This window comes from Talpa europaea (genome assembly GCF_964194135.1).
Source record: "Talpa europaea genome assembly, chromosome: 8".
NCBI classification, from domain to species: Eukaryota; Metazoa; Chordata; class Mammalia; order Eulipotyphla; family Talpidae; genus Talpa; species Talpa europaea.
This window is the reverse complement of record NC_140075.1, coordinates 31,503,147-31,567,361: the sequence shown is the minus strand read 5'-3', so window position 1 is coordinate 31,567,361 and position 64,215 is coordinate 31,503,147. Positions and strand designations below refer to the sequence as shown.

At 39.0% G+C, this 64,215-nt stretch overlaps 1 protein-coding gene across 1 annotated transcript; it reads right to left on the bottom strand.

The window, feature by feature from the left end:
* Positions 1–5,440: 5,440 nt before the first annotated feature.
* KNL1 (kinetochore scaffold 1) lies at positions 5,441–53,915 on the bottom strand (the record flags this gene model as incomplete). Its single annotated transcript, XM_084240132.1, is given in 31 exon segments — positions 5,441–5,520; positions 5,523–5,718; positions 5,722–5,778; positions 5,782–5,790; positions 5,792–5,989; positions 9,259–9,297; positions 9,299–9,401; positions 10,139–10,261; positions 11,212–11,330; positions 12,338–12,447; positions 13,097–13,165; positions 16,871–16,971; positions 17,968–18,069; positions 19,216–19,255; positions 19,698–19,769; positions 25,545–25,632; positions 26,439–26,555; positions 27,132–27,222; positions 30,428–30,543; positions 33,481–33,579; positions 33,923–33,990; positions 34,620–34,758; positions 36,746–41,536; positions 42,628–42,680; positions 45,341–45,378; positions 46,986–47,019; positions 47,241–47,293; positions 49,001–49,062; positions 51,503–51,562; positions 52,476–52,515; positions 53,881–53,915. Coding segments are annotated over 31 exon segments (7,302 nt in total).
* Between the last annotated feature and the right edge of the window lie 10,300 nt (positions 53,916–64,215).

Here is a 64,215-nt window from a genome sequence, read left to right as displayed (position 1 = left end):
CCCTTGTACCTCTGGCTTATACACCAGCTCTTGTATGCATAAATAAATAAAACAAATCTTTACAAAAGAAAAGAATTGAGCTGAATTGAGTTGAATGTCCAGATACCAACAAGTTGTTGCATCAAATTCCACCGGTTAAGTGCTACCTCTCCCAAGACCATCTCAATAGCAAGCCTCTACTATTACCTGTGCTTCTGACCAATGGGCTATAAATTAGAGGTTCCCACAACCCCTCCTCAGGTTCTATTAATTTGTTAGACCAGCTCACAGAACCCAGGAATCCTGTTTACTTATTAGGTCACCAATTTTATTACAAAGGATATAACTCAGGAACAGCCAGATGGAAGAAATTTATCGGGCAAGGTGTGAGGGCCCAGAGTTTCCACACCCTCTCATGTGCAGCACTCTCCCCAAATCTCATGTTCACCAATTTAGAAGCTCTCAAAGACCCCCCTTTTTGAATTTTTATGGGATTTAATGACTTAGGTGTGATTTATTAAATCAATGAGCACTGGCAATTGAGCTCAACTGCCTGCCCCCATTCTCCCAGGAAGGTCAGGGGTGGGACTAAAAGTTCCAACCCTCTAATCAGTTGATTGGTGCTTCAGACATTCTCTATCCTCAGGTGTTTTCCAAAAGTTACCCTTATTAAATAGCAAAAGACTCAACACTTAGGCAACTCCAAGGTTCTTTAAAGCTCTAAGCAAGAAACTGGATGAAAACCAAATATACATGAAATATATTTTAGTCATCCGAGTGTTCAATCACGATATCTCAACGACTATTTGTTACTGATAAGTTCAGGAAAAGATATAGCTCAATAAAGTGGAAATACAGAGCTCTCAGATGGTAGATTTTAGCATAATTTAAGTCTAATTCCAAATGCTGCTATCACCTGAATGCAATTTAAACATCTCCATTATTTATGAAAAAAAAAGAGCACAGCAGTGCTATAGGGAAGGGATATTTCAATAAATAATGTCTGGTTGACTAAAGAACCTTTTAAAAAAAAAAAATTATTGATACATACAAGAACAGGCCAAAGGTGTGGGGTGAGAGGATTCACCAGAGACAGAGGGGGGAACAGAACAGGCAGACTGACTGAAAGATACTGCTGAGGTGAGCAGGGGGTGAGTCAGGAGAGGTCTGCTGCGCCATGTGGGTAGCTCCCAGGCTGGGGATTGAACTCGTGATGCAGTGGCTGCAGATAGCTCCATAGGTTGTGTCTTAACTCCTTGCATCACCAGGAAGGCCCTGACTAAATAACCTTATAAAGTGAACCTGATCACCACAGGGAAAAAACCCAACTTCCAAATCAGATTACCGCTCTAAATCTAAGAGGTAACAGGTAAAAGCCCTCAAGACTGGTCTAGAGAAAGATCTGTTGAACTTAATACATAAAGCAACAACCAAAAACAGAAAAACTGGACTATATTTAAATTCAGAACGTGTAGTCATCAAAATATATCAATAAGAAAAGGAAAAGTCAAACCACAGTGAGGGGAGAAAATATTTACCACATATATAACCAAAGGTTTGTCAGGGTTGAGGTCAGGCCACCCCAAAAACGTGCCAAGCAGCACACAGATTGAAGTTGCTTGAGAAACAGCTAATATAGGAATTACTATGATCTCCCTTTTCTTCTAAAATTAGAAAAAAAAATCTTCAGTGTGACAGGTGTACTCTCTTTATGAGGAGGGAAAGAGACCTCTTTACTGGTAAGTTTTAAGGGCTAGCTTCTTCTGTGTAATAAGCTCTGCTTAATTCACCAAATATTTCAAGAGCTTCTTTGTCTAGTGAGAAATTAAATGTGTTGCTCTGCTCAACATCACAGATCCCCTAATTACAGGGCATCTCCATGTGCATGAAAATAAACTGTTTTTTTCTCCTCTTAACATAGCTTCCATCAATGTAATTTTTCCCCCAACCATAAGGGCCTAGAAAGGTAGAGGAATCCAACAGGCTGACAACCAGAATATATCAAGAACTCCTTCAAATCTGCAAGAAAGACAACCCAATAGAAGAACAGGAAGGAACTTTTAACAAGGGTTTCACAACAGAAAATATCCAAGTGGCCGGTAAACAAAGGAAGAAATGCTCAAATTCATTGATGAGGGAAAATTATGATTAAAACCAGCTATTATTACTAGACACCCACCAGAGTAAAATTAAAAAGCCTAACATGAAGTGTTAGCAAGTATGTGGAACAACTAAACACATACATTGCTGGCTTGAGTGTAAATCAGTACACTGGGAAACTGGCACTAAGAGAAATGCAGACAGACAAAGGCCGGGACCCAGCTATTTCCTCACTCTGCTCAATACAAAGACATGTACGAATCTACAGGCAGAATGCTGAGCAAAGTCAAGACACAAAAATGTCATGCATGGTGTTAGAGAAAACTTTAAAATTGGAGAAATTACTCAATGGTATTAGACACTAGAAGTACACACAGTGGGGGGCTCCCGGGTGCTGTCAATACTCTATGTATTGATTTTGTCCTAAGTCATGGAGCTGTGCGCTTGATTTGCGTATTTTTCTACATGTAGATCACGCTCCACTTTAGCAGTCGGCGGGGAAAAAAACAAACCAACGTCACTTTAGAACGTCCCCTCGGCATCACGCGAACGGTCTTCCGCACTGGGCAACGAAAAACCATTTTTGACACCTGGACGCTGTGGTGGTTTGCGAGCCACACCTGGTGTCACCGGCAGGGCGAGGCCAGACCGGGTCCCCGGAGCCCCGGCCACAGCCGCTGCCCCTCCCCGGCGCCCGCCGCTGGAGACGCGGCCCCGGGGTTCCCGACGCGCTCCGAGGGGGCGCCCGGACATGCCCCGGCCTCGCCCAGCGCCTCCGGGCTCCCCACAGGCCTGAGTGGACCCCAGCAGCCGCGTGCGGGCGCCCGCGCGGCCAACGGCGGGGCCGACCCGGCCTGGGGGCGCGCCCGGCCCGCGCTCTGCCCACTGACCTCGGCCCGCCCGGCGGCCTGCTCGGCGGCAGCGCGCCCGCCTCCGGCCCCCGCTCCGCGCGCACCCGACCCCACGAAGCCAGACCCTCGCCCGCCCCTGCTCCTCCACTCGGCCTCTGCTCACAGCGCGAGGTACCTCCGGGCCCCAGCGGGCTCCTCCGGCGCCTCAGCTCTCCCCGGGCGCCTCAGGCCGCCGCGCGCGCTTCCCCGCGACTTTCGGAAATCCCGCGCGCCCGCCCGGAAGCGTGACGCCGCGTCGACGTCGCGTTCCCCGCCCTTCTCGGGCCGTTTCGGCCTCTGCGCGCGAGCCCGAGAGGGGGGCCCAGGGAGCTTGGCCTCGCCGGATGTTACAAACGGCCCTAGTTATTTTTCCCCGAAGGAGTAATTTAAAATGTGGGCGCTGCAGCCTTCTCTTCACCCGGTCGCGGTCTACAGCGCCCAAGGAGCGAGCGCGGCCTGAGACTACATCTCCCAGTGTGCACCGCGCGTGACTTCCGGGCTTTGGCTCTAGTCCCTTTGGGAGATAGCCCCGCTGCCTGTAGTTATTCGGCTAGTTCCTGAATTGGCGAAACGTGGGCATTTGATTGTTCTTAGTACTCCGTGCCTCTGACTTAATGAAATTCTTGGAGCCGGGCTCTTTCCAGGCCCCTGGAGGTGAAGGAGCTGAAGAAGCTATGAAAGTTGATGTACAAACATCTTTGCAATTCTTTTGGATATATACCTACGAGTGGAATTGCCGGGGACACGGTAGTTCTACATTTAATTTTTTGCGACAGCGAAGTGTTTTCCACATTTTACACTCCCACCAGTATTGTAGAGTTTCAAATCATCTTTTCTATTTATACCCATTCTAGTAGGCGTAAGGTGGTTTAAATTTGTATTTCTTTAATGAATAATGATGTCAAGCATTTTTTATTTGCTGGCTATTTGCATATCATCTTTGGAGAATGAAAGGTCTATTAGATTGTCTATGTTAAAAATAGGGTTGTCTAAGTTGTAATTCTTTATGTTACATACCAGACCCTTATCAAATATATGATTTGCAGACATTTCCCCACACTTTTAATTTTTTTTGGTCAGACACATAAAAGGTTTTATTAATCATCTCATGAAAAATCTGCACTATCACCACTGATAAAGTCGCTAGAATCTTTAATCCTTCTTGCCAACTCCAGTATTGGCCTTTGCAGTCCCCTGTCTTTCTTTATTCTGTTCTCGAGTTCCTAGCACTGTTTTCTTGAGGTCTTTTTCTTCTCATACAGGCCATGTCTTGCAAGTCTATGTTTAGGTTCATTGATCTTCTATTTTGAATCTGGCTAATGTCCTTTATTGGTTCTAATAGTTTTTAGTGAATTAATTAGTATTTCCAATATAGATTACATCTCTTGTGGTAATAATTTCACATTATATGTAAATCAAACCATCATGCTGAACACTTTAGACTTATACAATGATGTATGTCAGTCACTTCTCAAACTGGAAGAACATGTCATCTGCAAATAGTTTTATTTCCTTTCCAATCTGAATGTCTTTTCTTTTTCTTGCCTAATTGTTCTCATCACATGTAAACAAAATATGATGTATTCATACAATGAAATTATTTTGGTCATAAAAAGGAATGAAGTACTGACATACACTATAGAATGAATCAATCTTGAAATATGTTAAATGAAAAAAGTCATAAAAAACATATATATGATATCATTTATATGAAATGTCCAGAATAGGCAAATTTCATAGTGATAAGAAAACCACATTACTAATTGCTGTACAGGTGGGACCGGTGGGAGAGATGGTAATAGCTGGTGTTCTTTTATGTGTTTGTTTTTTGTTGTATTTGTTTTGCACAGGAAGAAGTCAGCATTTATTACATGTTGGGAAAAGGGGGTGCAGCAGTGGCCAATCTGGTGAGCTGCATTTAGTACAGGTCCTTGGAGTCATCACCCACACTGCCAGGACACACTGCCATGCTTTTGGGATGGGGGGTCCTCAGTTGGAGGTCACATTGGGGCAAGGGAACACAATGATCTGAGTTAGTTTGTCCACTTCCCAGTTATTTTACTGACATAGATGCAGAAGTACCTGTAGTAGATCTCTGACCAATAATCACAATTCTGAATGGAACAGAACATGATTGTCCTTGCCCTCGTTGGTGTAGTTTGTTGTTTTATTCCAGGTAGAATGGAATATTTGCCAAACCTAGCTGGTAAATCCCATTTGGCTCTATAGTAAACTCTATGGGTTTTAAAAAACCACCTGTGGTAAAATATACAAAAAAAAAAAAAAAAGACATGCTAGCTATTTTTAAGTGTATGGTTCAGCAGTGTTAAGTAGATCCATGCTCTTACTTTGTGAATACTCCACAACTTTTTCATATTGCAAAAGTGAAACTGGATATCCACTAAACAACTTCCCGTTCCCCTCTCCTCTACTTTGTCTCTGAATTTGACTACTGTATCTCATAAGTGAAATTACCTCTTGAGATGCAGCTTGCTGCCACTCTCCTCATAGGGCTGGTGCAGCAACACTGACAAGTAGCTCAGGGGGAGGAGTGCTCAGTGTGTGCAAGCTCTTCAATGATGTAGCATTTCAGGTGAAACCCCTTTTTGTACATGTGGGAGCTTGGGGTAAGCCTCATGGGCCATGGGTCATGTGTGAAAAAGGGGAGCTGTCTCCCCTCCTCCCTATAATGGTAATTTTCTAGTTCACAGATGCCTCTGGTAGTTGAAGAAAGCTTCTCCATTTTCACCTATATTTTGGTCAAGTCATCCAGGGTGGCCTGTAGCTCCTCACACAGCACCTCCAGCTCCTAATTCTCAAAGCATCTTTTCTGCATTTTCATTACAGGCTAGGCCGCTGCCCTCTAGTTCTATCTTGTCTTTATTGGAAAAACTGGTTTTCAAGATGGCAATATTATTTGCAGTAGCGAAACCTACATCACTAAGGGTTTTCCAGTTCAGGATTAAATTATGCCAGTCCGCTGTGTTGTCCTTAATTTTTCCTGCACTGACAGATGACAACTACAGGAACTAGTAATGTGGTTTTTCTATCACTATGAAATTTGCCTACTCTGGACAATTCATAAAAATGAAATCATATATATTTTTTTTATGACTGGTTTCTTTCATTTAGCATGTTTCAGGATTAATTCATTCTATAGTGTATGTCAGTACTTCATTCCATTTTATGCCTCCCCAGGAGTCATGAAACCCCAACTTCATTATTTTGTGCATGGTCATTTTCTTTTCCTAGCCTGATATTAGTAGTTACGGTTTGGGGGAGTCTAAAGTATTACAGGGATTTTGCAACTGCACAGGGGATTAGTTGCTGTTAACCCCCTTGTTGCTTACTGTTCTTCAGAGACATAGGGATAACTGTGATTTATATGTGGTTTTTACACTCAAGTCCTAACATTTTAACCTTATCTGTTTTCAAATGTGTGGCTGGACCCAAAGGGAGATTTTCTGGTATATTTTCAAAATTATATGGGACATGTGGTAAAAACATACTTCACAAATTTTTTTTAACAAGAGATTATCAATTTATTAAAAAGGTTGAATTATGCCTTCACAATGGTAACTTTAACCTTAACTCCTGGCTCAATACTGATAGAAGAAATCTGCTAAACAATCTCAGAAGAACTGTGCAAGTTAATGAGTCACTTGTGGCTCCTCATCTGAAAAGGATTCCAAGTCTTAGAATATTCACTACATGGGGATTTTCTTGTGATTCTCAGTCTTGGCAGGCATTTGAACTGATCCTTTCATTTAAGATTCTTTTCCTCTGGACATCTGACCAAGTCAGCACACACATTTTTTCCAAAGATATCACTTTGGGGCTAGAGTAATTTCCAGGGAATTATCGCCTCTGGTTCCATGGTTGTCTTGTCTATAAAGGGAATGGCTATGGTGTGGCTTCCTGACCTACCTGTTCCTCAGCATGAGACAAAAGCAGTCTGGAGCAGGACAGGAAGGCCCAGAGACCCGGAACTCTGCTGCAGCTTTGATTCCACAAAGAGCTAAACTTATTCTAATAGTGCAAAAAAACCATGAAATTCCAAATAATATGTTGAACAGACACAAATGCAAATAACTAGGTAACTATTACAATTATGTACACCAAACCCAAGAAAGCTGAGACCATCATTACAAGTCAAATCATTCCTGGAGCTGATCCATCCAGGTTACTGAAATGTGTAAAACTGAACTACTTTTTAGTTTAGGCTTACAGAAAAGAAATAAAACAACTCCAATCAGAAAATAATTGTTTCATGGGAAACAGATATTGATTATTTTAAATGTTTTTTAAGGAGTTCATGGAAATAGAAAACACATCTACATATAGATTTTATGGCAAATGAGTTTTATGTGGCTTTTGAGTTTAAAAGACCATTAGATCTTTTTTTTTTTTCACCTGCTTCTTCTGCTGCATAAATTTTATAATCTTTTTGTGAAAGTTTGAAAAAGAATCCTATTTGGATTTGTGCTAAGCCTGTAAATTAGTTTGACCTTTCCATCTTTATATTATTTAATTTTTGCATCAGGCAAAGGTCTGTCCATGCTCAGATCTTCTCTTCCATCCCTTAGGGGGGAATGTAATTTTCTTCATATAGAAAATGCTATATTCTGGATTAATTTATGTAACATGGGCTTATCTGTGCCTCAGAACACCCACCCCCTCCACAGTAAATCCATTTGGACTCAGAACTTTGGGGGCTGGAGTTCGTGATGTTTTTCTTAAACTCCTCAATTCATTTATTCATTGAACTGGTTTTTATTCCAAGTGCCTGCTAGTTGCCAGCCCCAACTCCGGGCAGTGGGCATGCAGCAGCAAGCAACACAGTTCTCTTACAATTAGCTCAAGATAAAATGTTTAATTTAAAAAACGCAATTATCTCAAAATAAAAAAGTTTAATTAATTTTAAAAAACAAAGCAAAGTTCTCTTCTCAGGAAGCTCATATTCTAATGGGGACAGAGAAAGAGAAACAAGCAAGCAATTAGACATATGTCACATCAGATGGTGCAAAACTCTGCAGGGAAAGAGGAAGCGGAGTCCTGGCAGGGGGGTGGGGGCCGCTGAGAGAGGTGCGGGGACAGCCTCTGCTCAGGGCCTTTGGACAGAAACTGAGGTGGCTGAGGGCTTCTGCTTCTGATCCCGTCAGGGGGACGTCTCCACTCCCCCGGAATGTTGTGTATTGTGTTGACGAAGACCATTAGATCTTTTGATTAGTAGTTTAGAAGTAAAAACCAGACGAGAAGAAAGAGAACAATTATGGGGCCCACAGGACTTTATCTTGATTATAAAGTATAAATCAAACCTTTAAGCCTAATTAAAAATGCAAATGTATTTTAGTTTAGAATTAAATATAAATGAAACAAAGTTATCAGGATCTGACTAAAGTCTGGGTAGACGTTTTTTCATATTTTTCTATCACATATAATATCAAACATTCAATATCAATGAATATATGCTTATTTTTGTGTCTGAGGTGAGTGTGATTTAAGAAACCAGTATTTATGTTAAATTCTTTACTACTGCCAAAAATTGACAAAGCTATTGTTTTAGGTATGACACTGTCTGAAGTGTAATTAATAACAGGAGGTTGAAAATCTTGGTGTAAAACATCCTTCAGAAAGAAGGAAACTGCCAAGGCAAAAGGGTGTCTTTCTATACATCTTTATGCATTTCTATACATGTATCTCCTTACTACAACAGAAAACAAAAATAATGTATTTACATGTATGTAACTGGGCCAAAATGAATTTTACCTACAAAATTACATTTATTAAGAAAACATGAGATATTATATAAAAAAAGAAGGTAAGGCCCGAAGAAAAGACTCCATATTCTCTATCAATACATTCTCTAATGGAGAAAAAGGAAGACGAGAAGTTTGTAGACAGACAAGTCTTTACTCCAGAAGCCAAACAACCTAAGAATCATAGGTCTATGTATGGAGAAATAGCTAATATTTTTGGCTAGTGATGACACCTCTGTATATGCTTATAAATTACTCCTTAGTGCCTGTACTACAGAAGAATGCAATATTTTAATTAGGAGAAATTTTCCCTACATATTCTACTACTTAAACCTTTGGTAGAAAGATTAGCAACTTGACAGCAGGTTATTTAAAGACTTTTGCCATTCCTGATTATAAAGGTTTAAAAACTAACCATACAAATTACATCATCAGACGTAATTTTACTAGGTTTCTTTTCTATTGCCTAAAGACAGAAGTTGAATAGCAATGGAGACTATGACATAAGAGAATCATTAAGTGCAATGTGCTTGGTTGTTACAACTCTGGTCCATGGTGCTAGTGGCAGAAATGGCAGTCCTGAAGCAGATCTTGGTAAATTTGCTTGACTACATTCTTCAGGTAGTTGTCCTCCAGTGGCACTTTAGATAAAATGACAGCAATTTTATCTTGGCTAGAAATATAACAAAAGATTAATTAATTATCCTGGAACACCTGTCTCCATTTTGGTGGAATTCATGTTTTTAGATATAGTCTCTGAAGTTTCCTAGGCAGCAAAAGTAGGCATTTCTGGAAATAGACTGTCTAGCTTGAATGGATGAGATTCTAAAAACAAGGCCTAAGAATCAATTCTGTGTGTTACTGAGCTGATTCTCTGGCAATAAAGACCTAAACTACTGGTATTTGCTGATGAATTGAAGGGTAAGCACACTCTAAACGCTGCCATATTTCAATCTGTAAGCAGTATGTCTGAAAGTCATACAATATATTGTAGAAATGATATGGTTAAACCTAGTTCCACCATCTAATTGAAAAAGTATTATGGAGTATTATGAATCATTTAAAAAATGATTATTCAGTTTTTAAAGACATAAAAATTGCTCATCTATGATCTGGGCCATGTTTATGTAAGATTTATTTCCTCCTTAATTTCTGATTCCTGTGTAGATAGGAGTGGTAAAAATGTAGAGCAAATATAAAAGAACCAACCAATATCTCTAGTATCCACTGGGGATAGCAATGAAGGTCACTGACTTTAAAAGAAAAATTCTTCAAAATGAAGCTAGAGAGAAGTGACATTTGGCCTCACAATGGTCTATCCATTTGTTCAGCACTTTGTGGGATCTTTCAAAGAATATAACAAAAGTAAAAATGTAGTTGTGAGCCCTACTCTGTGGACCCTTTACTCACCCAATGTTTCCAAGGTGATTTTGAATGGAGAATGGTAATGGAACAGATGGATAATTAACTGAGAGAGACAAAGTTATCTCAAACTTTGCAAATGCTGCAGAGCTGGAGAATAAAAGCTTCAACCTGTAAAATACAAGAGCCTTAATTAAAAATACAAAACAAAAATACAATGAAACATAAGTACATTTTCCTATTGTACAGTCACGAGAAACTTAGGTGTGCATTATTTTCATGTTACCAAATGGGCAGAGAGTAAAACACCTTGAACAAAGAATTATTATTATTGTTATTTTTGGTTAGTGATAACAATAATTAACACAAGTTTTAGTTTTCAATAAATTACTTCTGGTTATATATTAAACCGCATTCCCCCAAAATTCACATGTTGAAGACCTAACCCCCAGGACCTCAAAATATTACCATTGTTGGGGGCCTCAGTGTGTCACAAAGGCTGAGCCTCAGCTTTATCACTGCTACAGCCTGAGTTCGATCCCCGGACAGGGAGCTAACCCATATAAGGTGCAGCTGATCTCTTGTTTCACTCACTATAACCCTTAGCAATTTATTTCAGTAGATGTGCCTGTTCTTCTCCCACTCTGTCTCTGGTAAATCCTCTCATCCCCCACCCCCACACCTCTGGCAAACACCCCAGTTCTTCTATAAATAAATAAATAAAGTTTAAAAAATTACCATTGTTGGAAATAGTGTATTGCAAATTTAATTGGTTAAGAAAAGGTTCTACTAGAGTAGGGTGGGCACTTAATCCAATATGATTGCTGTCCTTATTTAAAAAGGGGAAATCTGGACATCGACACGCACATAGGAAATATCATGTAAAGATAAATGCAGATATTAGAGTTATAAATTTACAAGCCAAGGAGTACTAAAGACTGCCAACAAATCACCAGAAGTAGGAAAGAGTCATAGAACAGATTCTTTTTCACAGTACTTAGAAGAATACCTTGATCTCAGACTTCTAGCCTCAAGAACTATAAAACAACAAATTTCTGATGTTCAAGTCACCCAATTTGCGGTACTTTGTTGTAACAGTCCTAGAGAGCCAATGCACTTACTCAGTATTATTCACATAAATGTTCATTAGGTTATAATTTGGTCCCCATCTCTTTAAAAATTCAATTTCCTCTCCAAGATGTCTGCAATGGCTCACTACCAGTGAGATTTCTTGAAGCATCTTGGAAAAGCAGGGAAAGAAACAAAGATGAAATAGAAAACATTTTAGTATTTAGTGGTTCTTTTATAAAGAATGCTCAGGGCCTCCCTGGTTGCCTAGGAGTTAAGTCTCACTGCTATCATTGATATGGGCTGAGTTCCATCCCCAGCCACAGAGCTAACCCACATATGGCACAGCAGACCTCTTCTGTCTCACCCGCTGCTCCCCTTAGCAGTGTATTTCAGTAGATCTGCCTGTTCTGCTCCCCACTCTGTCACTGGTGAATCCTGTTACCCCAGCACCTCTGGCCTACACCTCAGTTCTACACACACACAAAAAAGAATGCCCCAAAATTAAACAATGTAATATAATTATCATTTCAGGATCCACTATCATATACATACAAGTTCTGCTTTATGGGGCAGATAAAAATTTTCCTTTAAATATTTAAATCAGGGTCTCCCTGGTGGCGCAGGGGTTAAAGACAGCACTATCAAGCAACTGCCAGCCACTATAGCATGAGTTCGATTCCCGGTTGGCCAGGGAGCAACCCACATGGCGCAGCAGACCTCTCCTGTCTCGCCTGCTGCTCCCCTCAGCAGTGTATTTCAGTAGATCTGCCTACTGTGCTATCCACTCTCTCTGGTGAATCCTCTCACCCCCCACACCTCTGGCCTGTACCCCAGCTCTTGTATACATAAATAAATAAATCTTTAAAAAATATATTAGGGTCTCCCCGGTGGCACAGCTGTTGAGCGCTGGGTGGCGAAGCTGCCCGCAGCCTCCGCCGCGCCGGTTCGATCCCCGGCTGCCGGGCGAAGGTCCCACATGGTGCACAGACTTCTCCTGCCGCCCGCTGCTCCTCTCAGCAGTGTATTTCTGTGTTTTGTCAGTCTGCCTGTAATGTTCCCGGCTCTGGCTCTGGTGAATTCTCTCACCCTCCTGCACTTCTGACTGTACCCAGTGCTTGTATAAATAAATAAATCTTTAAAAAAAAATGCATTAAAAAATATTAAATCAGAATTTACCTTGGGTATCTGATGCTGTGTTGTACATTTCTTCTTCCAAAATTCCTGTTTCTCAATATACTGGAAAATAAGCTTATGAACTAAAAGGGAGGAAGGAGGAGCTTTATCCTCTGAAAAAGGAAAAAAATAAATCAAAAGCAGGTACTACTTATTAGTCATGTATCTTATATAGATGTAAGCTAGACTATTATATAAACTAGAAATATTTTCAAATTACTATATGTCTAGGTATCTCTCCATTTTATTTTGAAACACATTAATCAACATATATGGTGAACACAAGACATTCTTATAAAAATTCAAGCTTTTATCACATACAGAATGGAATTTGGTTAAGAGCATAGGCTTAAATGTAACATAAAGGCATGCCTTTTCCCTTACTATTTGAGTGATCCTAAGCACAACACTTACTTCTTTTGAGCTGAAGTTCCCTATTTTGTAAAACGGGCAGTAATACTTTATAGTGTTGACATAAGTAAGAAACATGCCTGAGACTTAACAAATGCTCATTATGGCAATTTTTAAATTACAGAAGTAGCAATTATTAATCATTGCTCCAGATTTAGTAAAAATAAAAGTGCTTTCTTTTAAAACAATATTTAGTACGTTATCAAGCAGTTTTATATTCAACACACATTTCTAAGGGTAAATTATTATTGCTGCTGTTGTTTAATTTAGTATGAGAAAGAGTTTTCAAGGAGCAATTTACACTTGCAATTTCCAACAAAATTTTTAGTGGTTTAAATGTTTTGAACTTACCATCTAACAGAGATTGAAAATTCAGGTCAACAATCTTTCTGCAAGCCTTGTCCAAGAAAGGAAGACCAACTAGGAAGAACCAGAATAGGCAGTATTTCTTTTTAGTACTTGATTTTAAATCACATACAACTTAGTACTTTAGAATTCTATTATTTCTGGGTAGTAGGATATTTTCATAGGCAGTAGAAGGTTTACTCTTATTTATTCTCTCTATATGGTAAAGACTCTGACTGTTGACACTGTTGAACTACATTGATTGGCAGGCCTTTGAAGGAAATTTAAGGTTTTGGACATTTACATTAAATTTATTAAGGCTCCCCCATTTTGTCCCCTAACTTCTGTGTAAAGAGAATATCATCTTCAGAAATCACATAAGTAGGGCCTCCCCGGTGGCGCAGCGGTTGAGCGCTGGGTTGCGAAGCTGCCCGCAGCCTCTGCGGCGCCGGTTCGATCCCCGGCTGCTCCCAGGCCACCGGAGGAGGGTCCCACATGGCGCGCAGACCTCGCCTGCCGCCCACTGCTCCCCTCAGCAGTGTACTTCAGTCCTTCTGCCTGCTCTGCTCCCCACTCTGGCTCTGGTGAATTCTCTCACCCTCCCGCGCTTCTGACTGTTCCCAGTGCATGTATAAACAAAACAAAACAAACAAACAAAAAATAAAACATGCCTCTTAAAAAAAAAAATCACATAAGTAAAATGGCTATGATGCCCCCCACACCCACTGTTTTTATACAAAAACAGTAAAAATGATTTATGCTTTTAGCATTAAAGTAATGAATTTTGGGGCCTCCCTGGTGGTGCAAGGGGTTAAGTCTCAGCACATTGAAGCTATCTGCAGCCATGGCAGCACAAGTTCAATTCCCAGCCAGGGAGCTACCCACATGGTGCAGCAGACCTCTCCTGTCTCATCCACTGCTCCCCTCAGCAGTGCATTTCACTCACTCCGCCTATTCTGCTCCCTACTCTGTCTCTGTTGAATCCTCTTACCTGCACCCCACCACAGCTCTGGGCTACACCCCAACTATTGTATGGATAAATAAATAAATCTTAAAAAAAAAAAAAAAGTAATGAATTTTGGGTAGCCAGGATAGCTACTTGCTTCTCTAGACTGTAGAGCGACCTCTTATCTCTCAAATTATGATTCTTTCCACTTTGTTAATTATTTACTTATGCGTTAGGCACTGTAGATGACAGGAGACATGCAGACATGATCAGTCTATGTTCTTAAGAAGTTGACAGCTTAGGGGGAAACATGGATAACTATTAATACACACACTGAGAACTAAAACTGTGATAAACTTATTAAGGAAAACTGCAGGAAGTAATGAAAACATATAACAGGAGGGAAGTGATAGAGAATAGTTAAAAGGAGTCAGGGAAATCTTTCCTGAGGAAGTGATAATTGAACCAAGCTACTAAGAATCGTTAGTAAAAATTTAGTAAGGAGTGCTCTGGGATGAATGATTTGTCTCTCTCCCACAAATTCATATGCTGAAATCTTTTTTTTTTTTTTTTAAAGATTTATTCTATGTATACAAGAGCTGGGGCACAGGCCAGAGGTGTGGGGGGGGGGTGAGATGATTCATCAGAGACATTGTGGGGAACAGAACAGAGAGATTGACCAAAAAACACTGCTGAGAGGTGCAGCGGGCAAGTCAGGAGGTCTGCTGTGCCATGTGGGTTGTTCCCTGGCTGGCTGGGGATTGAACTTGTGCTGCAGTGGCTGCGGACAGCTTTATAGGTTGCATCTTAACCCCTTGCACCACCAGGGAGGCTCCATATGCTGAAATCTTAATGCCCAATCTGATGGTATTAGGAGGTGGGACATTTAGAAAGTGCTTAGGTCATAAGGATGGGGTACTCATGAATGGGATTGGTGCTCTTATAAAAGAGACTCTGGAGAGAGAGTTCCTTCCGCCTTTCATCATTTAAGGATACAAGAAGTCTGTACCCTGGAAGAGGCCCTTCCCTGACCACGATGGTATTCTGATCTTAGACCATTGCTACAGAACTGAAAAAAATAAATTTCTGTTGTATAAATTTCTGTTCTGTTGTATAAAGCTACCCAGTTTATCATAATTTTTAAAAAAGATTTATTTATTTATGCATACAAGAACTGGGATACAGGCCAGAAGTGCGGGGGAGTGAGAGGATTCACCAGAGAGAGAGTGGAGAACAGGCAGACTGGAACACACTGCTAAGGGGAGCAGCGGGAGAGGCAGGAGAGGTCTGCAGTGCAATGTGGATCACCTCCATGGCTGGCCGGGGATCGAACTCTTGCTGTAGAGGCTGCGGATACCTTCACTGTGTTTTACTTAATCCCTTGCGCCACCAGGGAGGCCCTATAATAATTTTTGGTATGACATTCCAAATGGATTAAGATTGGGGAAAGAGTTTCTAGGCATAAGAAGCACTGATATGAGGTAGGATGGAATATGATTCAGCAGGAAAGAACACACTCTTTTTTTTTAAAGATTTATTTATTTATTTATACAAGCACTGGGTATAGTCAGAAGCACGGGAGGGTGAGAGAATTCACCAGAGCCAGAGCGGGGAACAGAACAGGCAGACCAACTAAATACACTGCTGAGGGGAGCAGCGGGCGTGGCAGGAAAGGTCTGCGCGCCATGTGGGACCCTCACCCGGTGGCCGGGGATCGAACTGGTGCTGCAGAGGCTGCGGGCAGCTTCGCAACCCAGCGCTCAACCACTGTGCCACCGGGGAGGCCCAAGACCACCATCTTTTCAGGAATGAAAGAAAATTGTTTTGTCAATGTGCAGAGAACAAACGTTCCCACAGTATTCGATGAAGCAGGAAAAGAAAAAAAAAATTTCAATTCATTTATAGACTATATTAAATATTTTGATCATTAGGCTAATAGTAGGTCAGATTTTTAACAATCACTATAGCTATAGGGATGAAAATCATTTGGAGAGGAAAAGGAGAAGATCCAGAAAGAACAGTGGGAACGTCATTGTAGTCATCTAGAGAAGAGATGACTTAGATAGACAAGATGAAGTGGATGAATATTAAGAAATTAAAAACAGTAAGTTAGTTTTACTAATGATTTAGATATGTCTGGAGAGGGAGAAGGAGCGATTCCTACACCTTAATTTTGGACCTGGATGATGTTATTCATTGAGAAAAGGAACTTTTAAGGAAAGTAACTGGTTTGGAGGCTGGGAGAGTGTAAAGAGCCTAAGTTCCAATTTGCGCATGTTTGCCCGCGGTTGAACATGCTGAAGCAAGCTGTTTGAAGAGATAACTAAAGATAGACAAAGGAGACCTCAACAAAAGAGTTTTATCTAGTTACTATATAATAATGTCAGCTTGCCTTTATAAGCCCACCAACACACACAGAACTGCCAAGTAATTTTTCAGTAAAATTAAATAAACACAAAAAAACCAAAAAGCCACCAGTTACCAGTCATAAATCTAACACAAAAGACAGATGGGAAAAAGAAACTCAGAGTAAATAAATGTGACTCACACATTGATCCATTACTTGGATAGGCAAAAATTTTATCATCAAATTCCCTTTCTTGCCTCATCTAATACTTATCTAATTCAATAAAGGGCAACTTTTACTAGCTTAATTTTTATTTTAATCTTTATTTAATAAAATAAAATTCTTTATTAACTAATTGATTGACTCGTCTAAGATGTTCAGAGTGCTTTTATTAAGTCAGTAGTTATTATTATATTAAAGATTTGAATCTTTAGTGAGCTTAGTCCTCTATTTTTCTGCAGAGGAATTATCTATTTTTGCTACTCACCTACTGGCTCTCCAAAGGTGATAGTGAGTTCCAGTGTGTCATAAAGAAAGGTGAATGTAGCTTGCTCATCACTCCATTCAATGACATCCCACTCAGACAAGCTGAAAAGAGATAAAGACAAAAATTCTTTTTTTTTGAGCTATAAGAAGATAGTTAAATTCTGTTACTATCCAAACAGTACCAGCAGCAATTTTTCTGATGGTTGAGAAACGATATATATACATATATTTTAAAGATTTACCCATTCATGCATACAAGAGCTGGGGCACAAATCAGAGATGCAGGGCGGCAGGGGGTGGCGCAGGGTGTATGAGAGGACCCACCAGAGACAGAGTGGGGAACAGAACAGGCAGACTAACCGAAATATACTGTTGAGGGGAGTGGCGGGCGAGACAGGAGATTCTGCTTCGCCATGTGGGTTGCTCCCTGGCCAGCTGGGGATCAACACATGCTGCAGAGGTTGCGGATTGCTTCCTAGTGCGGTGCTTAGCCCCCTGCGCCACCAGGGAGGCCCCGAGAAACAATATTTTAATTAAAGAGTTGTAAATGTACAAAATTAAATCAACCTTGAGTTGTATATCAGGGAAAAAACAATTCCAGGCAACATAAAGTGTCAAATATTTTAAAATTATAGTTTCATAGCTCTTCCACCTTGTATACAAACATTGACAGCTTTGAGGCTGTATATCATAGATTATAAAGAATGATACCTGGGCCTCACTGGTGGCGCAAGGGGTTAAGTATCAGCACTATGAAGCTATCGCCAGTCACTGTGGCATGAGTTTGATTCCTGGCCAGGGAGCTGACCCACATGGCGCGGCAGACCTCTCCTGTCTCGCCCGCTGCTCCCCTCAGCAGTGTATTTCATTCAGTCTGCCTATTCTGCTCCCCACCTTGTCTCTGGTGAATCCTCTCACCCACCCCCACCCTGCACCTCTGGCCTATACCCCAGCTCTTATATGTATAAATAAATAAAATAAAATATACATATATATATTAAAAAAACAACAACAGTGATACTGGTTATGAATTCACAGGCTTAGACAACCACAAAGACACAAGATAAAACACAAAAAAACTAATGACAGTTGTTTTACCTCAACTGATCCAGTTGTTCTTCAGCTGCATTTGTTTGTTTTTGAACAAGGTCTATTTGATTAAGGATCTGTTCTTTCTGTACTTCCAATTCTGCAAGATTTCTGCAATAAATACCAGGTAATCAAAGAAATATAAGGTCTTCATTAGAGAATTTGGACTCCATAAAAATAAACGGCTTATGGGCAACAAATCAAATGCTAGATGGCTCCACAGTGAGGTGAATGGCATTCATTTTTTGCAGTTTTAATTTTCTGATAAGCATTAATCTAGAAGTATAGGTCTACTTAGGAAAAGACCTAAAGCAATGGCTTTCAAATTAGGACACAGGAAGTTACTCTTACATTCTTTAAGATTATTAAAATTCACATTTTTCATCTTGAAGATAAAAATATAAACATGATGTAGCTAATAAGTATGCCCTCCTTAAAAGTGAGACATGACAAAATTTTGGTATCTGCATCTTTTTGTTTAGATTTTTAGAGGTAAACAGAACTAATGTTTGTAAGTCATTTGGCTAGTATCAATTTAATTTCATCCAAACTTTATCACCTGTGAAATTAATGTTGTCAGTTGGGAGTTTAATGGTTTTGTCATTATTGTATTTGATTTCTAATAGTCTTAAATGAGATCCATCAGTATAAGTACATACGTCACTTAAACTTGTTTGTACTTAGCTACAATATAAAAAAAGTTTAATGCTAGATTGTTTTCTCTAAAAAGATCTTGATAGTATTCAGTTTGAGAAATACTGTCTTGGCTTGGTGTCCAAAAAACATTATGTGCTTAGAAAATACTGTTTACTGGGCCTCCCCTGATGGCGTGGGGAGTTGAGCGCAGCGCTGTGAGGCTGTCCGCAACCTCTGCAGTGCTGATTTGATCCTGGCCGGCCGGTCGGCCTGCAAGGGTCCCACATGGAATGGCAGATCTCTCCTGTGGTGCCCGCTGCTCCCCTCAGCAGTGTATTTCAGTCATTCTGCTGTTCTGTTCCCTGCTCTGTCTCCGGTAAATCCTCTCACCCTCCCGCGCATCTGGCCTGTACCCCAATTTCTTATATAAAATAAATAAATCTTTTAAAAATAAAAGATAAAGAAAATACTGTTGATTAAAATGTCTCTAGGGTCAAGGTCTAAGTGGACTAGAATCCTGGGTAAATATTCATGTTCCCTATCTTCTTTGTTTCTGGAGTAGGAGGCCATTCAGCCTTGTGAAGTTCAGCATATTTTCTAATACACAAATTGAAAGCTGACCTTTGAAGTATCTCTTCTTCAATTTTCAGTTGTTCTAACTCTTCGGGAAAAAAAAGAACAGAAAAACAAATCTATTAAAATGGACACATTAGGGCCTCCCTGGTGGCACAGGGGTCAAAGTCACAGCACAACCAAGCTATCGCTAGCCACTGTTACTTGAGTTAGATCCCTGGCCAGGGAGCTAACCCAATGGCACAGCAGACCTCTCCTGTCTCGTCTGCTGCTTCCTCTCAGCAGTGTATTTCAGTAGATCTGCCTGTTCTGCTCCCCACTCTTTCTCTACTGAATCCTATCACCTCCCCCCAACCTCTGGCCCACACCCCAGTTCTTGCATATATAAATAAATAAAAATAAATCTTTTTTTTAAAATGGACACATTAAAACATTGCTACAAAAATCATATTTTATTGCAAATTATATCTCACTTACTGCCACCTAAATAAACTCAGAACAGATTACTTTTCCTTAATTAATCCAGTTACCTTTCTCTGCAGCTCCCATTTCAGAATCCCATTCTTCCAGAGGATTGTCTTTCTCTTCCAAATTCTTCGTTTCTAAAATAGACAACATGCACTACAATAACTTTGTGAAAAATAACAATCAGGGATGGAAGGCTATTTCCAAAATAAAGTGTAAACAATAATTCACAAACACTCATCTTTCCTTGCCTTTTTTAGCCAATAAAGCACTAAGTTATAATTATAATCTCATCCCAACACTTGCTTCAAATGGCAGAGACGTGAACTTTGAGGTATATATCAAGCTTATTGTTAGGTAACCCTATGGACTAAGAAGGAACAGACACACACATATACAAATGCAAGCATTTTTATTAAAACTTTTTAAATGTTTTTGAAACCTTGGAGTAATTCCTAAAATACCTCTCACTTCCCACATCCAAACCAAGTTTAGATTGTTAGCTCAAAAATATTTTTTGAATCTACTATTTCCTTCACCACTCCAAGTCTCCCTTAATATAAGGTAATATCCATTCTTTTCTTTTTAAAAGATTTATTTACTTATACATACAAGATCTGGGGTGTAGGCCAAAGGCGGGTGGGTGAGAGGACTCACCAGAGACAGAGTGGGGAGCAAATAGGCAGACTGATTGAAATACCCTGCTGAGGGGAGTACCAGGGGAAACAAGAGAGGTCTGCTGTACCAGGTAGGTTAACTTCCTGGCAAGCCGGGGATTGAACTCATGCTGCAGAGGTTGCGAATAGCCTCATAGTGCTAAGACTTAATCCCCTGCACCACCATGGAGGCCCAAGGTACTGTCCTTTCTTAGCCACATAAGTCCAGTAATTTAACTTACATTTACTTTTGATCCATTAAAATACAATCTTTACGTTGCAACCAGTGTAGAGATTGTTCAGTGAGAGAATGGTTGTTCATTGCTCTTAGAAAAAGCCAAACTCCTTATAAGGACCTCCTTTGTTTCCAAATGTCATCACCAGCTTTATCCCAGACTATATTCCATTTTGCTCACTCTATCCTAGCCATACTGGCTTTATTTCAGACCTTCTCCCATAGAAAGGCTTCTGCATGTTAAAGAGTCTGCTCTCTCCCTTCTCACTTTAACTTCTACTCATTCTTCAGATCTTATCTTAGTCACTTCCCTAGAAGGAAGCCTCTTGTGACCTGACTAGGTCAGATTTGTTTCAGGACCTTAAAGCACTATGTAACGTCTTTTCCACAGCATTTATAGGTATTTAATTCTTACATTCTCTTAGTTCCATAGCACAAAAGTTTTGTTTTTAACCACCATCGAATTCTTAGCACTGAGCACTGTTGAACTCACTAAATTTGAGCAAAGAATGATGAAGGAACAAGAAAGAAATAGGGAATCGAACAGTGGTACCTACAGAGGTAAGCATGGTTGTTGGTATTTTTAAAGATGAGAGAGGTAAATATAATCCAGGCAAAGGAAGAGGAGAGGTTGAACATGTAAGAAAAGAGGGAAAATCAGTGATTCCTCAGAAGACAAATGAGGATGTAATTCAAAGTTTAGGAAGAAAGGAAGAATGAAAAACATGAATGTAGATACATAAAATTTTGGTTTGGCTTTTTTTTTTTTTTAAAAGATTATTTATTTATACAAGCACTGGGTACAGTCAGAAGCATGGGAGGGTGAGAGAATTCACCAGAGCCAGAGCGGGGAGCAGAGCAGGCAGAAGGACCGAAGTATACTGCTGAGGGGAGCAGCGGGCGGCAGAAGAGGTCTGCATGCCATGTGGGACCCTCCTCCGGTGGCCGGGGAGCAGCCGGGGATCGAACCAGTGCTGCAGAGGCTGCGGGCAGCTTCGCAACCCAGCGCTCAACCGCTGCGCCACCAGGGAGGCCCTGGTTTGGCTCTTTTCCACTACCTGTCGACTGCCCTCATGGGTCACGGGCGCTCTACCAGGAAGGGACCTGTCTCAGTAGGCTCTGCCGCTTTGCCACAGAATTCTCACCTGGCTGAGGCTGATGTTTCATGATGTAAGAGTTTATCCATCATTTGGCCAAGAAGGGCACGAAACCCTCACAAATGGTGTGCTTCTGAGAGACTCATATAGTGTTGCACAAGTAGTTTTTGCAACAGACAATAAAATCTTGGGAATTCTTAAGTCCAAAGGACTTACTCCTGATTTTCCTGAGGATTTCTACTATATTTTTTAAAGATTTATTTATTTATGCCTACAAGTGCTGGGGTATAAGCCAGAGGTGTGGGGAGTGAGAGAACTTACCAGAGACAGAAGAAGAGGTTTGCTGTGCCATGTTGGTTAGCAACCTGGCTGCAATGGCTGCGGATTCCTTCATAGTGCTGAGACTTAACCCCTTGTGCCACCAGGGAGGCCTGGATTTCTATTTTTTTTTTTAAGATTTATTTATTTATGCATATAAAAACTGGGGTACAGACCAGAAGTGTGGGGGTGAGAGAATTCACCAGAGACAGAGTGGGGAGCAGAACAGGCAGACTGACTGAAACATACTGCTGAGGAGAGCAGTGGGCGAGTCAGGAGAGGTCTACTACACCATGTGGGATGCTCCCTGGCTGGGGATTGAACTCGTGCTACAGTGACTGTAGACAGCTTCATAGGTTGCGTCTTAACCCCTTGTGCCACCAGGGAGGCCTCTGGATTTCTACTATTTAATTAAGAAAACAATTGATGTTTGAAAGCATCTTGAGACAAAAAGAATAAGGCTGTTAAATTCTGTTGGATTTTGACTGAGAATCATATCACCAATTGACTTATTAAGACCAAACAAGTTATTCCCCCCCGTACCACTGGAAGTAGGAGTCATCAACAGTCTCTGGTTGCACAAATTTGTCTATGTACTCAGGTAATAAAATCATTGTTTAACTAGGAAAAAAAAATGTTTGGTAGCAAGAAGTTTAGATGTTCTGGCTTAATGCCTTCTATTTTGTGATAGAAAATAAGATAGTGACAAAGTAAAAATAACAATTTATTTAAAAATGTATTTTAAGATTAAAAAAAAAGCAAGGATGATAATGAGCAAAGGGTTGGGGCAGTCTAAGTCTATGTAACTCATATGCTCATTATCAATTCAATGCAGAAAACATACCAGGCACTTATTCTGTACAAAGCATAGTGCTAGGAACTTTGATGAATATAGAGAAAAATTAAAGTTGATCTTTGCCCCCATGAAGCTTACAATTTAATTAGGATAATAAATGACATAAAAGTAACTATGGGGCCTCCCTGGTGGCGCAGGGGGTTAAGATGCAACCTATAAAGCCGTCCCCTATAAAGCTGTCCGCAGCCTCTGCAACACCAGTTTGATCCCCCCGCCGACCAAGGAGAAACCCACATGGCACAGCAGACCTCTCCTGTCTCGCCCGCTGCTCCCCTCAGCAGTGTATTTCAGTCAATCTGCTTGTTCTGTTCCCTACTCTGTCTCTGGTGAATCCTCTCACAACCCACAGCTCTTGTAGGCATAAATAAACAAATCTTTTAAAAAAAAAAGTAATCATGATTACAAGCAGATTATGATAGTACTGTAAGAATTACTAACAAAATAGCTATAGGATCTTAAAGGAGACAGAGACTACCTTCTTTGGTAGAAATAGAAGGGGATTGCATTAGCAAAGACAAAGTGACAAGATTTGGTTTAAATTTATGACATTTAAGGGAGTAGTAGAAAGGAAATTTGAAAATGATTGCAGAGAATGTTAAATGTCAAGGTCAGGAGTTTAGCCCTATCTTGTAAAAAATGAAGACAGAAAGGTTTTTCAAGAGTAGGATAATGAAAAGTGCCCTCACAATTATTAAACTGGCAACAATATGCATGTTGCACTAGGAGACAGAATGAAGTAAAGAATGTAGAAAGACTAATTAGAATATTTGAAATAACACATTTCAGAATTAATGATAGCCTTAATAGGAATGGGAAAGAGTTTAAGAGATGTTGAAGAAGCAGATATGACAGGACTTAATAAAAGAAACTCAAAGAAAATAAAATTTTCTTGCCTTTTCCAATATATAAGAATGATGATGCCATTAACAGAAATGATAAAGATCATAGGGAGAAGTTTTCAGATTTTGCACATGGGAGAAAACAGTAAGTTCCATTTTATTCACACAGAGTTAAAGGTGCTTAAAGGACTTTTTTGCAAAATTTCAACAAGAAGCTGCAAATGTTAAGTCTTGAACTCTTAAGAAAGAGGTTAAGGATGCCCTAACACATAATGATTATAAACAACTTCAGGGCAAAATCCATGTCGTCCATCTATCTATCTATCTATCAATCATTTTTTTTCTTTTTTTCAAAGATTTATTTATTTATTTACACAAGCACTGGGTACAGTCAGAAGCGTGGGAGGGTAAGAGAATTCACCAGAGCCAAAGCAGGGAACAGAACAGGCAGACTGATGAAATACACCACTGAGGGGAGCAGTGGGCATGGCAGGAGAGGTCTGCGTGCCATGTGGGACCCTCACTGGTGGCTGGGGATTGAACCGGCGCTGCAGAGGCAGTGGGCAGCTTCGCAGGCCAGGGCTCAACGGCTGTGCCAACAGGGGAGGCCCTCTATCAATCATTTTTTTCCCCTTATGATGTTAAGCAAAGTATCTGGCACTCAGTAGGTGCTCAACAAACACTTGATAAATCTAACTGGATTTGGGAATAATTCACATAAACATAAGTATTACAACAGATAAAAGTATTGGGGGGGAGGGATACCGAAACGAGGAGATGATAAAATCCAAATGTCTACACAAGGGGCTTACCAGAAGCAGGCCAACAGAGTAGTTAAAAGGAACATCCAGGGGGCCTCCCTCATGGTGCAAGGGGTTAGGCACAGCATGTGAAGTTATTCGTAGCCTCTGCAGCACAAGTTTCATCCCCGGCTGGCCAGCCAGGGAGCTACCCACATGGCACAGCAGACTTCCGTCTGGCCTGCTGCTCACCTCAAGCAGTGTGTTTCAGTAGATCTGCCTGTTCTGTTCCCCACTCTGTCTCTGGTGAATCCTCTCACCCCTCATACCTCTGCCCTGTACCTGAGTTCTTGTATGCACAAATAAATAATTTTTTTTTTTTTTTTAAAAAAGGAACATCCAGTAGAAAATAACAGGGTTAGAGTAAAGCAATACCATAGAGATGCAAGGAGAGGGAAGTTTCAGAAAGAAAAGCACAAACAGCAATGTCAAATGCTGAGAGGACAGATGGCTAAGAATTGAGAGCTAACAAATTTGATCATTATGTAGAATTTTGTGCTCTTAGGAAAAGCAGTTTCAAGATAATATTAACAAGTTGAATTATGAGATCAAACTGAAAGGATAATTTTAAAATGGATGTAAGTTCATTTATTTAAAAACAAACAAACATTATATATGGTCTAGGTTATAAAGAATTTTCCAAAGACATTCATTATTTTGGGCACCTCCTGTTAATTGTGAATGTCCAGAGAGCTTGAATTTGCTCAAATTTAATGTCTGAAGTTGCCAATGCAATGTTTCAGCATAGTGATACCAGCAAGCTGTACAGTAGGGAAGCATTTAGATAAAATTAAATTTTCTTTTGGAAAAGAATTCAGGGCCTCCCTGGTAGTACAAGGGGTTAAGACACAACCTATGAAGCTATCCGCAGTCACTGAAGCACAAGTTCGATCCCCAGTCAGGGAGCTACCCACATGGTGTAGCAGACCTCTCCTGACTCGCTGCTTCTCTCCTCAGCAGAGTATTTCAGTCAATCCGTCTGTTCTGTTCCCCACTCTGTCTCTGATGAATCCTTCCACCCCCCACAACTCTAGCCTGTGCCCCAGTTCTTGCATGCATAAATAAATAAATCTTAAAACAAACAAACAAAAAAGTATTCAAAATACTTTACCAATTTCTATTTCAGTGAGATAGTTATCAATCTTCATAAGTATGTTGTCCATCCCATCAATCCATATCTGAAGTTTTTTCCTTTCATTCTAAACACACAATATTATAAATTGTCAAGTTAAACCTCCAAGTAAAACAATATAACACTCAAATAGTTTAAATTGCTGACATAGCTGCTTTGTCTAAATCATGAACAAGAATATGTTAAATAAAGGTCAAAGCATCAAGTCTGGACTTAAATTTTTTTTTAAGAAAGCAAACATAACATTATAAACTCATTTCTTGGCATTTTCCTTTATCTCAGCATTTCCAAGTAATATGAGACACTAACGCATATTACTTTTTATAAAGAGTTCTTCAAAAGTTCTAGGATCAACATGGAAACACTGGTCAAACAGGATTACTGCATTTTTTTTCTTTTTAAACTTAAAATAATTTCTGGGTTTTAGAACTTATATTTATCTAAAAAGGGGATATTGTATGTAACATCTCACAGACTTACTTGCCAATGGAAAGTTCTTTTCTGCAGTCTTTCTTAAAGAAAGCATTTTTGGAAATGCTTCTTTAAACACATGCACACATACTAACTTGGGTATTGACTATGAGGAAGATAATACTATAATATAGTCTTTAATAATGGAAAAGCAGATCCAATATTGTTTTACTTCAATATGTATAATGGATAACAAATTTAAGATGAGACATAGACCCTTATTAGTAAATATATTCCAGTATCATTAACATGTCAGAATCTGCCACTTTTGATAAATTGAACCCCACCCAATTTTAAGTTTTTGCCGGTTTGTCTTCTAAGAAACATTCTTCATGTTCCACAACCACTATTAAGTACTTTTAATACATTCTCCTTTCTATGCTGTTAACTTCCCCAAATTACCTGAGCTGACTGCACCAACTTGCTGTAGAGAGCCACTTTTCCTTGGTGAGTGAAGACTTTAGTCATCTTGGTAAAACGTGATTTTATTTTATTCAGGTAAATTCCAAAGTCCTTTAGCTAAAGGGAGAATCAAAGGGTACACTGCACTAAAACAAGTGGGTTGGAAGAGGCAAGTGGTCTAAGAAGGCTGGTTTAGCTGCTACATGCTAGGCTCTGCCAACCTAGACTCAATATATAAACTAAAGCACTTCTCATTTGCAAATTTGATTTCATTTAATAAAGAACAGCATCAAAGATTTTGATTTTGATTCATATATTTACTTATTCAGACTAAAAATTAGAAAATGACAGATTTTTTAATTAATAAGACTCAAAAACATTAGGGTACATATAAAATAAGTTGCTTACTACTTAGTCAATTAAATATTTTCCTCATTTAAATCTAAGTGAAAGGCAAATAAAAAGGAGGGAACACTAAATAAGCTTCAAATATATTTCATTTATGAAGCTGAGCATTTCAGATTTGAAAAGATTATATATTAACAATTACTTGTGTATAGCTAAATAAAACCTTGAAAACACATTATATCTGAAAAAGTAAATAACTCATAATTATCAAGTAACAGTTACTTATTTCACATTTCATTTAAAATGTCTATACTGATTTCCATTAAGAAAATGAGATAAAAGTACCTCCTCATCAGAGCCGTTTCTCATTTTTTCCCAGAGGTTCCTATTTACATCAGTCAACAATTTATCTTGGTTCAATGCAGAAAGCTTTAATCTAAAATATAGAAAAGTTAATTAGCACAGGGTTCAGAAGTCAGCTTAAATGAACTTGCAATTACAAGCATACTTAATTCTTCCTAGTTCATTTGTACATAAAAATATGGGAATTCACTCAAGAAGAATAATGGCAAACCTGATTATCTCAAGATTTGTAGAACAGTTCAAGAAATCTATGAATCAATAAAACTTTCTCCACAAATATGTTGCTGGGCCTCCCCAGTGGCACAGCGGTTGAGCGCTGGGTTGCGAGGCTGCCTGCAGCCTCTGCAGTGCCGGTTCGATCCCCAGCTGCTCCCTGGACACTGGAGGAGGGTCCCACATGGCGCGCAGACCTCTCCTGCCGCCCGCTGCTCCCCTCAGCAGTGTACTTCGGTCCTTCTGCCTGCTCTGCTCCCCGCTCTGGCTCTGGTGAATTCTCTCACCCTCCCGTGCTTCTGACTGTACCCAGTGCTTGTATAAATAAATAAATAAATCTTAAAAAAAAAAAAAAAAGAATTATTTTTGTTTTTCTTTAATTTTTATAAGGAACATTTTATTTTATTTTTGTAAAGATTTATTTATTTTATGCATACAAGAGCTGGGGTGCAGGCCAGAGGTGCGGGGTGGGGGTGAGAGGATTCATCAAAGACAGAGTAGGGAGCAGAATAGGCAGATCTACTGAAATAAACTGCTCAGGGGAGCAGCCGGCAAGACAGGAGAGGTCTGCTGCACCATGTGGGTCACCTCTCTGGCCGGGAACCGAACTCTGCTACAGTAGCTGCTGACTGCTTCATAGTGCTGACACTTAACCCTTTGAGTCAGCAGGGAGGCTCTGTATTATTTTAAATGAAATTTCTCAATTCAGTTCAGTCATCTCACTTTTATAGAATTGAATCTATAAAAGTGGTAAAGTTATATATTAATCTCTTATTAGTAAATAAATTTCTATCAGAGAAGATAGATATAAATCAAGTAGTATAGCATATAGAAATATGCTATTCATTGTATGCAAGATGCTATTTCATTTAAAATAAAATGTACTCAGACAAATTCTGACACAACCAGGAGGATTTATTGAAATACACTGCTAAGAGAAGTAGCAGTAGCAGGCAAGAAAGGAGAGGTCTGCCACGACTGACATAACCAATTCTTAAACCAGAAGAAGTAAGAAATTTGTCTCTCATTTAATGATGAATCTTAGAACTTAATACAGTGTATGGCATATAGCAAGTACTCAATATATATTAAATGAACAAATTAGAATCAGACAAATTTGTAAGACTATAACAGCATCTTAAATTTCTATTTTTAAAATGACATATTTCTTTTTTATCCTTAATTTCTTTCTCATTATGCTTTTTTTTAATATATTCCCCATACAATTGCACCCCCCTTATTTTGACCCCTCCCCTACTTTCCCCATCCTCCCCCATGGTGTGTCTCTAGTTTATAGTTGTTTGTTGATTTTGATTTTTTCTTTCTTATAGTTATTCTTTTTTTTTTTTTAAAGATTTATTTATTTATTTATTTATTTATACACGCACTGGGCACAGTCAGAAGGGCGGAGGGTGAGAGAATTCACCAGAGCCAGAGCAGGGAGCAGAGCAGGCAGAAGGACTGAAGTTCACTGCTGAGGGGAGCAGCGGGCGGCAGGAGAAGTCTGCGCGCCATGTGGGACCCTCCTCCGGTGGCCGGGGAGCAGCCGGGGATCGAACTGGCGCTTCAGAGGCTGCGGGCAGGTTCGCAACCCAGCGCTCAACCGCTGCGCCACCGGGGAGGCCCATAGTTATTCTTTTTCCTGGTCCCTAATTTAGGTTTTCTAGATTCCTGCTATGAGTGAGACCATCCGGTATAAAATGACATAATTCTTAAAAGATAATTTTATTTCTTTTAGCAGATTTAAATTTAGTTGGCCAGTTATAGATAAGTATGCTATAAACATTATTTTAGGCTGTAAGTCCTGATTTACTTATAGGAATGTAGATATATCTAATCTGTAAATTAGTCTGCAGCATTTACATATACCAAAGCACTTTAAACCAAGTAAAAAGTAAAATTATGTTCTTTTATATATGAAAATTAAGGGTGAATATCCAAAGGCAGTTTTGACTTTAGTCAATTAAGTAGAAATCTCTGAAGATTCTTCTTTTGACTCTTTTTTTTTTTAATAGAGGCATGTTTTATTTATTTATTTATTTTATTTGTTTGTTTGTTTTGTTTATACATGCACTGGGTACAGTCAGAAGTGCGGGAGGGTGAGAGAATTCACCAGAGCCAGAGCGGGGAGCAGAGCAGGCAGAAGGACCGAAGTACACTGCTGAGGGGAGCAGCGGGCGGCAGGAGAGGTCTGCGCGCCATGTGGAACCCTCCTCTGGTGGCCGGGGAGCAGCCGGGGATCGAACCAGCGCCACAGAGGCCGCGGACAGCTTCGCAACCCAGCGCTCAACCGCTGCGCCACCGGGGAGGCCCTCTTTTGACTCTTTTGAAGGTGTTCTTTTGCAATTAATTTATATTGGGTTGTTGGAAAAATCATGATGTATTTTTTTTATATTTTTGCTGCAAAAAACATTATGACTTGTTTTTAAAGATTTTTCTATTTATGCATACAAGAGCTTGGGGGTAGGCCAGAGGTGCAGAAAGGTGAGAGGATTCACCAGAGACAGAATGGGGAGCAGAACAGGCAGATACACTGAAATACACTGCTGAGGGTAGTAGAGGGGGAGGCAGGAGAGGTCTCCCACGCCATGTGGGCCAGACCCCCAGGATTGACCCTATGCTGCAGTGTCTGCCGACAGCTTTGTAGTACTGACTTAACCCCTTGCACCACCAGGGAGGCCCTGCATTATGACTTTTCCAACAACCCAATAATATTATAGCCTAACAATTACTACTGAGGACCAAATTTTTGCAAGAATGGCATGAAAACATTATATACTCTATTTCTATTGCTCTTTCCCATTTGCTGAGTAGATATTATTACCAGCAATCTATGAATGTGCAAACGAAGTTTAGATAAATAAGGTTACACACCTACTATTGGAGCTAGGATTGAAATTCAATCTGTCTGACTAGAAAGCCAAAAAATCTTTGCCACTTACCAAATCATGCTGCCAATTAATGCTACGAACTTTGTCCTGTGTCAGTGTTATTCTAATCAAAACCATACCACACAGATTATTCACCCATGCAACATAATATACCAAAACTGAAAACATACATACTCTTCAATCTTTTGGCGAAGAACATCACAATCTTCTCTATAAATCTGTATCTTGGGTTGGTAAACATATTGGCTTAACATCATGTCTTCAGGAGTAGGTGGTGTGTTTATAGGAAACTGGGGAACAAAAAAAAATCAGTCCCTCAAAATTGGTATTTTGCAGACAAAACTATGTTCAAGAACTCTTTCAGGTTTAAAAGTGCTTACTTCTTATTTTTATTTATTTTTTTTTACTGTCAGGATAAATTTTATTTGAACTCTGGAAAATTGCCCAAAGGTTATAACTGAATGTTACAAGTAGATGTTTAATTAAAACAACAGGGGCCTCCCTAGTGGTGCAAGGGAGTAAGACACAACCTATGAAGCTTGCCATAGTCACTGCAGCACAAATTTGATCCCTGGCCAGGGAGCTACCCACATGGTGCAGCAAATCTCTCCTGACTCACCCGCTGCTCCACTCAGCAGTGTTAAAAGTGCTTACTTTTTAAAAGAATTCTTTCTTTTTGCACAGAAGAGTTGAGAGCTGGAGTGGTGGGAGAGGGTGCGGGTTTGTGTGTAACAGGATTCACCAAAGGCAGAGTGGGGAGCACAACAGGCAGATTTAGTGAAATACACTGCTAAGGGGAGCAGCGGGCGAGACAGGAGAGGTCTGCTGTGCTGTATGTGGATTAGCTCCCTGGCTGGGGATCGAACTCAGGCAGTCTAGGTGATGGTGCCAAGATATAGCCCCTAGGCCACCAGGGAAGCCCCTCCCCCAAGTGCCTACTTTTTTAAAGTGCCTAATTTAAAAAGCTCTATAAAGAAAAATATGAACACTATTAAATTCAAATATCTAGTAAGTTATAAGTTGGAATTTAATTAAAGTCTCTGAAATCAAAGTTCACTTCACAGAGATGTTTAGAGGAGCTACAAGTGATCATGTGGGATTAAAAGTGGTATGAAATGGCTTTACATTATTTTAAGAATAATTTTAAGAATCAGCACCTAAAAACTCAAATTTACCAGGAAGCCCTTCATTAAAATTAAGAAAAAAGATGCCTTATTCCCAGATTATCCTTTTCTATTCCCATTCTCCAGCTCCTCTTATCACAGGTTGAACACAACATTTTTCAGTATGTGTGAAATAAAGCAGTGGAAATTTCTAAATTAAGACAGTAAAAATTGGGCTCTTTTAAAAATCTCCTTTATCTACTGATGTCCTGATGTAGTTTTGGAAAAATCAACTCAGCTCTTAACATCAGAATACATTTAACAAAACCAAACCTCATAACCGCCCTGTATTCATAGGCAGGGTGGCACAGGATAACTAATTTTACCACTAACCTTTGGTTCTCTCTTCATCGATAGAAAGGACTTAATATTGACTAACTTCTTTTTTTTTTTTAAGATTTATTTATTTATTTATTTATGCAAGCACTGGGTACAGTCAGAAGCGTGGGAGGGTGAGAGAATTCACCAGAGCCAGAGCGGGGAACAGAACAGGCAGACTGACGAAATACACTGTTGAGGGGAGCAGCGGGCGCCGCAGGAGAGGTCTGTTGCGCAATGTGGGACCCTCGCCAGCGGCCGGGTCTACAGAGGCTGTGGGCAGCTTCACAGCCCAGCACTCAACCGCTGCCCCACCAGGGGAGGCCCTGACCAACTTCTTGAGATTAGAATAAAGATATTGTTTTTGCTGTTTTTTCCTTAATTGGTACCCAATCCCAGGTTGTTAAAGTAATCTAACAAATGGTAACTTCTTCTCATTCTCCGCTATCAGTTGATAAATTAAAATTAACTAAATGTGATTTTAATCTCTTTTCTCTGTTCCTAATACATTTTCTGATAGAGGTACTAAAAAGTAGAAAAGTGCTAAAAGCAATTATAATTGAATTTAACTTGTTTTCTCAAAAGTATTTTTCTAAAATTATGCCTGGTATATGTATTTAAAACTTTCCATTTTGTTTACATAGCTATTGCTTGATAAAATGTCTCTGTTTCTTCAAAAGTATTTTTAAGGTTAGATTATAAAATTAACAAGCTCAAAACATTAGAACTCGGGCCTCCCCGGTGGCGCAGCGGTTGAGCGCTGGGTTGCGAAGCTGCCTGCAGCCTCTGCAGCACCGGTTCGATCACCAGCTGCTCCCCGGCCACGGGAGGAGGGTCCCACATGGCACGCAGACCTCTCCTGCCGCCCGCTGCTCCCCTCAGCAGTGTACTTCGGTCCTTCTGCCTGCTCTGCTCCCCACTCTGGCTCTGGTGAATTCTCTCACCCTCCCGCGCTTCTGACTGTACCCAGTGCTTGTATAAATAAATAAATAAATACATCTTAAAAAAAAAAAAAAAAGAACAAAACAAAAACATCAGAACTCTAAGCACTGGCTCAAAAAGAAATGGTAACACTAGAACCCAATTTTCTTACTAAAAGAAAGTAGGACTCTTAGGAAAAATGCTTAATTGTTTTTTATATAGGCGTCAAATGCTTAGTAAAGGAATATTTTCCTTTACGGAAGTATTTGGAAAGTAAGTGAAAAAAGGAACTACAGAATTGGGGTAGCACTATTTTATTTCTGATGAGAGTATAACTATAAACTTAAAAAAAAAAAAAAAACCCTAAATTTGATAAGGTCCCTGCCAATTTACAAAAAGTACAAAGGTGAAAGAAATGTTAAAATGTATGCACAACTTGAAAAATCCATCCTGTGGTAAGCTCTACAGGAAAAACCTCATTTCTTCATTATTAAAAAAAAAATAAAAAAGAGAGAGAGATGGAAGGGGGATCTTATGACTTAAAACAGTTAAGAGATACCAACCAATTATCATCCTCTTGGGTTGTAAACCAATGTTAGCTCAATAAAAAATAATATAAATAATAAATAAAATTTCACCTCATCAAAATCCATGATATAAAAAAATAGTGATGTTTATGCTAACCACAAATGTACCTACTATGGGAAAATTTGCTTCCTTAGATTCTTTTTTTGCTTTTGGATAAAATGCTTGACTTGGTGCAGTTTTATAACAAGCGCAATATATTTTAATTAAGTTAGCTATTTTGTTATGAACTGTACTTACTTTGGCTGGGAGATTGCTCTGTCGGGGTTTTTGTATCAGAATATGAACTTGAAGAAGTATAAAGAACTCCCGCACAGTTATTTTCCCATCTCTGAGTTTCTGAGGAAAGATAAAAAGTTTGTATGACCATTCAAGGTGAGTTCATTTGACTGTAACTACCTCATTTATTTCTAAGTAGCTTTAAGTAATTTTCACATATCTATCCAGATATTTGTAGACTATGAGCAGATTTTTATCAAGCATTATTTCTTATGGTTATTTAAAACAGTTGAATTGGGAAGAAATAACAAAACAAAGATCTTCTAATAAGTAATTTCCATTCCATGTAACTGTCATGTTGGGTTCTTAACAAAGAAAATAAAACTAGTCTTCTATATATTCAAAATGCTTTATATTTTAAAAAGTGAAAAAAGGAAAATAGTCGCATTAGAATTTAACATACCTCCTTCAAACTCTCTTCACAAATAGCGTCTCTAAGAAACTGTGATTCCATTTGACTATTGTGATGTGCTAGATATAAAACAAACTCAGATGATGAACAAGTTAATTTTCTTTTCTTTTTTCTTAACTTTTTACTTTCTTAAATGGTGGGTCTTCTTTCTAGAGCTACTGTTCCCCTCAGGTGCGACCCTCCCACCTACAATCCACCCACATACCACCACCAGCTCCCTTCCGTCTCTCTCTCCAACTGGGATCACCACACTCCCCCCTTGCAGCAAGCTGTAGATCAACGGTGGGCCCATCGATCTTGTCTTTTTCTAGGACCTTTTAAAAGGTTAATTTTAAATTTAATTTTAGTTATGTTTCAGGTTTTTGGATAGTTCATGTTTCTGAAGCTATCCACTATGATCTTTCTGAGAACTCAGTTGCTTGTAAGGTAAGACAGATTAGTTTTAAGGTTCCATTCAATATTTCTCTACTAATTATAAGTCTTTTAAAGAAATCACTCTACCCCTTGTAGCTTATCACTTCTCAACATATTAAAATAACTAATATTAAAAAACAAAATATCATTTTACTTATGTTATTTACAACTCCCAAAACGTTTATATAACATTCAATCACTCCTCAATTAAATACATTTATTATTAGTCAAGTAAGGAGATAACTTTTATTATTTAGCCTCATGAAGATCTTACTGCTGAAGTCCAGAGAGGTCCCATCAGCTTTGATTGAATCCAGAGAACTGCTACAAGTGGATGGAGTCCTGCTCAGGTTTTTTATCAATACACTGTTGCCAATTTTATCAATATCCCTTTCAGTACGGTAATCAAAAATCTGAAATCATCAATTAAGGAATATCATCAGGTTAAAGTTATGACACTACATAACTTTATCAGTTAATGAACACTAACAAAAAATACTAACATAAAATTTATCTAAAAGCCATACAAAATACCTTAGTAAAGAACTAGGAAAGAAAAAAGGCAACCTAGGTCTTCAGAGTTAAAAATAATTTTATTTAAAAGTATATAGGGGCTTCCCTGGTGGCGCAAGGGATTAAGTCGCAACCTATGACGCTATCAGCAGCCAATGCAGTATGACTTTGATCCCTGGCCAGGGAGCTACCCAGATGGCGCTGCAGACCTCTGCTGACTGGCCTGCTGCTTCCCTTAGCAGTGTATTTCAGTCATTCTGACTGTTCTGTTCCCCACTCTGTCTCTGGTGAGTCCTCTCATGCCCCCACATCTCTGGCCTGTACCCCAGTTCTTGTATGTATAAATAAATCTTTTTAAAAAATAAAAGTATATAGAAGTTTTGTGCTTTATATTGTGTAGGCAAGTTGTTTCTCAGATATATCTAACTTATAGCCAGATTCTATGAGCTATGTATTATTGAATTATACATTTTTCCAACTAATAGTCATTAGGATCAGCGCTACTACACTACAGAAAACATAATATTGGCTGTACATGGTGGCCATGGCTAAAATACAGAGAAGAAACTTATTTCCTGGTTTTAGTATTTTCTTACCCAGGTGACCCCAACTTCTTTGGCTAAAGTCAAGTAAGTCATAAAGTAATGTTTTTATCATTTTAAACATTTGACTTTACATGTCATTTTTATCTGAGGACAATGTATTCTTTGCCTAAAATGCTAGAATGTAGGCCTCCTTGGTGGCACAGGGGTTAAAGTCTCAGCGCTATCAAGCTATCATCAGCCACTGCATCATGAGTTTGATCCCTAGCCAGGGAGCTAAGTCACTTGGCGCAGCAGACCTCTCCTGCCTCGCCAGCTGCTCCCCTCAGCAGTGTATTTCAGTAGGTCTGCCTGTTCTGCTCCCCACTCTGTCTCTGGTAAATCTTCTCACCCCCACACTTCTGACCTGTACCCCAGTTCTTATATGCATAAATAAAAATAAATCTTTAAAAAATAATCAAATAAAATGCTAGAATGTAAGCTGCATGACAACAGGTCTTTATACTCTTTGATGCATTTCCAGCATCTACATAAAAGATTAGGACATAGCAGATATTCAATAAGTATTTATTGAATACTAATTTTCATAGAATCTATTCAATTATACATGTTATATTTCTCTGAAATATACATGTTATATTTCAGAAACTATTTCCTCAGGACCTTATCTTATAGAACCACTGAAAACATCTTCTAAGTTCTACATATTCCCTAAGAGTTTAAAATTTATTTTCTGGACCTCTGTTCTAATCTTTTTTCCCCCTACCTATAAAAATTGGTTTGAGTGGTTTTATTCTTCCCAAGTTATCCAAATCAATGTTCTCTCAATATTTAGAAAAATGTATGACCTCTTTGAATATAAGAACTCATTTCTGAAATTGGGTTTGACCTAGCTAGGCATTCTCCCATGCTAAAGAAACAGTCTAAACTTCTGCATATCCTGATTAGCCAAGAAAATTCTGCCAAGCTTTTCTTTATGCAATCTACATAACGAAAGGCTTTTTTTTTTTTACCCTTTAAATATTTATAATATTGAAGATGACTTTTCAAACTGCATATACCCAGCCTAGAGTATCTCATATGCAAAGCCACAATAATAAATCACTAGAGGTGATAGGACATAGAATTACACTATTCCAACATTAAATTCCATTTCAATTTTTGTGATTACTTACCACTTCAAATTGTTTTTAAGTCTAGCTGTTAGTCAATTACTTTCTTAAAATTTACATATAAGTATTTCTCCAATCTCATAACTGAAAATAATTCCTACCTATTCACAATTAAGGTTAAATTTTAAAAAAAAATCATACATTAAAAATCAGGAATTCAAGAGAGAGCTCACCTCCTGATCTGGTATAATATCACTACACCTAATCTCACTTTTTCTGATTTTTTTCTCATGCTGAACATCATCATCTTCTTGTACCCTGGTTCTTTTTTGGCTGTTGCAGGTTTCTTCCATTTTATTTTCAGATAGTACAATCTCTTTTTGGTATGTGTCAGTTAAAGTCTTTTCCTCAATTTCTATGCCAATAGAGCCTGAGGAATTAATCTCACCAGGACATATAGGAAGATTTTCTTCATTTATATATTGAGATGGACTTAAGTTCAGTTTAGCTGCAACAAATCCAATGCCTGAATCTTTATTGGAGGCTGGCTGAGTTTCCGAATGATTCACATCAGTTGTGTATGTTGGAATCTGCTCCAGGTCATCAATACCACTGATACTACAATTTCTCTTATTTGGCAATCTGGGCAAAAATATTCCCAAAGAACATCTCCTCACTTTATCTTTTACAATTGTTAAAGGTACAGAGTTGGTTGCACCTCCATTATGAGAAGTTTTTTCTTCGTCTCTGTCATCTTTAACATTGCTGCACACTATGTTAATATTATGTATTTCTGCAGGTTGCACTATATTCAAATCATTGTTTCCCTTATTTACTAATTCAAATAATTGTGGAGGTTGTAATTGAACAGTTTGGAATCCTAAAAATTCTTCAGTTTTTCCATTAAAATTATCCAGATTTGGTTTGATATTAGTAAAACTTGCTTCTCTAAGATTGGCTTGAGTTTGAGTAACTTGCTTCGGCAAGTCTGAGTTACTGTGGAAATCTGCAGCTATATTGCAGTTAGCTATTTGAATGTTTCTCTTCAGTTCTTTTTCACAACCTGTAGTAAACTGATTGTCATTACTGCACACTTGGGATTCACTTTTGCCTGTGGGTACAGAGAAATTTCCTGTAATATTTAAGTTATTTTCAGCTTTAGACAGTATTGGTTCATCTTTGTTGACAGTACTCTGTCCTTGTTGAGGAAACGGTAGTTGGGCTAGATTTGAGGGCTCCTTAATCAGATCTTGATCTTCGAGCACTGACTCTAACTGTCCTTTAGTATGGGCTTGATTAACTTTTATTCCATCTAACAAAGAACAATGAGCCGAGGAAGGCAGTCCCTCAGATTTTGAATAATGTTCACTGGCTAAATCATTTGCATAAGCAAGATCATTTTGAACTGGACAATTACTGGCTTTCTTATTTTTACCATACTCAGTCATGTCATTCCCCTCTAAATTATCAAAATAGGAAATAACAGTGGGTAAATAAGAATTATCGTTGGATCCACAAATAGCTGTTGCATGACTATTTGTAAAATCCACATTTCTTCTCTTTGAGCTATCTAAGTGACAATGTTTAATTTTGGCTTTTTCCAATGGATAGGCCAGGTGTACATCTTTTTCCAATGCCTCTTCATCCAGAGCAATGCTATGGAATTTGCTGGTTTTTATCTCCCTTTGATCCCCAGACGATACATTAGTAGCAACAAAGGGTATAGCAAGCTTTTTTGGCTCAGTGTGAAGAACAATTTTGTTTTCTACAGCCAGTGTGTGCTTTTCAGTGATTTCTTGAACAGAGCTATCATCTGTAGGAAAAGAAATAAAGGCGTTACTTTTCACTGTTCCAAGTTTAGGGCACTCTTGAAGTAATTTCTCAGTGGCTTGACAATCAATGAAAACAGTATGGGACTTGGTGACTTCCAGTTCAGTGTGATTACCTGCTAACGTTACATTTTCCTCCATAGGTGTAGCGGTTATTTTATCTGGTGAGACAGTTTTATATTCTAAGGCAGTTGTATGACTTCTGGTGATCTCCATGTCATCATGCTCAAATGTACACACAGTTTTAGAAGTTTCTGCCAAAGGAACCAAATGGGATTTCTCTCCATCTTCCAGAGCATGTTCGTTATTTATTTCCACTGTACAACTCTGGATATCCATATTATTTTTATCATTCTTTGAAAATGGAATGATCTTGTCATTCTTGAGTCTAAGGTTTCTCCTCTGACTATTTCCTGATAGAGGTTCATTCAGAAACCTAGACTTTTGTACATCCCTTTCATTTTTCCAGATGGTTGATTTAGATACTTCCATATTATCATCACCTATAAATCTTAACGTTTTCTCTATAGAACCACTATTAGACCACTCCCTTGGTAGTGTTAGCTGGTTGACTTTTCCTGCTGAATTCTTTGGAAAGAAAGCACTTTCCTCAACAGAAGTAGCTGTCACGGTTGGTTTTTCTATGCTTTTCTTCTTGGCTAGCTCAAAGGTTGGTCTATCTGGAAGCACAGTTTTCTCTTTTGCTTGATAATCAATGAAAATAGTGTGTGACTTTGTCATTTCTAGTTCATCGTGATTATCTGCAAACATTACAGTTTTGTCCACAGGCCTTGTAGCTATTTTATTTGGTGAGATAGTTTCACATTCTATGGCAGCTGAATGACTTCTAGTGACCTCCATTTCACTCTGTCCACATGTATACAAAACAGTTTTAGATGTTCCTGCCAAAGATACCAAATGGGAATCATATTCATCTAATAAAGGTCTATGATTTATTTCCACTGTATAACTCTTGGTGATATCCATATCATTCTCATCAGCCTCTGAAAACAAAACAGTCTTATCAATTTTTAGTCTGCCAATACTTTTCCTTCCACACATTTTGACATTTTGCTTTTTATTCAGAAATCCAGCTTCCTGTACACTTTTGTCCTCCAATACACCCATGATCTCATTAGAAATAAATACTCCATTTTTTTCTATAAGATCTTTCTTACATTTTTCAATTTTCATAGCTATTTGTCTGTTCACTGCTGTTAGTTGGCTGTTAGTGGTTTTTAAATTAGTCTTACCAAGTTGTTGTACTTCAGAAGGACCAAATCCAATGACAACAGAGTGACTCTTAGTTAGATCCATATTTTGCTCCTCATCTGAACAAATAATTGTCTTGTCATGAGAAGAGTCAGGTATGGGACTACCTGAACTTTTTGTTAGTGGTTCAGGCAGTTTAGAATGCTGGCCTGGTACAGATTCCACTGCATGACTGTTAATAGCAGTATTATGATTTTTTATGGCAGTTTGTTCTTTTGATGAAAATAATGGCTTTGTAGCAGGAAATGAAGATTGCTCATATGAAACTGAATTTCTATTATTTCTCAATGCTACTTGTTTATCAAGATCTCCATCGGAGTATATAGGATTATGACTTTTTGCTATGTCCTGGTTAATATCAGCTGATTGAGGAGAATCTTTATCAAGACCGGGTGAAATCTTCAAAATGTGATCTTTTTCTTTGTCATTTAGGATGTTTTTAGGTATTATGTTTGACTGTTGAAACAGTTCAGTATGACTTTTGGTCATTTCTTTCCATTCATTTGAAGAGCTATTGCTGGGAAAGAAAGCTTTTCTGGTATGCTCAGGAACTAAATTATGAGGTACAAGAGAAACTTGACTTCTTAGATTAGTTGTATGACTTTTAGTCAAATCCATATCGTCATCTATGAAGATTTTAGTATTTCTGTCAGTCAATGAAATAGATAAAGGATTTGCCAGGTTATGCTGTAATCTTTCCTCAGAAACACAAGAAACTGAATTATAATTTACATTCATTTCCTTATCCTCTGGCATGGTTATATGATTTTGGAACATCAGCTCTTGCTCAGATGTTGGTGTGGCTGCCATCTGTATATTTGTCTTATCGTCTTTAAAAAATTGATTATCTATTGCAATTGTGTGACTCTTGGTGATGTCCATGCTGGTTTCCTCTGAATTAGGATATACATTAGAATAATTATTATCATGCTTTAGCAAATTTTTCTCCCCTTTCAAACCTGAGAAACAATTGGTGAGTTCCATGGCATCATTACAACTAGAATAGAAAACTGTCTTATTACCCTGAATAGCTGGACTGGAACATAGAGATTCTGGGATCATGGTCAATGTTCCAGCATCTTGGTTAGAAGTCTGTGTGACTGTATGAATGTCTGTTCCTACAGTATGACTTCTAGTATTATTTATTTTGCCTTTAAGGTTTAAGGAAGGTTCTTGAAAAGCAGCATTTGGTTTATTCTTAAAAATCGTTTTTTCTCCTGGAGCTTTAGTTCCACAACCTGTTGTAACATCCATCAAGACATTCTGAGTTTGACATTCTAATTCAGATAAATTCTCTTCGGAGGGTAAAATCTGCATAGTGTGGTTAGCTGTCAAGTCCATAAAGTCATTGCCGTAAATTACAGTATTATCACCTTTAAATTCCCTGAAGCTCATTTCGTTGGATGTGGGAATCAAAGTCTGAATACTGACTGTATGACACTGGGTAAAATTCATTCCATCATCTTGCTCTCGAAATATTCTAGTCATATTACCGCTATTTTCATCCACATTAGGGGATACATGCTTCTGATGTATAGAAGAGGTCTGACTTGATTCTTTGGAATGAATAGATATCTCAGAATTTTCTTTATCAGCTCCTGTAGAAGAAGAAGCATTAAATTTTCCTGTTTTCATTCTTCTTATGAAGTCATTGAAATTTATTTTCTTTTCTGAAGAAGAGTTTTGATTCATGGGAAATTTTAATTCTTTTTTCATTCTTGAATTGTCTGTGTGGAGCTTTAAGTTAGCTAAAAATGATGTGGTGTCTACTTTGGGGAATGTTTCACTTTGGGTACAATCTAAAAGGTCTTTGGTAATCATCACAGTGTGACTTGCTGTCAGGTCCATCTGGTTTTCATCTGAGAAGATGACTGTCCGGTCATTTCCAACTTTCCTTTCATGATTGTATTCTGTAACTGTAATCTATAATAAAAATAAAATATCTTATCAAATGCAAACTTTTAAAAAGGTTACTTTACAACATGTCCTATATAGAGTATATTATGCAAACCTCAATGATTTTATGATATATTGGTTTATTTGAATCAATATACTGATGTGGTGTGTAGCATGTCATTTGTTAACGTTTTTTCCAGAAGTCTATGAATACTTTCTTTTTAGACAAATTGAAAGTTCAAGGTTAATTATATTCCCATTAGAATGACTACAAAATGAAAAAGACTGACAATACCAAATGTTATTATAATGAAAATTCTAATTACTATGTTAGGTCATTTTCATCCTAAATAACAAAAACTTGAAAGGGATTAAGCGCATGACTACTATATATATAGCATTCTGCATTCTTGGGAGTTGGACTGTCTTTAAATCTTATTGCAGTGGTTTTATTTGTAAGGACATAGTCTAACCCCTTGTTACTGAGTATAGTCTATGGACTAGTGTACTAATATCACCCAGGATATTGGCAGAAGTATAGAGTTCAGGGCCTATTGAAGTGAAGAAGAATTTATATTTAACGGCATTCTGAGAAGATTTGTAAGTCCATTAAAGTTAGAGAAATCCTGATATAATTAACATATGTCCCTATTATTTAAATTGGCAATGATGTATCTAAGTATCCTTAGTTTAACTGGAAAGTTAGGAAGCTTTCCATTCTATACTGGTCCAGTTTGGTAAGTAATCCCTAAAGCAAGCCATTAACATACACTATTTTGTGTACGGTTGCTTTATTTTTTAAGTTTTTTTTTTTTTTAATTTATGCATATAAGAGCTGGGCTGTAGGCCAGAGGTGCAGGGGTGAGAGGATTCATCAGAGACAGAGTGGGGAGCAGAACAGGCAGATCTACTGAAATATACTGCTGAGGGGAGCAGCAGGAGAGACAGAGGTCTGCTGAGCCATCAGGGGATCCAACTCAGGTGCAGTGGTTGGTGATAGCTTGATAGCACTAAGACGTTAGCCCCTGCACCACCAGGGAGGGCCCCCCATTTTTTTTGTTTTTAAAGTTTAACTGTAAAGGAGAATAAAATATGAAGGCACTTGCATGAATCCATACCTCTTTCTGTTGCATCTGGGTCTGAATGGGAGCACAAAGCAATCTGTTCATACCTATTGAGAAAAAAGAAAAAACTATAGTCAATAACAAATATACACACATATCAAGAGTCTGATTCTCGGGCCTCCCCGGTGGCGCAGCGGTTGAGTGCTGGGTTGCAAAGCTGCCTGCAGTCTCTGCAGCGCCAGTTCGATCCCCCGCTGCTCCCCGGCCACTGGAGGAGGGTCCCACATGGTGCGCAGACCTCTCCTGCCGCCCGTTGTTCCCCTCAGCAGTGTGCTTCGGTCCTTCTGCCTGCTCTGCTCCCTGCTCTGGCTCTGGTGAATTCTCTCACCCTCCCGCGCTTCTGACTGTACCCAGTGCTCGTATAAATAAATAAATCTAAAAAATAAATAAAGAAGTGAAGGACAAAATATTTAAAAAAAAAAAAAGGCTGATTCTCCTTTTCTTAGGTTCTTTATCATTTATGAATAATTCCTTAAGTTTTATCAATTAACCTTCATAAGAACTTTGGTATTAAATTTCAGAGAGATGAGATTATTGTATGCTCTGTGTCACTGAAATATTTTTAGAATGTGGTAGAGATTTTAAAAGTAGAAAGTCTGGACTCCTTTATGCCTCCCTCTTGTCTCCATTTTTATTTCCTGAATGGTAGAAATTACATGGCAGAGTACCTACTGATGAGACTGAAATATTAGAATAAAATTTTGAAGCATCTTTTATTTTTTGTTAAGGAATCCATGCATTCCCATAATGAGATGTGCATTTTAAAATATATTACAAATAAGAAAAAGAAAGTAGATTTGTTAGCGATCACGAGTGAGAAAGATACTATAATCATTCAGACACAACAGAACAACAGTTCATGTTATGGCAAGAGACAATGAGCATGGAAATAAGGGATTAGATTCAAGACATTTAGAACTAAAATATAAAGCTTTAGGTAACAAATTGGACTTTGGGAATAAGGAAGGAATTGAAAATGCCATATAAAACAGGAAATATATTTAAAAATACTTAAGCTTAAAGGCAAATTTTAGGGCATTTTAAAGCGTTATGGCAACCTCAAATATGAGTATAATGAAGTCATACATACCAAACTTTCATTTACATATATATACATATATATATATATATATATCAACCTTTCAACAAATACTGATTCAGAATCTATTATGTACCCCCAAACTCAACTATCTACTAAAACACACACACAAAAAAGATAAAATTTCTGGACCCAGAGTTGCTAGTTTAATTAAGAGTATTGGAAGTAACTCCTAAAATACAATGTAAAATAAATTCTGTAATAGACTGAGGAATAAAAGGGATATTGTCAGAACACAGGACAGTGACTAACTCCTTGTTTTTTGTTAGGGAAGGCTCCATTTAAGTCAGCACTACATAGTATGCAGTGCCATTATGTGAACTGTTTGTTACCCATTCAAGATGAGATTAAAAAGGGTGCAGTCAGGGCTTCCCTGGTGGCCTAGGGGTTAAGTCTCAGCGTTATCATCACGAATGCCTGTGGGCTAGTGGCCAGGGAACTAACCCACATATGGCACAGCAGACCTCTCCTGTCTCACCCGCTGCTCCCCTTAGCAGTGTATTTCAGTAGCTCTGCCTGTTCTGCTCCCCACTGTCGCTGGTGGATTCTCTTACCCTCCCGCGCCTCTGGCCTGTACCCCAGTGCTTGTATAAATAGATAAAGCTTAAAAAAAAAAAAAAAAAGGAATAATGAGGACTGGAATTCAAACAATAGCAGAAGGAATAGAGAAAAGGTTACAGATTTGCAAGATAGTCAGAATAGGAAGTAGGGTCAAATAGATATGGCAAATAAAGGTAAAGTTCAAAAATTCACTCAGTTCCTTACTTGTGTGAATGAGCGGGAGTCCACGATAGAGAAAAGAGGAGAAATATCAGTTTTTTTTTTTTTAAGTCTTTTTTTTTTTTTAATAGAGGCATGTTTTATTTATTTATTTATTTGTTTGTTTTTTTGTTTATACATGCACTGGGTACAGTCAGAAGCGCGGGAGGGTGAGAGAATTCACCAGAGCCAGAGCGGGGAGCAGAACAGGCAGAAGGACCGAAGCACACTGCTGAGGGGAGCAGCAGGCGGCAGGAGAGGTCTGCGCGCCATGTGGGACCCTCCTCCGGTGGCCGGGAAGCAGCCGGGGATCGAACCGGCGCCGCAGAGGCCGCGGGCAGCTTCGCAACCCAGCGCTCAACCGCTGCGCCACCGGGGAGGCCCAGAAACATCAGTTTTGAGAGAATTAGTAGTTTGTGAAATTTTAAATCAAAGATTTTGTATAAAGAGAACTCTTCACATTTTTTTCTTGGTTCTTCATATTACTTATCAAAGAATCTGGATGAAGAGAAAGATACGTGATAAGAAAAGTACAGTGGGGCCTCCCCGGTGGCGCAGCGGTTGAGCGCTGGGTTGTGAAGCTGCCCGCAGACTCTGCAGCACCGGTTCAATGCCCAGCTGCTTCCCGGCCACTGGAGGAGGGTCCCACATGGCGCGCAGACCTCTCCTGCCGCCCGCTGCTCCCCTCAGCAGTGTACTCAGTCCTTCTGCCTGCTCTGCTCCCCGCTATGGCTCTGGTGAATTCTCTCACCCTCCCGCGTTTCTGACTGTACCCAGTGCTTGTATAAATAAATAAATAAATAAATCTTTAAAAAAAAAGAAAAAGAAAAGTACTGTGATCATACTCACCAGTAATTTCACAGGGGTTATCTTCTGGATCCTTATTCCTAAAAATTAAAATGTATTTTCATAATCTATACACTAAAAATTTACCAATAATCACAAGAGGTGAAAGAGTAGTGAAGTGAAAGATTCACAGAATGATTGGCAGAAAAATACAAAAATATCTTTAAAAGAAGACTCAGGTAGAAAAAGTTACAAGGCAAATAAAGACCTCTTCAGGTCATTGTTAATGGTTTGTTATTTCAAGAATACTATAAAAATGTATTTAACACATACTATTTGCTTATAAAAAAAAAAAAGGAATGATCTCTAAAGCAATTCCTTTTCCAGAAATTTAACCTTAAAACCAAAAAGCAAATAAAAGGAAACAACCCAAAAGTTCATAAATAGGGAGCTAAATGTTGGCACACACAACAAATTATAATTGACTGAAACAGATCTAAACATAACAACATGGAAAGTGCCACAAATATTATTAAGTTACTGCATTTTCTCTCTTGTTAAAAAGAAAAGGCTAAAGATGAACATATAGTTGGGGAGACATAAAATTTCCTCAAGGATATCCAAATTATCAATAACAGTTACCTATGAGGAATCTAAGTAATAAGTTTAGAGATTTTACTTTATTGGTATATAAACAGAATTCTTTTTCCCCTGGCTCAACAGTAGTCAATTACATGGAAAATTGATGATTTGTTTAACCAATCCCTCATGATGCCCCTTTAGAATCTTTCATATCATTTGCTATTATAATAAATGTACCTTACATATTTATCATTCCAAATATTAATAAATATATTAGCGAGATAAATTCCCAAACATGAAATTGCTGAGTCAAAGGGCACATGCATTTAAAATTCTGAATGATACTGCCAAATGCCATGTACCATTTGTCCCCACAGCAATGACTGACTTTTTACCTGTATTCTTAACTGATTATATGAAAAAAATACACCTTGATATAGTCTGTTTGATTTTCTCTATAACAAAGAAAGATAGACATCTAACTATAAAAAAAAAAAAACACATCTTTTCATTTGTTCAAGTTACTGGTATTTACTTTTCCATATGTTAAAATCACAATAAGAAAATTAATAGGAAAATACTTGAGACTATTGTTTTGTACTACTGACATATTTAAAGCACTTACAAATGAAAGTGTTTTGTGACTATTAAAAAGATAAGTTGTATGATATATATACTTATACACAGAACTGTATTAAATACTGCAAAGAATTTTTCTGAATTAATACTAATAGTCCACAAATGTGACACAATTTTTTAAATATAGGAGTTCAGGGTCTCCCTGGTGGTGCAGGGGTTAAGTGTCAGTGCTATTAAGCTATGGCCAGTCACTGCAGCATGAATTCAATCCCTAGAGATGAGTTCAATCAGCCAGGGAGCTCACCCACATGGCGCAGCAGACCTCTCCTGTCTCGCCTGCTGCTCCCCTCAGCAGTGTATTTCAATCAATCTGCCTGTTCTGCTCCCCACTCTGTCTCTGATGAATCCCCTATTCCCCTTCTCCTCTGGCCTACATCTCAGTTCTTGTATGCATAAATAAATAAAAATAAATCTTTAAAAAGTAAAACTTACTTCATTTAATAGTAACAAATAGCTTTTAAAATACAAGTCACATTTTCTTACTTACTGCATAATCAGAACATTTTCTCCTGCTTCTGCTTCTAAAAATAAAATTAAAATTAAATTTGCTCAAGAAAACTTGCATGAAGGCATTGACAATTAAAAAAATTACTTATTACCCATGTTATTTTTTTATCCCCATAACTCAAGTTATACTTTTCAAGCAATAAAAGATATTAAATTATATGAACTATCTGGTAAGATAACCTTGGTAAAATTTTACAGAAAGTAGATTTAGCAAGGATTACAGTAACATATTTACCTGTGATTTCTGACTTTCTCACTATTTTCATATTAGACTCTGTCTGGAATATCCTAAAAGAGAACATAAAGATTACTGATTATAATATTTAATTAGAACCCTCTGGTGTTAATTTATAGTCTGTTTTGAGATAGGTAAGTGATAGGGAAATCATTCATAAAAATTTAGAATAATTCCTTGTGCATATTGTTTTAAAGTGTTTATTCTGCTTTATAAACATTAAAATTAATAAACAAAAAGTAAAAGAAAATGAAAGGAATTGAGAGAAAATACACACGAAAGTAAAACAAAGAATATAATGTGTTTATAAATTGAGTCCCTAAAGAAATCTAAAATAATGGAATAGAAAAATCTTTAAAGATTAGTTCAAAATTTAAGACCCAAAACAGACAAAATGGAGATCTACCCTAGTAAAAGCAATGAATATCAAAGATAAAGAAAAAAAATCTGTTAGGTAGCCTGTCAAAAATATCCAATCATTTGTAAGAGGGAAAAAAAGCATGTACTACTTAAGACTTGTCCACTGAAACATTCAATGTCAGAAGACAAAAAGAACCACATTCAGAAGTTCCTTAAGGAAAAGAAAATGTGAACCGAGGATTTTATATACAGGAAAAGCTTCAAGTATCAAGGTTATAACCAACAGTTTTGAGCATCCAAGAATTCAGGGAACACTGATTTCAGTGAGCCCTTCTTGGGGAAACAATAAGAAAGAAAACGAGTCAACGAAGAGGTAATCAGGGCAATTATAGCAAAGGAACTAATGTGAACATTTAAATATATATTATAGAACTAAGACAAATAAATGTGACAGATGTCATAATTTCAAACAATGAAAAGAGAGATGATATAATTAAAAAAAAACTGGGAAAGGAAATGAGGAAGGGGAGAGGTTGACAGGTAGAAGTACACTAATTACCTTATCAACCATAAATGTCAAAAGATAGCATATAAAACAATGAAGTTTTTTTAATATTTTATTTAATTCTTACATCATTTTTCATTTTTGCACAATGTATGCATTTTCAATTTGGTTATATTCCCCATACAATTGTTACCCCCCCCCTCTTATTTTGACCCTAGTCCTTCCTCTTCCCACCATTCCCCCCTGTAGTGTGTCTGGTTTATAGCTGCTTGTTGATTTTGATTTTCACTTTGTATTGATTAGTCTTTTTCCTGGTCCCTTATTTAGGTTTTCTAAATTCCTGCTGTGAGTGAGACCATCCGGTATTTTTCTTTATCTTTCTGACTTATTTCGCTGAGCATGATCCCTTCTAGCTCCATCCATGTTGCTGCAAACTGCATGTGTTTATCTTTTTTGATTGCTGGGTAATTTTCCATTGTGTATATGTACCACATCTTCTTGATCCAGTCATCTATTTTTGGGCATTTGGGTTGTAAAACAATGAAGTTTTAATTGAAGTAGTTCCTCCTTATCTGCAGGGGATACATTCCAAGATCCCAAGTTGATACCTCAATTGTGATAATTTCAAACTTTTATGACTCCAATCTCTTTCTCTAGTTATATTTTGTTAGCAGCTCCAATACAACTGTAAATAGCAGTAATAGGGCACAGTTATTTTGTTCTTGATTTTAGAAGGAATGTTGTTTATCTTTTAAGCATAATGCTGTGTAACAACCTTAAATTATCTAATATTTATCTAGGTGAAATACAGATCATCAGTTAATACCAACATGCCTGGTTTGACACACAAAAAAGTATTATTTGTTGAACATTCTAATTTATCCTTTCAACTTACTTTATAGTATCTGCAAAGCTGACTCGACGAGAGTTTTTCTTATTTCTCAAAGCATTGGATTCCTAAAAGCAGAGAATATATGATTCTTAATGAAACCATTGTGAATCAAGTCTCCAGAGTACTATAGAAAGAGACCAAGACTTAATTCTGAATTAATTAGATATTATTATTAATTTGATTCTCTAAAATATTCCAATGTAGAATCACTTACAAGCATGATTATTATTTTCAATGTGAGTGATAACAAGTATATGAACATAAATAACATATTTAAGGCAGGTAATTAATGTCCTTTACTTTTTGCTATCAAGAAGATTTGGGATGGGCCTCCCTGGTGGCGCAAGGGGTTAAGCACTGCAGCGCGAGTTTGATCACCCCCTCTCCCACCCCACCAAAGAGCAACCCATATGGCAAAGCAGACCTCTCTTGTCTCACCCACTGCTCCCCTCAGCAGTGTATTTCGGTCAATCTGCCTATTCTGTTCCCCACTCTGTCTCTGGTGAATCCTCTCACCCCCCACATCTCTGGCCTGTACCCCAGCTCTTGTATGTATAAATAAATAAATCTTAAAAAAAAAAAAGAAAAAAGAAGACTTGGGACAAATCACTGTATTGTTTAAACTATTTTTAAGATTAAAAATTTTTTAAATTGTGTTAAAATACACATAACATGAAATTAACCATCTTAACCATTTTAATTTTATTGTGATGAGAACATATAATAAGCAATCTACCCTCTGAAAAGATTTCTAAGTTTACAATACAACGTTGTTAACTATAGGCAAGTTGTATAACAGGTCTCTGGAACTGAGTAACCCAGTTGCCCTCCTCTGTCTATGGCAACCACTGTTCTGCTCTCTGCTTCTACAAGTCTGTTTAAGAAACTTCATAGAAGTGGAATCATATAGTATTTGTCCTTTTGTGACTAGAGTATTTCACTTAGCATAATGTACTCAAGCATCTTAATTATTTGTACAGTTCACTAATGTTAATACATTTGTATTGTTGTGCAATTAATCTCTAGAACTCTTACATCTTGCAAGACTTAAATTCTATATCCACTGGGGGCCTCCCCTGTGGCGCAGCGGTTGAGCGCTGGGTTGCGAAGCTGCCCACAGTCTCTGCAGCGCCAGTTCGATCCCTGGCTTCTCCCCGGCCACCAGAGGATGGTCCCGCATGGCGCGCAGACCTCTCCTGTTCGCCCACTGCTCCCCTCAGCAATGTACTTCGGTCCTTCTGCCTGCTCTGCTCCCCACTCTGGCTCTGGTGAATTCTCTCACCCTCCCGTGCTTCTGACTGTACCCAATGCTTGTATAAATAAATAAATCTTTTAAAATAAATAAATAAATAATAAAGGAGAGTCCTTAAAAAAAAAAAATTCTATATCCATTAAACAACTTCCCTTTCTCCCAGCAACCTTCCCCAAGATACCATCCTACGTTCTGTTTCCAGTACTTCATAAGTAGAATCAAAGTATTTATCTATTTGTGACTGGTTTATTTCACTTGCCATAATGTCCTCAAGATTTATCCATGATGTAGTATGTATCAGATTGTCCTAAACAACATACCATGGACACCACATTTTGATTACTCATTCATCTGTCAATACACTGAGTTAGTTCTATCTTTTGATTATTATAAATAATGCTAATAAATTGGGGTGTACTTCTCTCCATAACCCTGTTTTTAATTCTTCTGGATATATACCTAGAAGTAGAATTGCTGGCTCATATGGTAATTCTATTGGTTGATTTTTTTGTTTGTTTTGTTTTTTGAGGAAAGGTCCTACGGTTTTCCATAGTGGCTGCACCATTTTATTTATTTTTAAAAAGATTTATCTATTTATGCATACAAGAACTGAGGTGTAGGCCAGAGGTGTGAGGGGTGAGAGGATCCACCAGAGACAGAATGTGGAGCAGAACAGGCAGATCTACTGAAATATAGTGCTAAGGGTAGCAGCCGGTGAGGCAGAAGAGGTCTGCTGCACCATGTAGGTCATCTCCTTGCTCCGGGATCGAACTTGTGATGTAGTGGCTGCCAATAGCTTCATGGTGCTGAGACTTAACCCCCTGTGCCACCAGGTAGGCCCTGTGACTGTATCATTTTATACTCCTATCAACAGTGCAGAAGGGTTCCAGTTTCTCCACATACCAGTCAATACTTGTTATTCAGAATTATATGGTCTCTAAAACCATATGTATTTCATCAATCAACAAAATGAACTGAAAGTCAACTATTTACCAAATACAAACTTTACAAAACTACACGATAAAGTTCCCACACTTAGGGAGTTGTAAATTTAGAATAAACATTAGTAAATAAGAACAATAGAAGGTATTTGGAGAGTAGTGAGTAATTCCAAATGATGAGATACACGTCTAAAAGTGGCAAGAAAGAAGACCAGAAAAATAAATAGGGGTTAAATATTTTAAGTGCCATGGGATGTTTACATATATCACTGAAAATACTTAATCTATAAAGCATTTGCACTAGAGACTTACCTGAACTGTTTCATTCCCACCTCTGAGCTCCTGAAGAGGACTCCGTGGTGGTTTCAAAATCTAGAAGAGAATAAGCAAAGAAAATCTGGCTTATCTACATAAGTAGAAAGGCAGAGATGCTAAAATTCCTATAACATCTATAACTCTCTCAAATTCATCCTGTCCAATATTATACCTGTGGCTGTGTTAAATATTGGCAAATTCCTCGTTCCCTGCCCACTGACTCTCTTTTCATGTGTTCTGTGTAAAGCTCCACCCAAATACCAAGGTATAACATGGAACCCTGGCCTAGAACAACCTATATGACAGTTTTGTATCAGTAGCAATGAGAATGAGTTTCAGAATAAGGACTCAACCCACATCAAGATAATCGAGGTAAAATGATTAATTCCATAGATGTTTAGTTTATTTAACTTGAGGAAATAGACACTAATTTTCATGTAGGAATTGAACCTGGAAGTTGGGAAAGATATTATGTACTATAGCAGTCACTATGAGAGAGCCTGTCTGATAATGGAGTTACCTAGAGGAAGTAACTGGAGTAGAAAAAGTAAAAGGAAAATCCTGGTACCAGTGATATTGTGGGAACTCCCAGTCAGTAAATTATACCTAAAATCATCCCTATTTTTGGATATTTCACTTTCATAATCCAATAGATTTTGAGTTTAAATAAGTTTGAATTGCACTTTTTGTGTCTTGCTGTTTCTTTTTTTTTTTTTTAACCAGTTTAAATATATTTTTAAACAGCCAGATTGAAGTATAAATTACATAGCAAAAATTTATGGAATTAATAAGATACAAATTGTAGTATAGTGACAGAATTGTATAACCAGGTTAAATATTTGAGTTTTTATTCTAAGAGAAATAGGTGCCATTGAGGGTGGGCTCGGTATACCACAACCAAAATTACTCTTCCATATAATCATCATTCAACATAAGGTAGTAAATATTAATTTACATAAGTGCTGCTTACAGAGGAATGCCGTCTTCTAACAGGTTTCTCTGTATTGTCACTGAAAGAAGAAGAAAATTTACGTAAGTATTGGTAAAAGACCGATTTTTCAAAAGCCATCATCACAGCATCCATTACATGCTTTTAAATTGGCCATCATTTTCACTTAACACATACATCACTTTCACTTAGCAAAATTTATATTATAAGACTAATGATTCATATTTAGGAAGTCAGTGTTTTAAAATACATAGCATATACTACAAGACTATCTTTGGAAAAATAATCAGCACACAGTACAATTAGAGGTTATAAATAAGAGTTATAAGTTATTTAAAAAATGGGATATAAATCAAAGACTCTAGCTCTGTGATTTTCAGGTCAGATTTTAAAAATTCAAACATTTATGGATGCCAAACAGTAAAAAAAAGGTAGTATTGGGTCTCCCCGGTGGCGCAGTGGTTGAGTGCTGGGTTGCGAAGCTGCCCGCAGCTGGTTTGATTCCCAGCTGCTCTCCGGCCACCAGAGGAGGGTCCCACATGGCGCACAGACCTCTCCTGCCGCCCGCTGCTCCCCTCAGCAGTGTACTTCAGTCCTTCTGCCTGCTCTGCCCCCCGCTCTGGCTTTGGTGAATTCTCTCACCCTCCCGCGCTTCTGACTGTACCCAGTGCTTATATAAATAAAAAAAAATAAATCTTTAAAAAAAAAAAGAAAAAAAATGAAAAGGTAGAATTGAGACTATAATGGAGAGTTCCTGCCTGGTCTAAAGGTCACAGTCATTAATTACTCCACTCAGGCTAGTTGTTACCAGGTAAGAATATAAACCCAGTGTTGCATCACTTGACTTTTCAAAAGAAGCTGAAAAGCTAATGGTTGTATGAAATCTTGAAATTTTGGTAACTAATTAAAAAACTTAAAAAGCCACTAGTTGGGCCTCCCTGGGTGGCGCAGGCAGTTGATTGCTGCGCTGTGAAGCTGTCCGCAGCCTCTGCAGTGCTGGTTCGATCCCGGCCAGCCTGCGAGGGTCCCATCATGGCGCGGCAGACCTCTCCTGACTCGCCCGCTGCTCCTCTCAGCAGTGTATTTCGGTCCTTCTGCCTGTTCTGTTCCCCACTCTGTCTCTGGTGAATGCTCTCACCCTCCCGCGCATCTGGCCTGTACCCCAGTTCTTGTATAAATAAATAAATAAATCTTAAAAAAAAAAAGCCCCTTGTTTGTGATATCAACTTCACAGTTCCTCTCAGTTTTGACTCTAAATGAGTGTATACAGAGATGATAAAAAGGGCTATGACTTTGTAACATTTCTTTCTTTTCCTTAGAACAGAATGGAAAAAGATTTCAGAAGTAATCAATAGGTTTTATTAGTTGGAAAGTATCTTTCTTTGATAAAGAGTTTAACATTTTTAGAGGCATTGCATGAACTTACTTTTCATCATTAGTCTCTGAAGACATTCCATCCATTTTTGAAGAAAAATTTTTCTGTAACAAATACACAATACAGAAAAGGTGAAGAGGAGAAATTACAATCTATGAAAAGATTAAGAGTACAGGGCCCTGAACCTCTCCTAGTGGCGCAGGCGATTGAGCGCAGCACTGTGAAGCTATATGCAGACTCTGCAGTGCAGGTTCAATCCCCGCCAGCCGGGGAGAAACCCACATGGTGCAGCAGACCTCTCCTGACTGGCCTGCTGCTCCCCTCAGCAGTGTATTTCAGTCAGTCTGCCTGTTCTGCTCCCTGCTCTGTCTCTGGAGAATCCTCTCACCCTCCCACACGTCTGGCCTGTACCGGGGTTCTTGTATGTAGAATAAATAAATCTTAAAAAAAAAGAAAAGTACAGTTGTGACTTTGGGATTACTTTCGGGTGCAGACCAAAAATAAGGAAAAGCCATACTATAGGTATAAAATGAGAAAATTTGAGTTTAAACTACTGCTATAATTAATACCACTGGAATAAGAGAAGATCACTTGGGATGATATGCACTTTAATAGTTCAAATAAAAGTTTGTTCCAGTTTATAGTCTATGGGTTATATAATCAACTCAATTAGGTATTAAAATATAGTGGATTTGCATGACATACATATTTATCTTATGAAAATTCAACAGAAAAATACAACAAAAAATTTAAGACATAAAAATAATATTACAGGGCCTCCCAGGTGATGCAGGTATTAAAGACACAGCACTATCAAGCTATCACCAGCCACTGAAGCATGAGTTCGATCCCCTGCCAGGGAGCTAACCCAGTGCAGCAATCCTTCTCCTGGCTACACTCGTTCAGTGTAGATGACATTATTTCTTCCTATAAACCTAGAATACTTTGTCAATTTGCTACCCTTTATAGTGTCCTCATACAATCTGAGCTTCTCCATCCTTTCACGTGGGCATGAATTGAACACTATTTCTGCCTTCAATTCTTTGGAAAGAGAAGACATAATCTTGTTAGAATGTGGACAATGCATTGAAATGTGCTTTGAGGTTTCTGCTTGGGTCAGAAGTCACAAAGGAATTGAATTTTATTTCTGTCGCTGGCGCTGCAGTGATGGCCACAAGGGAAGAGTCAAAATTGTTTTTTTTAATAGCAGCCCCTGCACTTCAGTATCCCCCTTCCCAAAAGCAACTATTTTCGTTGTGTCCAAAATGGTTTATTTAATTTAATTTTTTTATAGTCCTGCCATAGAGAAATACTTCTTTTTTTTTAAGATTTATTTATTTATGCATATAAGAACTGGAGTACAGGCCAGAGGTTTGGGGGGTGAGAGGATTCACCAGAGACAGAGTGAGGAATAGAACAGGCAGATTGGCTGAAATTCACTGCTGAGGGGAGCAACAGGTGAGTCAGGAGCGGTCTGCTGCGCCATGTGGGTTGCTCCCTGACCGGGAATCGAACTTGTGCTGCGGTGGCTGCGGGCAGCTTCATAGGTTGTGTCTTAACGTTACCCTTGTACCACCAGGGAGGCCCGAGAGATACTTCTAAGAAGCTATTGCACCTGGCTCGGAGAGCTTGTCTTGCCCAAGGTGACACAGTACCAGGATTCACTGGGTTTTGTCTGACTTTTCTGAGTCATATTGCCTTTTTTTTTGAAAATGATTTAATTTTAAAAGTCATCATTTCCAGCAGTAAAATTGTATAATCAGAATTGGAGGCTTCTTCAAAAGCTACAAATGGAATGATTTGAAATGCAAAATTAGGAAGAAAAAAAAGGGAAGTGATTATAATTTACCTTCTTTGGTAAATAAATATTCCTGTATGAAATCTTTTGGTGTTTTTTTCTTGGGAATAGGCTTTGTAATCCTACTTATAACATGTCTGTGTTTTAATATATAAACTACCTAGCCTAGTGCTTGTCATATAGTAGGTTTTGACTATGTTTTTGTAACATTGCATATAAGTTCCTTCTCAAAGTTTGTCAGAACAGTTTATCTCCACTATACAGAAGAAACTCCCAAAAGGGGTTAGCCAATTTGCAAAATTTTCATGATTTTTTTTTGATTGCTACAATAAGCTTTTTTCCTTGTGATGAGATCTTTTTTATCCTTTTTTTTAATTAAGTAAATTTTTTTCTTACATTGCTATAATTGTCATAGCTCTCCCCCTACCAGATCACCCGTGAACCATCACCATACTCTTAGTGTTCTTCCCTCCCCTGGATGGACCCCCTCCCTCCCTCATGATGTTTTTAACTTATTAAAGTTAAAAAAACATTTTACCAAAAACCCTAATGTTCATAGATTTCTATTAATGGTGTCAGAACCAGAAAAATGTTCGTAGGGAAAAAAAGGAAAACTCTCAGCATCAACCTCTATCTCATATACACACACATATATTCACCCACCCAGATAAGTACAGTACAAGAAAGATTACATGCCAATTTCACTAATAAATAGAAAAACCCTAAATAAATAGCAAAAAGGAGCCAGCAATTTGTAAAAAGGTTAATATAATCATGGTTATGTTGGTTTTACTCCCAAAATGCAAAACTGGTTTAATGTTAGAATATCAACTTTACAATTTATCATACTACAAATTAAAAACAGACTAAAAGGGAAAAATCATATGATTATTTCAACAAATTAAAAAAAGTTTGATGGAGTCTCCCTGGTGGTGCAAGGGGTTAAGCACCGCACTATGAAGCAATCCAAAACTTCTGCAGCCTGAGTTCGATCCCTGGCTGGCCAGGGAGCTAACCCACATGGGTTATCCACAGACCTCTCCTGTCTCACCCGCTGCTCCCCTCAGCAGGGGGACTGTATTTCAGTCTGCCTGTTCTGCTCCCCACTCTCTCTGGTGAATCCTCTCACCCCCTGCATCTCTGGCCTGTACCCAGCCAGCTCTTGTATGCATAAATAAATAAATCTTTTTTTTTTAAATGTTTTTTGTTTTTTTTTTAAAGAGGCACGTATTTTATTTATTTATTTGTTTGTTTGCTTATACAAGCACTGAGTACAGTCAGAAGTGCGGGAGGGTGAGAGAATTCACCAGAGCCAGAGCAGGGAGCAGAGCAGGCAGAAGGACCGAAGTACACTGCTGAGGGGAGCAGCGGGTGGCAGGAGAGGTCTGCGCGCCATGTGGGACCCTCCTCCGGTGTCCGGGGAGCAGCCGGGGATTGAACCAGCGCCGTGGAGGTCGCGGGGAGCTTCGCAACCCAGCGCTCAACCGCTGCGCCACCGGGGAGGCCCAAATAAATAAATCTTTTTAAAAAAATTTAAAAGTTTGATGAACTTTAACATGTTTTCATGTTTAACAAAATGAAAACCCAGCAAACAGGAATATAAGGTAAATCCCTTAATCTAATGAAGTGTCTATTTTAAAAAACCAACAGCAAACATCAACTTAATGGTTAATCTTTGAAAACTTACCTCTGATCTGAAATCAAATTAAGTAAAACAGCTATTTATACTTATATTTAACCCACCATGAAGTTACAACAGCTTTATTTCTAATATATATTCTAAATATGTTCATTTCTATAGTGACACCATTATAGTTCAAGCTACCATCATCTCTCATGTGGAGTGTTTCAATATTCACCTCACTGGTCTCCCTGCTTTCATTCTTATCCCCCTAAAGTCCTTTCTCTACATAGCAGGCAGTTATCTTCTTAAACATAAATTATATTAAAGGCTTTCCTACTACTTTAAAACCTTCTTCAAAAAAGATTTACTTATTTATGCATACAAGAACTGGGGTACAGGCCAGAGGTGTGGGGGGGGAGTGGGCGTATTCACCAGAGACAGAGTGGGGAACAGAACAGGCAGACTGACTGAAATATACTTATAAGGGGAGCAGCGGGCGAGACAGGAGTGGTCTGCTGCGCCATGTAGGTCACCTCCCTGGCCGGGGATGGAACTTGTGCTGCATTAGCTGCAGATAGCTTCACAGTGCTGCATCACCAGGGTGGCCCCACTTTAAACCTTTTAATGGCTTCTCCTAGGCCTGCCTCTATAAGGGCCGGAGGGGTCTGGGCTACCTGTGCAAGAGGTCTCTGGCCAGGGGAGCGGAATGCCAGGTTCTGCCTCCACATGGTGGGGGTTAGGGCATGGGTCAAAGGTGGAGGGTATTCCCCTTTGATCTGACCCTCACTTCAATCACATAGGTGCAAGGCATCTATAATGCAAGCACCCCCACTGCAGACCTCCAAGGGGGACAAATCAAAGCCCTGGACATAGTCATCGACTAGGGCAGACCTAGAGCTCGGTTGGATCCATGAGAGAATAAGACCTTGGGACAAGCTGGTGTGGTGACCTCTCACATGAGCTCCATCTACAATATTTTCTGGAGCTGGGGAACCAAACCCAGGTCCAGAGATGCTTGCAACATGAGTGAGGCTTCTTCCTGCTCCAACTGAGAGAGGAAAACATCAGCGATGTGACTGGGGACCCAGAGAACTGGAAATCACGAAAGGAGACAAGATGAGATGGATCAACTACCTGCTAGAGTCTGTCTCCACCAGGATACTTCACCACCAACTCTGGTGGGGAGCTAGTTTCCCAATGTCAGAATTATAAGACTCGGAAGTAGCATCATGTGACAATCATTAGAATGGAAGGAACAATCAGTGTGAATAAGGATGCACCAAACCCAGAGACCATACCAGTGTGCGGAGACAGTTTCCTATACCATAGGAAGTTCCAAAAGCAAGAAATCTGAAGCACCACTTCACACACCTGCCTTACAAGAGGTTCCTGAAGTGCTCTGCCTTGCTACCTGCCTCACACTTGCTCCCGGGAATCTGAGCAGCTGGTCTACTGCACTCCAAAAGCGTAGATCCTTATTCAGGAAAAGGACGAGTTTCCATATAAAGGACAAAGCTTGGAAGCCAACCATAGATCTAGGGTGTGCAGCAAAGGAGGTGTTGGAGTGATGGGGCAGGGGAGGGAAACACAGGGGAGAGGGGTGGTGGTACATGGGTGGAATATTGGTGGGAGGACCGCACCCAAGGGGAACAACTACTATATAAAGATGACTGATGATATAAGAAATTAAAAATTAAAAAAAAAAAGTCAAAGGGCCTCCCTGATAGCTCAGGAGTTAAAGTCTCAGTGCTATCAAGCTATCTCCAGCCATTGCAGCATGAGTTCTATCCCTAGCCAGGGAGCTAACCCTGGCTAACATGGCACGGCAGACCTCTCCTGTCTCACTGGCTGCTCCCCTCAGCAGTGTATTTCCGTAGATCCGCCTGTTCTGCTCCCTACTGTATCTCTGAATCCTCTCACACACCCCACTCCTGGCCTACATCCCAGTTCTTGTATGCATAAATAAATAAAAATAAATATAAAAAAATCAAGAAGATGTGGTATATATACACAATGGAGTACTATTCAGCAATCAAAAAAGATAAACTCATGCCATTCGCAGCAACATGGATGGAGCTGGAAGAGATCATGCTCAGTGAAATAAGCCAGAAGGAAAAAGAAAAATATTGGATGGTTTCACTTACAGGAGGAAAATAGGGGAACCAACCTACTAAACATAGAGCTTCCATGTGATCCAGCAATTCCACTCCTAGGTATTTCCCCAAAGGACACAGAAACATCAATTCCAAAGAGCACCTGCACCCCTATGTTTATAGCAGCACTGTTTACAACAGCTAAGCTTTGGAAACAACCCAAATGCCCAAAAATAGATGACTGGATCAAGAAGATGTGGTCCATATACACCATGGAATATTTCTCAGCATTCAAGAAAGATAAACACATGCAATTTGCAGCAACATGGATGGCGCTGGAAGGGATCATGCTCAGCGAAATAAGCCAGAAAGAAAAAGAAAAATACTGGATGGTCTCACTCATAGCAGGACTCTAGAAAACTTAAATAAGGGACCAGGAAAATGAATAACTATAAGAAAGTGAAAATCAAAATCAACAAAAAACTATGAACCCAGAGACACTCTATGGGGGGTGGGGGGGCAGGGAGGGGAGGGATTGGGGTCAAAATAAGGGGGTTGCAATTGTATGGGGAATATAAAAATAAAATTTATTAAAAAAAAAAAGAAAATAGGGGAACCAAATATAGGATCAAGAAAAAATAACAATAATAACAAATAAAAAACCAAAATTAGCAGGCAACTATAAATCAGATACTCTGAAAAGGAAGGGAAGGAAGCGGGATCAAAAAAGGGGAGAGAAGAGCACAAAGGACTATGGTGATGGTTCACAGGTAAACTGGTGGTGGGAATTTTATGGGGACTACATCTGAAAGGAGAAAGCATACAAGCAGACATTGTACAAAAATGAACAATGAGGTAAAACATAAATTTTTAAAAGGGGGGGCATAAGGGGGGCTTCCCTGGTGGCCTAGGGGTTAAGTCTCAGTGCTACCACTGTGAAGCAACCACTGCAATGGTCCTTTAAGGCAGCCTGAGTTCAATCCCTGGCCAACCCCCATGGTGCAGCAGACCATTTCAGCAGATCTGCTTGTTCTGCTCTCCACTGCATCTCTGGCGAATCCTCTCACCCCCACACCTCTGGCCTACACCCTAGTTCTTTTATGCAAAAGTAAGTAAAATCGTTGTTTTTAAAAAAACAAACAAACAAAACCCTTTCAATGGTTTCCCATAGTACTGAGAAGAAACTCTTCGTGAAGACCCAGAAGTTCTACAAGATCTGGTCCCTATTTGCCTCTCAGACTTCATACCTTGCTCTTTCCCACTCACTACCCTAGCTACAGTGGTACTTCTATTCCTACCCACACAAAGCTCTTTCCTGATTCACTGAATTAACATTCGCTATTCTCTCTCTTGGCCAGAAAGCCAAGAAAAGCACTATTTGTAACATAGAGTATGTCTCCTTGAAGCATTGTCACCACTGCAACTTAAACATCTGTTATGTAAACTATTTCAACTACCCCTTGCCCTCACAGTAAACTGTTATGTTCTGAAAACCTGGCAGTGCTTTGCAAACTACAGAAGTTCAATAACGATTTGCTGCATGAGTAATTAAGAAACAATTCTTTAAAGTTATCTTTATGATGACTAACTTGCCTATTTTTCTCCTTTGGGGAGTATTTTCAAATTCAGCGACATATTCAAAATTCACAGATAAAAATATTAAATACTATTAAATCAGGATCACCTACGCATCTTTACTGTTTGAAATAGCCTGAGCATTATCCTTGTTTAACCTAAAGATCAGCTGGCATTTAACTGATGAGATTCAAAGCTTACTGAAGTCCCCCTTTTAAATATCTATTACATAACTGCTAATTTCACCCTTCACAGAAATTGGAGACCCCGGGTTCCAAGGATCATTCATAAAATACTATTATGGTTGAACTCTGGCTCACTGGCATATTAATTGATTATTGATTGATTCTAAAATTGAACATCTGGTATCCAGTGCTGTTACAGCATGTTCAAAGATATTATGAGATATTTTAAGTTGAGAGAAACAGAAATTGGTGACAAGTCATGCTCACACTACTAGCTCAAAATAGCACCCCCTTCCATATTACATTAGTTTTATAACATATTATGGTAAAGCTGGATTATTGGCAGTAGTTTTAAAGCAAGTACTTTTTCACATTGTGGTACAAGAAATGAGGATTTCGTTCCAATTTGATTCCAAGATTTGAGAAGTACAGTATTCAACAGGCAGACATAATTGTGATTTAGAAATTAAAAAACAGTATCTTTTCTTTCAATTTATACACATTACATTATTTCAAATGGCTACTGAGTGGTTAGGATATAAATCTATTCCAACTAATAACAAATGTTTACATTGTCTGGACCTACTACTTAAAAAAAAAAATGGAACTATTGGGTATTTTTTTGGGGGGGGCCTAAAAGGCACCATAAACAAGAGAGTTTGGGAACTACTAGTCTAAATAATCCAGAGGTTTAAGAATTTAAGGCTTAACATTTTGAATAAGTTGTAGAAAACAAAAAAAAAAACAAAGAATACATGCCAGAGACCATTCCAAAGGAAATACCCTACAAAGTCTAAGATATTTACTATCTGGCTCTTGTCCACGTCTGCATTTACGCTGCCAATATTGAGTTAATATATCCAGAGTGTCCAATGATGCAGGCTCTAGACCTGTGCTGTCCAATATATAGTAGCTATTTATGTTTTAATTAATTAAAACGATACAAAAGTTAAAAATCAATTTTTCAGTCACAACTGTTACATTCTAGGTGCCCAATAGTCACATATGATTAATGGGTACAGTGCTGGATAGTACAGATATAAAACATAATTATCGCTGAAAGTTCAACTGGACAGCACCCTCCTACTCTGAATATCTAGACAATCTAGTCTTAGCATCAAACACATCAACACTCACTCCAAACTCAGCTGACATCTATTAGCCATCTTGTAAACATTTCCAGTGATTCACAGAGTAAAGAATTATACTACTTTGAACCCAACCTTCAGTTTGCAAAACCTTACAGGGCACTAAGTCCTCATCTCCGTAAATCATTATTCCCTCCACCATCCATCTCAAATGCCACTTTCTCCACGAAACCTCTAGAGTCTGCATTGCCAAAAGCATCCACTACGCTCTCCCTACTTTGTGCGCCCACGCCACTTTAGAATGTCCTGTATTCTTTATGTTGTCTTGTATTATAGCCATTTGTATACATTAATTTCCCTCTCTGGACTGCAAACTTGTTTAGATTAGGGACCCTGAACCATCCGCTTCCAGCCGTACCACAAGACAACAAGAAAACTAACAAATATCTGAGTTAGTCGATCGATGCAATTCAATTTTAATAGAGTATTACAGAATAGCTCTACAAATTTATCTTTAAAATTCCAATCGGCCGTACTGCCCCTCTTCCAACGTTTTATCTTCTTGAGATAAAGAGCAAGAAATGGGGCTTTAACTCTGGGCTAACAAGGGACAGAGGAAGAGATTTAAAAACCTCATCTGTGGCTTGCCAATACTGGCTCTATTTGCTGATACTACATCTGCAGGAAGCCCAGAGTCTGTTTGTTGCTGTTCGTCGGTGCTCGAGTATACACTGGAAAACATTTTAAAAAACGTTGACAAGATGTGGGACCTCAGTACTATACAGAAACCCGAGACCGAAGACTCCGGTCTATTCCCAGAGAATAGGAAGGTGTTAAATCCTCTCTTGGATTTAAGCAGAGAGAGAGAGAGAGAGAGAGAGAGAGAGAGAGAGAGAGAGAGAGAGAGAGAGAGAGAGAGAGAGAGAGAGAGAGAGAGAGAAACAGGGAGCAGAAGAGATTAGAAAAAGTTTCCCTCTTGCAAGGTCGTCAGCTCCCTCAGACACTATAAATAAACCACAAGCCAAGAGCTGAAAATCACTCGCTACTGTCACTTCACTTGCAGCAAGAAAAGCTGCTCGCCAACAGCGAGAGGTCCCCGGGGAGCCCCAGCACCCCGACAGAAGATGGCGGGGCGGGCTGAGCCGACGCGGACGGAGCCTCCCACCCGCCAGCCGCGACGGCCCGCGGGTCCCGGCGCGGGAGAAGCGCTGGGGAGACGGAGGCGGCACAAACCGCCGGCCGAGAGCAGGAGAGAAAGCGCCCGGCGCCGGGGAGCAGAGCCGGGTCAGCGCCCGCGCCTCGGGAGGCCGCCCGCTGAGGGGCTTCCTCCGGCTCCCGCCGCCGGGCCTTCCGAGCGCTGACGAAACCTAAATCCCCCCGTCTCAGAACGAAAGGGCCGTTCCCTTTACCCACCGCGGTCCACCTACGAGAAAAATTCTCCTCAGACTTGTTTGGGGTCCGCGCGCGACGCGCAGAGAAAGCTGCCCGCGGGCGCCCGACGTCACCTCGCGACGCCCTGGCTGCCTCGGCGCAGGATTCAAATATAACCGCCCAGTTGACGCGCGTGCGCAAAGCCTCTCTCGGCGTTGGCTCCGCCCCCTAGGCACCAGCGCCGCCCTAAGATTCCTTTACGCAAACACCCTTCGCAGCCGCTGTGCCAAATTTATTTCCTTCAAGCTTATCTAATCTTATTCGACATTTTTCTTTGTTCTTTTTCATTTCGGATTCCGTACGTCGTGGGTGCGGCCATCTTCCTTTCATTTCTTGCTGTAAAAATGATCGGATCTTTGCTTCCGTACAAAATGGTGGCCCCCATAACAGTGCGTCACATCCCCCTTGTATTACTCCCTATAGCTACCAGGAAGGAACAGGCTTCTGGGACGAGGTGGCCGAGTGGTTAAGGCGATGGACTGCTAATCCATTGTGCTCTGCACGCGTGGGTTCGAATCCCATCCTCGTCGGAAGCAACTTTTGCGTCATTATAAATTAACACTTGCCGATTAAAAATGGTTGAATATTCCGG